The 72089-nt window shown below is 37.9% G+C and overlaps 1 protein-coding gene across 1 annotated transcript; it reads left to right on the top strand.

The window, feature by feature from the left end:
• The first annotated feature begins 33134 nt into the window (after positions 1 to 33134).
• On the top strand, positions 33135 to 36535 carry LOC131166496 (mitogen-activated protein kinase homolog NTF3-like). Its single transcript, XM_058125096.1, has 4 exons — positions 33135 to 33562; positions 33650 to 33729; positions 33978 to 34404; positions 35683 to 36535. Exons 3-4 carry the CDS (start codon positions 33982 to 33984, stop codon positions 36367 to 36369), a joined length of 1110 nt encoding a protein of 369 aa, XP_057981079.1. The 5' UTR covers positions 33135 to 33562; positions 33650 to 33729; positions 33978 to 33981; the 3' UTR covers positions 36370 to 36535.
• The last annotated feature ends 35554 nt before the right edge of the window (positions 36536 to 72089 follow it).

Raw genomic sequence — 72089 nt, forward strand, 5'->3', positions numbered from 1 at the left:
GGTTTAGGATGTGTGCTTATGCAACAAGGTAAGGTAGTAGCTTATGCTTCTCGGCAATTGAAGGAATATGAGAAGAACTACCCTACGCATGATTTGGAGTTGGCTGCTGTTGCATATACACTGAAGATTTGGTGACACTATCTGTATGGTGTGCAGTGTGAGATCTTCATAGACCACAGAAGCCTTAGGTACTTTTTCACACAGAAGGAGCTGAATATAAGGCAAAGGCGGTGACTAGAGTTGATCAAGGACTACGATTGCACGATTAGTTACCATCCGAGAAAGGCTAATGTGGTAGCCGATGCGTTGAGTTGGAAGTCCAAACATGCAACAGTATCTGTAGTTGTAGCTCAGCATTATGTCGAGCAGGATTTGGAAAGCCTTGGCGTGGAAATGGTGTTCGGTGATCATCAGACTTTCATTGCTAGCTTGGTGATTCATCCGACCTTGTATGAGCATATTAAAGCCGCGCAGGCTAATGATGTAGAGTTAGCTGAGATTGTGGAGAAAGTGCAGTAGGGTTTGGCTGCGGGTTTTAACATCTCTGATAGAGGTGTGTTGAGGTTTGAGACCAGGCTGTGTGTTCCAAATGATGATGAGATCAGAAGGAAAATACTGCAGGAAGCACATTGTTCTTTGTATACGGTACATCCGGGTAGTACGAAGCTGTATCAAGATTTGCGCGAGTCCTTCTGGTGGAGTGGTATGAAAAGGGATTATGCCCGGCTTGTGGAGCTATGTCTGATGTGTCAGCAGGTGAAAGCTGAACATCAGAGGCTGGCAGGGCTGTTGTAGCCTTTACCTATTCCGGTATGGAAATGGGAGCATATTTCCATGGACTTTATTACCGGTTTGTCGCCTGCGCTTCACGGGCAAAATAGTATCTGGGTGATCGTGGACAAGTTGTCGAAATCTGCTCACTTTGTACCTATGAAGGTTAGCTATCCTTTGAGGAAGTTAGCAGACCTGTACATGGAGGAGATAGTTAGATTGCACAAAGTCCCTACTTCCATTATTTCAGATCGGGATCCGAGGTTTACTTCTCGATTTTGGAAGAGCATGTAGGAAGCACTGGGGACGAAACTTACTTTCAGTATAGCGTTCCACCCCCAGACTGATGGATAGTCTGAGAGGACGATACAGATCTTGGAGGATATGTTACGGGCTTGTGTATTGAACTTCAGTGGTAGTTGGATTCAGTTTCTGCCACTAGTGGAGTTTTCCTATAACAACAGCTTCCAGGCCAGTATAGGGATGACACCGTTCGAGGCTTTGTATGGTCGGAGGTGTCGATCTCCTTTATATTGGGGTGAGGTCGGGGAACATCAGTTTTAGGACCTGAACTCATGCAGCAGGCATCTGAGAAGGTAGGTTTGATCCGAGAGAGGATTAGAACGGCTCAGTGTCAATAGAAAAGTTATGTGGATGTTTGCCGCCATAAGTTGGAGTTCGAGGTAGGGGGCAAGGTATTCCTTAAAATCGCTCTGATGAAGGGAGTGATGAGATTTGGAAGGAAGTGCAAGTTGAGCCCGAGGTATATCGGACCATTCGAGGTACTTGAGCGAGTGGGTCCCTATAGCCTACAAGATTGCATTACCTCCAGCACTTTCGAGGGTCCACGATGTGTTTCACATATCCATGTTGAGGAGGTACGTATTGGATCCTTCACATGTTATTAGTTATAATGAGTTGGAAATTGGGGATACTTTAACGTATGAGGAGATACTTGTTCAGGTTCTAGACTGTAAAGTTCAGAAGCTTTGTACCAAAGAAATACCATTGGTGAAGGTATTGTGGTGAAACCATGAGATCGAGAAAGTTTCATGGGAACTAGAGACAGAAATACACCGGAATTATCCGCAGTTGTTTTGAGTAGTATTTGGATAGCAGGGTGGTATGAGTATGTATGTATGTATGTAATACTCTGTTATCATATTAGTATTGTGTGGTTAGTCTCTGGGAGAGTTGTGTAGTATTGTGAGCTTCCAAGACCGTGTATGTATGTAACCATGGTATTCCTCCGCCATAAGTGAGGGAATATATGTATGTATGTATCGTAACGGGGCTGCATATAAATGGCCGTCGTATTCTCTAGACTATGTATGTATGTATTGTAATGGGGCTACATTATAGTGGCCGCCAGTTTTGCTCTAGAGTGGTATATATGTGTTTGATGGTATGTATGAGTATGTGAATGAGAGACGGCAAATTTCGAGGATGAAATTTTTGTAAGGAGGGGAGACTGTAAGAACCTGAACCGTGATAAATGGGTTAAATAAATAGGAGAGGGGTAAAATTGGTATTTGAACAAGCTTTGTTGACGAAGCCAGAGTTCATCGATGAAGGCCATGCATTTCTCGTCGATGAAATTCAGGGGCTTGTCGACAAGGAGAAGCCAAGGAGTCTCAGAAAAATCGGAGATCCCAAATTCTTCGATGAGGCCACCGATTCGTCGACGAAGGCAGTGAAGGATTCATCGACGAGAACCATATTTCGTCGACGAGTTAGGCCGGGTCAAAGGTGTAACACCCCAACCTAGGTCTGTCAGGGAGCACTACATCTCTCCTCCTCCACCTGGACTAAACAGCAGGGGGGGCGAACCTTATCGGACTAATAACTGGCCCCACAAACCAACACATGTTCTTTTCAATGTGTTTTGTCCTCACTCACACACTTCCTGAGAAAACTTCCCAGGTGGTCACCCATCCCAAGATTGCTCCAACCCAAGCACGCTTAATTATGAAGTTCTTATAGGAAAGCTCCCGAAAAGAAAGGTGCACCTTATTGATATGGGTAGTAACATCTAATTTTTTAAATCTTTCATCCATGGGGTATTACAAAAGGGCTATAAATAGGGATTTTTATTACTTCCTCGCTAAGAAACTTCAATCCTATCTCTCTCTCTCTAGAACTCTCCCTATCTCTCTCTCTAGATTTCTTCACCGATCGTTGATGGAATTGGAAATCTGAAGTTACTACGAGGATCAGGGAAGGATTCTCTACGTTTCTAGCGGATCAGAATTCCGTTTCGAGCGTTTTCGGCTTTCGAGCTAAAATCGAGGTAAGACTTGATTTTCGTTTCTGATTCAGTATATGTATAGTAGTACGAATTGTAAATATATATTGTACTGTGGTTTGTAGGTTTTGGAGTCTCGGTTCGCAGTTTTGGGAACCATTTCGAAGTTGGAATTCGAGTTAAGGTAAAGGATTCTATTTATATCAGTTTATTTTCAAAATCAGGATCAGTAAGTTTGTAGGCTATGATCATATGTATGTTTTGGTAACTTATTTGGGGAAATCTATCGGGTAAAAATGTGAGATTTTAGGGTTACAGTTTTAGGGAAAATTGGGGATTTTGGGTATCATCTATACTTGGTTTGAAAAACTGTTAGTTACGTTGAAACTGTATTATTGAGATGACCGTAATCCATATTTGTATAAACTGTATACTTGAATTTGTAAACGATATGATTTGCCGTAAACCAAATAAGTGTGGTATGTATGGTTATATGTATTTGTTCCAGGTATTTGTAAAATAGCTATGTGGCGGCTAATTATCGTACGCTGAAATGTATAGAAACGTGAGTTCCAAAAGGATTCCAGGGATTTGTAAAACCGCCATGTATCGGTTAACTACCATGGGCAAGAGTGGCCGACTCTATATTCGGGGTGTGAAATATCATCAGTATGTTTCGGCTGGTCATTGAAGGGTGTGTTCTACACCGTATGTAGCAATGTAATCACTGTGGGCTTGAGTCGTCGCATTGTAGTTTCGTATGTAGCGATGTAATCGTTGTGAGACTAGGTGACCTTGTGTAGTTACGTATGTAGCAATGTAATCATTGTGGGCCTGAGTCATCGCATTGTTGATGCGTATGTAACAATGTAATCGTTGTGAGACTAGGTGACCTTGTGTATTTGCATATGTAGTAATGTAATCACTGTGGGCCTAGGTCATCGTAGCGTAGTTGCGTGTGTAGCAATGTAATTGCTGTGAGGCTAGGTGACCTTGTGTAGTTGCATATGAAGCAATGTAATCACTGTGGGCCTCAATCGTTGCAGCGTAGTTGCGTATGTAGCAATGTAATTGCTGTGAGACGAGGTGACCTTGTGTAGTTGTGAACTAGTGTGATGACACTGACCATATGTTTTGGGTATCGTATGTATTGGAATGGTTTTGTGAAAATACTTGAATTGTATGTAACTGTATGGAAATGTTTCAAACTGTTTCGTATTTTATCGTGTTATGAAGTATGTAAAATAACACCGGTATGCCACACACTAATATAACCTGTTTTCTTCCTTACTAAGAGGTGTCTCTCCCCGAACGTACGTACAATGTTTTTCGGGTCCTTCAGGTAGCTGTAATTAGTATCCTAGCGTCTGGAAGCGGGGGTGCCATTAGCTACTACTGGTACCGTTAGGTACGGGTTTTGTATCCGTGTTGTTGGGATGGTTTTTGTAGACACCTGGGGTATGTTGTAATTATGGGAGTGCATATTCTAGTTCTATGTATACTCTAGTATGATATTGTATGTGTATAAAAGACCGTATTGCGGTGTGTATTTAGGTGAGTATGGATGTTTATGTGTATGTATATAGGGTATCCGTTCACCCACGGGGTCGGACCCTCTTTTTGTGTTGTATCGTGTATGTTTTAATTGATACAGAAACATGTTAGGTTACTAAATTCACACCAAGGACCCACCTAAGGGTTTGGAGCATGACAGCTCTCCCAAAAATTTGATATAATTAAATATTACAATTTAATAATTAAATACTACAATTTAATTGGTTAAATTTTTAAAACAACCCACATAATTTGTTCTCCTCACCTTAACCTCGGAGGGGTGCCTGGAAAGTCTAGTTCAAAATTTTGCTCCGGTCAAATTGATGAGGATCGACGCTAGGCCCTAAAAATGGCGTTTGATTGCCAATTAGGCTGAAGATTTAAGAGAAATTGAGGAGAGAGAAGGAGTTTACCTTACCCTAGGAGTGGTGCCTACAACGTTCCTATGAAAGATTCACTTCAGTTAAATTGACGATGGCAGAGAATGAAACCCAACGGTATTTTCCATTTTTCGATCGGCCGAGTATTCGCCGATAAAATGAGGAGAGAGAGGGGGAAGGCGGAGGAGAGAGAGAGGCGTAGAGAACTAGAAAAAAGAGGCCTCTGTGATGGAAACTTAACAGCTAAGTTTTGATATATTTATATATATATATATATATATATATATAATACTTTTATACTTTACTTTAATATATAAATATATATATATATTTTACTTTATCCACATATATAAATAAATATATATATATATATATATATGTTTACTTATATATCCATCACATATTTATTTAATTAATTTAATTTAATAATATTTAATTAATTAATTGATTAATAATTATTATTTTTTTCTTTCCGGGTTACTACAGTATGACTATATAAAAAAGTTGACAAATAAAAGTGTGATGTTTATTAGATAAGTGTAACACTACTCTTAAACAATGGATGATTTTAAACATTAATTTTAATATTCATTTACTTTTTTATTTATTTAATACAACTATGTAATTAAAAAACCATCATAATGACCATTTAGCGCCTTCTCAAAACATTTGTAGGAATACGAATTCGGATGGCAACTTATTTTTTTTTATGGTTTGATTTCTTATAAAAACTATAAGAAATTAAGAACTAGTTGACATCAACCTTACTTGCACATGAATAGAAAAAACAGATAATTAAAAGGAAAAAAAAAAAAACACTTCATAGCATCTTCAATAAAGACCCATAAGGATTATGCCGTTATAGATTTTTCCACTAATGAGTAAACTTTCATCCCATAAATAGTTTTTTTTTTTCAATAGACATTTAAATTTTTTACTTAAAAGAATTACAATTTTTACTTAATTGATTAAAACTTAAAGAGAAAATCTCCACTTGTATTTAAAGAAATTATTTTTTATATTTAGATTAAGAATCTGACTCAGTTAAAAAATTTTCACGACCACTAGCAGGTTCACCAAGGCTTGGGTTCTTAATTATCAAAAATAAAATTTATACTACCTAATAATCCTAAGTTCAGTAGAAAGTGGGGAAGTCGGGTATCGATCCTCTGGCACTTAAAGCGCAGTTATTAAGCTACTTCCAAATTAGTTTACTATAACTTTGTATAAAAGAGAAGTAAACGGTGGTATTTTTCAATGACTAAAATCTAACCAACTACTAAAAAATGATTAAATGAAAGCAAGTAAATCTACGTTAACCCTACTCCTACAAAGCAATGTTTAGACATGAGTATAGTTTAGGATGCTGTTTTGCGTAATCTAAGTTCGGTGAGTTTACCATACTTAACTAACCGGAACCCAGATAAACAATCCAAGGAGTCGTTCGATGGCATAGAGTAGCAAGGGTGCACTAGCCGTCCGGAGCACGGTCGGGAACCAGAGTATACTCTATCATAAACGATCATGAGAACCTCTATGGGAGACTGTAGCCTAATACGTGTACCTGACTGAAGCAATAGAGAGACTAATCTTGTCACTAAACATCATCACCATCCAAACAATAAATGAAAGCAATAAATGAAAGCAGTAAATGAGAGCGGTAAAGAGAAAGCATGTAAAAAGATCATCCCTTTGCAATCAAAATCTAACGTCCCAGAAAATGATATATTTGGGATTGTAAACATAAAATGAATAAATTATTTAAGATTTAAAATTAAATTGAATAATAAATTAATCAATTAAAGAATAAGAACTATGAATTAAGTAATATAATATATATATATATGTTAAAAGTTATTACTATTATATATATATATATATATATATATATATATAAAGGTTAAAAGTTATTATTATAATATTATTATTTAAATATATAAGTTTACTTGAAGCTTCTTGAAGCTTCAGGATTTCAAAATTTTGAAGGAAGCAAAACGCCACCCCCCACCTTGCTTCTCACACTCTCTCCTTTCGTCTCCTTCGTTCTCTCTTCCACTCTCCTTAATTTCTCGGCTAATATTCACCTAATCGAAAATCAGAAAATATCGCTAGACTCCATTCTTCGTCACCGACATTTCTACCGAAATAGATTTGTCATAGGAGCGGCATAGGCATATCTCTTGGGGTAAGCTCAATTCTCACTTTTACCTCAATTTCTCGTAAATCTTAAGCCCAATTGACGATCAGACACCACTATGAGAATCTAGGGATGATTCTCTACAAGTCTAGTGGAGCAAATTTCTCGTTGGCCATCGTAGGCAAAACTCCAAAATTAGGCTAAGCGGGCTATTAAGGGGTTAATTATTATTTAATTATTGTAGATTTGGAAATGTTAAATATTGGACATTCTGATGTTGAATTAGGGTTATTGAATTCAGGGCTCGGGTAAGCGCCGCAGGTGTAATTTCAAAACCATGCAGGTATAGTTTAGGAAAACCAAGGTAAGTTGATTATCTTGGAGTTTAACAATTTATTTAGGTTATTGGGAGCCTAGGAAATGTTTTATGGAAATTATGTTGGAATTTTGTTGAATGTTTTGGGGAAATGGAAATTATAGGTTTTTGTGCTGGAAATGCCATGGGCTCAGGATTGAATTGTGCAGGCATCTCAGTAAGACAGGTAAGGGGAATAAGTTATAGCAAGTATTTTTAGAAAATACTGATTGAAATATATGTGAAATGAATTATGGTATTTTCTCTGAAATTATCATTATGATAGTATGAATAATAGATGAGAAATTGTATAGCATATGATTTTATGAAAATTATGAAATGTATTGTGTAAAATGTGATTTGTAATGGGAAATCTAGGAAAATGATATGATGATGAATATCCTTGAAGAAATGTAATGTAATATGGAAATGTTATATGATTTTCTGGAAAATATTGAAAAGGGATAAATGTATAAACGAAAATGATTTTATGGGAACAGTGGAAATAAGAAATACTGATATATGTGAATATTGAGAAATGTAGAATATGGAAAATATGGAAATGATTTTCTATGAAATGGGAAAAAAAATGAAATACTGATATGTGCATACTGGAAATGATGAAATATATGAAATGCGATATATTCTCATATTTGCTTATATACTATTATGAGATGAATTGTGAAATTGAAATGCTGAGAATGAAACAATAGAAAATAAGAAATCTACCGTGAATATTGTTTTATGAATATTGAATGAAAATACTGGACATGTGAATTTTGATATATGAATATGAAAATATTGTAACGTGAAATTCTGAAATATGAATAATGAAATATGGGAATTGATTTGTAAATGATGAAGTGTGAATATTGGAAATGAAATGTGAATATTGGAATTGTCAACATGGCAGCGTAACAACTGCAATGAATATATGTATTGAAATGGGAAACGTTGATATGAAAAAAGTGAAATAGTGGAAATGAAAACTCTGATGGATGGATACGTAAACCCCGACGATGGGTGATATCGAGCACGGTACCGATGTTAGCGGTTGAAAAGGGAAACCACAAGGACTCGAGGAGCATGTGGCGTGGCAGTGCGAATGGGCTAGAGTAGAGTTGTTTATTGCCCACTAGATTTCGGACTAGGGTAGGCCATTCGTTACTATAGACAGGTATATGATATTATTTGATCTAATCGAATCAGCCAACCGCAGTTAGATCCAGCCTTCAGGCTGCCTAGCCTTGACCATAGGGGAAGCATGGCGTGAATAAAAATTCTCAGGGTAGCCATGGGTTATAGACACGGCATGTTATGGTTACATAGGATACCCATGGGCTGGATAGCAGACTGTAAATGACCATAAGTTACAGACACAATATGAAAAGGTTACTGAGGATGCTCATGGGCCGAATAAATGAGAAAAGAATGATATAATGGAAATAAACTGAGATGAAAGAAAGATAAGAAAAGATAAATGAAAATGGGAAATGGGATATAAAGTTTATAATAGTTGTAAGAACCTGACCCGAGATATGTAGGTTGAATAAATAACAAAAGGGTAAAAAGGTAAATTTTGCAGGCTTCACTGACGAAATTATTGTTCTCGTCGACGAGGGCCCTCATACTCTTTGTCGCTGAAATTTAGAGTCTCATCGATGAAGAGATACTGAACGAGTTGTAGAATATTGAAATGAGGTTTGTCACCGAAGGAGCCGGTTCGTCAAAAAAATGTGTGGATGATTCGTCAATGAAGGCACTGTCTCGTCGATGAATTGGACCGAGTCAAGGGTTTATAAATAGGATATTTTTTTGCTTCATTGCTAAGAAACCTCAAAATCTCTCTCTCTCTCTAGAACTCGAATCCACTCTCTCTCTCTCTCTCTCTCTCACACACACACACACACACACACTCTCTCTCTCTCTAGGATTTCAGGCCGTCAATTGCTGGAATCAATGATCTGATGTTACCACGTGGATCAGGAGGAGAAGCTCTACGTTTTTAGCAGATCGAAAATTCGTTTCAAGGATTTTTGGGTTTTGACCCAAAACTGAGGTAAGGGTCCGATTTTAGTTTCGTTTCGGTATATGTGTAATACTAAGAATTGTAGTGAAGTATGGTTCTTGGATGTTTAGGTTTTGGGAACTCAGTTCATAGTAACATGTAGTTTACGATTGTATGTATGTTTTGGCTACTTATTTGGAAAAATCTATCGGGTCAAAATACGAGATTTTCGGGTTGTAGTTTTTGGGAAAATTTGGGGTTTCGGGTATCATCTCTATTTCGGTTAGAAAATCATATGTTGTATAAAATGGTAGTAATGAGATTATCATACCTGTATTTGTATTAAACTGCATTTCTCGAATTGAAAACGATATGATTTGTTGTATACTCAAATAAATGTGGAATGAAATGTTGTATGTAAAATGTTTCAAGGTTTTGTAAAATGGCTAGGGGCGGCTAATTACTGTATGCTAATGGGTATAGGAATATGAGTTCCAAAATTATTCCAAGTTTTGTAAATCAGCTTGGGGCGGCTAATTATCGTACGCTGATGCCATGTCTCAACTAATTATTGTGGACTGTCCAGCTTTTTATTTGAGGATATGAAATATCGCCTGTTTGTTTTGGCTAGTCACCGATGGGTGTAAGTGGACACTGTACTAGCAATGATATCGTTGTGAGGCTTCAGTTTTTGTAGGGTATCGGGTGCTTGAGTATTACGACATTGATCGTATGTTTGGTATCGCATGTACTGGAACTGGATTGTGAAAATACTGGAACTATATTGTGTTATGTTTTATGTCAAAATTACACTTGTATGCCACACACTGATATAACCTGCTTTCTTCCGTACTGAGAGGTGTCCACCCTTGAATATACAAATGTTTTTCAGGTCCTTTGAGTAGCTGAAACTAGCATCCTAGCATTCGAGAGCGTGGGTGTCTGTTAGCTACGTATAGTACTTGAGTAAATATTGTTTTTATAACAGAGTTGTCATTGATGGGTTTTGTAGACACCTGGGGTATGTACTGTATTTTGGAGCGTAGACTCTAGTTATGTATTGACTCTAGTATGGTATAATGTATATATAGAAAAAACATTTTCGCTGCGTATTTGATGTGTATGGACATATATGTGATTGTGTATAGGGTTACGTGTACCCCACGAGGTTAGATCCTTATATCAGTATAGTATCATGTATGTTTTAAATGATACAAAGACATGTTAGGTTACTAAAATCACACGTGGGACCCATTCGCGGGTTCAGGGTGGACAGCTTGGTATCAGAGTTAACTAGGTTATTAGATCTTGTAGACTTGGTTAGGCGTAGCTATGTGTACATACCAGAGTATAGGATGTAAGGAAATGGGTAGAGTAGGTCGAGGGTTGTTTTGTTGCTAGACAGGGACTCATTGTTAGTGTTATGTGTTTTTCCTAAAATGACGATTTTAGTAAAATCATGGTAAACCACTGATGGATCTGTGTTGGTGTGATAGGATAGACCTAGACCTGTGAGAGTAGTAGTTGACATGATTAGTTTCAATGATTGTGTTAACTGTGTATGATATAGGAATTCTAACTGATTTCTATCCTATTTTCTGAATGGAGCCCAAGGATAACAACTTGGATAGTGGTTCCGAGGGGACTACGAGTGACGAGTCTCCTTTTATACCTCGGGGTTTGATGAGGCAGCTTATGCGAGAGATCGGGTGGAGTGTTAGGAGTTGTGAGCATTCTCCTACTGTTACGGGTTGTACTATAGAGAGGTTCACCCGCATGCACCCTCTGAGATTTACGAGAGGACTTGATCCGATAGTAGCAGAGAACTGGGTGCAGAAGACGAAGAAGATATTGGAAGTTCTGCACTACACTGACTAGCAGAAGGTTCTCTATTCTACCTTTCAGCTGGCAGGAGAAGCGGAAAGATGGTGGACAGTTGTGAGTCTGTTTAAGAAGCAGAGAGTTGATCCATCTGGTATGACTTGGAGCCGTTTCAAGGAGGTATTTTTTGAGAGATACTTCTCGGCTTCCACTCATGACGTGAAGGCTAATGAGTTCTCGAGCCTAACTCAGGTAACCCTGATGGTGTAGAGATATGCTGCCAGATATATTGAGCTATCTCCTTTCGCGCCGTACTTGATCTCGAACGAGTATAAGAAGGCTCGTAGGTTCAAGAGGGGTCTGAGGAAGGACATTCGCGGGCTTGTAGGGATGCTGCAGATTCAAGAGTTTTCTATTCTGGTGGATAAAGCCACCATAGTTAAGGTTGACCTTTAGGGGGATGAGGTGGTACAGGAACAGAAGAAGGGGCCAGTATCTTCTGGTTCTCATACTGGTCCTCAACAGGGACAGTGGAATAAGAAGAAGAATTATGGTTCGGGATATCTCCAGAATACCAAACGATAGAGTTCTTAGGGAGATCCATCCTCCGCACCATGCACCAAGTGCTGTAAATGGCATGATGGTGAATGCCAGCTGTTCTGGGATAACTGCTACAACTGTGGCAAATCGGTCCACATATCCTGAAACTGTTAGGCACAGAGGAGCGATATGCCTATATAGAGCCAAAACCATGAAAGTAATTAAATGCCTCGGGGAAACTATCAAACAAACACGGCTCCGGCGAGGGTGCACTCTCTGACTCTAAAAGATGCAGAACATGCTGGAAACATGGTGACAGGTACCATGTTATTGCTTTCAAATAAATTTGTTGTTTTTTTTTTATTCGAGAGCAACTCATTCTTTTATATCTGCAAGTTTTGTGAAACTGTGTGGGGTTGGAACCCAAGTAATGGATGAGTGGTTGTTTGTGGCTATACCGACTGGGAGTATAACGATCTATAGTAAAATGTTGGGAAACTACCCAGTGGTTATTCAGGGAAGATTGCTACCGAGGAACCTAGTAGTGTATGACATGTGCGAATTTGACATCATATTGGGGATGGATTGGTTATTCTCTAGTTATGCGGTGATTGATTGTCGTAGGAAAGTAGTAGTGTTCAGACCTCCTAGGGAGCATGAGTATGAGTTCGTGGGATTGTGTGTGTGCTTGACACCACAGACTCTGTCAGCTATACAAAAGAGAAGGTTACTCTTGGAGGGTTGTCAAGGGTACCTAACTTGCACAAAGGAACCACCTCGGGATGATCTGAAACTTGAAGATATCCGAGTGGTTAATGAATTTTTGGATATATTCCCAGAACACTTACCCGGTTTACCTCCTGATCGTGAGGTGGAGTTCGCTCTTGATTTGTTGCCAGGTAAGGCGCCGATTTCTAAAACTCCATACTGAATGGCTCCAGCTGAACTTAGATAGTTGAAAGAGCAGTTGCAAGAACTACTCGATAAGGGCTTTATCAGATCTAGTGTTTAGCCCTGGGGTGCTCCAGTCTTGTTCGTGAAGAAGAAGGACGGGTCGATGCGAATGTGCATTGATTTGAGATCAACAAGGTAACAACGAAGAATTGATACCCGTTTCCTTATATAGATGATCTATTTGAGTAGCTGCAGGGAACACAGGTCTTTTCAAAGATTGATCTACGATCAGGGTATCATCGGGTGAAAGTTTGGACGGGAGATGTTGCGAAAACTGCTTTTCGAACCAGATACAGTCACTACGAGTTTCTGATTATGCCTTTCGGGTTGACTAACGCTCTGGTAGTATTTATAGACCTAATGAACAGGGTTTTACATGAATACCTGGATCAGTTTGTAGTGGTATTCATTGACGATATTCTAGTATATTCTAAGAGTTCGGAAGAGCACGGAAACCATCCAAGGTTGGTACTTCAGGTTCTACGGGAGAAGAAGTTGTATGCTAAGTTGAAGAAATGCGAGTTATGGGTTAATCAGGTCGCGTTTCTAGGCCATGTCGTGTCAAAGGGTGGTATCTCAGTTGATCTTGGTAAAATAAATGCAGTGGTTGACTGGGTGAAACCGAAGAGCGTGTAGGATGTTCGGAGTTTCCTAGGACTGGCTGGGTACTACTGGTAGTTTGTGGAGGGATTTTTTAAGTTATCTAGCCATATGACACGGTTGATAAGGAAGGGTGTGAGATTTTATTGGAATGATGAATGCAAGTAGAGTTTCTAGGAGTTGAAACACTGACTGGTCACTACTCCGGTTTTAACCATCCTATCTGGAAATGGTGGTTTTGTGATTTATAGCGACGCATCGCTGAAAGGTTTGGGATGTGTGCTGATGCAACAAGGGAAAGTAATTGCTTATGTTTCTCGGTAACTCAAGGAGTACGAGAAGAATTACCCCATGCATAATCTGGAGTTGGCGGCAGTAGTATATGCGTTGAAGATCTTGAGACACTACTTGTACGGTGAACAATGTGAGATCTTTACGGACCATAAGAGCCTCAAATAATTTTTCACACAAAAGGAGTTGAACATGAGGCAGAGGAGGTGGTTGGAACTGATCGAGGACTACCATTGCACCATTAGCTCTCATCCGGGAAAAAAACATGGAAGCTGATGCGTTAAGTTGGAAGTTAGAGCATATAGTAGTATTGACAGTTATAGCTCAGCATCATATCAGACGGGATCTAGAAAGTCTTGGCGTGGAGTTGGTGGATGGTAATCACTAAGCATTCATTGCTAGCCTGGCGATCCATCCAACCTTATTTGATAGGATTAAAGCCGCGCAGACTAGGGATGTGGAGTTAGACGAGACTGTGGAGAAAGTGTCGCAAGGGTTGGCTTCAGATTTTAACATCTCCGAGGGAGGTGTGCTAAGGTTTGGGACCAGGTTGTGTGTTCCAAATGACGAAGGTATAAAGAGGACGATCCTGGAGGAGGCGCATCGTTCTTTGTATACGGTACATCTAGGTAGTACGAAGATGTATAGGGATTTGCGTGAGTCCTTCTGGTGGAGTGGCATGAAATGGGAGATTGCTCGATTTGTAGAGCAATGTCTCACGTGTCAATAGGTAAAGGCTGAACATCAGAGGCCGGCAGGGCCGTTGAAGCCATTGAGTATTCCGGAGTGGAAATGGGAGCATATTTCCATGGACTTTTTCACCGGGTTACCACTAGCACTACATGGGCAGAATGCCATCTGGGTAATCATGGATAGGTTGACCAAATCTACTCACTTTGTACCGATGAAAGTTAGCTACTCTTTGGGTAGGCTAGCAAATTTGTACGTGGAGGAGATAGTCAGAATGCACGAGGTACTGGTGTTCATTGTTTCAGATCGAGAACCAAGATTCACTTCTCAATTCTAGAAGAGTTTGCAGGAAGCACTGGGGATGAAGCTTACATTCAGTACAACGTTCTACCCCCAGACTGATGGACATTCAGAGATAACGATACAGATCTTGGAGGATTTGTTACGGGCTTGTGAATTAGACTTCGATGGTAGTGGGATTCAGTTTCTACCATTGGTGTAGTTTGCCTATAACAATAGCTTCCAGGTTAGTATCGGGATGGCACCGTTTGAGGCAATGTATGTAGGAGGTGTCGGTCTCCTCTATATTGGGATGAGGTCAGTGAATGGTAGATATTGGGTCCCGAACTCGTATAGCTGGCTTCTGAGAAGGTCAAATTGATCAAAGATAGGATTAAATCAGCTTAGAGTCGACATAAAAGTTATGTGGATGTTCACCATCATGAATTGGAATTTGAGGTTGGAGGTAAGATATTCCTGAGAATCGCTCCGATGAAAGGGGTGATGAGATTCGAGAAGAAAGTCAAGCTTAGCCTGAGGTATATCGGACCATTCGAGGTACTAGAATAAGTAGGTCCAGTGGCCTATAGGATTGCACTACCCCCAGCGCTCTCGAGGATCTATGATGTATTCCACGTATCCATGTTAAGGAGGTACGTGCCAGATCCGTCGCATGTGATTAGTTATGAATCTTTAGAGATTAGGGATGCTTTGGCATATGAGGAGATACCCGTTCAGATTCTGAATCGTAAAGTTCAGAAGTTGCGTACCAAGGAGATACTGTTAGTGAAGATAATGTGGTAGAATCACGCGGGTTGAGAAAGCTTCTTGGGAGTTAGAGATGGAAATATGCCGGAAATATCCACAGTTGTTTTGAGTAGTAGTTTTAGTAGCAGAATTGGTATGATTATGTATGTATGTAATATTTTGCTATTGTAGTAACGTTGTGTGGTTAGTCTCTAAGAGAATTTTATAATATTGTGAACTCTCGAGACGGTATGTATGTAACCATGGTATTCCTCCGCCATAAGTGAGGATATATATGTATTTGGTACAGGGTTGCTATGTGGGTGGCTGCCAGCTCTTCCTAGAGTCGGGTATGCATTTGGGTATGTAGTTGAGTTGGTAAATGAGAGATTACAAATTTCGAGGACGAAATTTTTGTAAGGAGGGGAGGTTGTAAGAATCCGACCTGAGATATGTAGATTGAATAAATAACAAAAGGATAAAAAGGTAAATTTTGCAAGCTTCATTGACGAAGTAATTGTTCTCGTTGACAAAGGCCCTCATACTCTTCGTCACCGAAATTTAGAGCCTTGTCGACGAAGAGATACCGAACGAGCTGTAAAATATCAGAATGGGGTTCGTCGCCGAAGGAGCCAGTTTGTCGACGAAATGTGTGGATGATTCGTCAATGAAGGCGTCATCTTGTCGACGAATTGGTCTGAGTCAAGGGTCTATAAATAGGATATTCCTTGCTAATAAACGTCAAAACCTCTCTCGCTCTCTCTCTCTCTCTCTCTCTCCTCCTCCTCCTCTCTCTCTCTTTCCTGTCTCTCTCTCTCTCTCTCTCTCTCTCTCTATGATTTCAGGCCGTCAGTTGTCGGAATCAATGATCCAACGTTACCATGTGGATTGGGAGGAGAAGCTCTACGTTTTTAGCGAATCAAAAATTCGTTTCGAAGATTTCGGGTTTTGACCCAAAACTGATGTAAGGGTTCAATTTCAATTTTGTTTTGGGAACTCGGTTCGTAGTTTTGGAGTCGTAGAGTTCATATTTTGGTATTCAGGAAAAGGTAAGGGGATTCTATTTATGTCAGTTATTTTTTAAATCGGAATAAAAAAACATGTAGTTTACGATTGTAGGTATGTTTTGACTACTTATTTGGGAAAATCTATCAGGTGAAAATGCAGGATTTTTGGCTTACAGTTTTTTAAAAAAAATTAGGGTTTCAGGTATCATCTCTATTTTGGTTGGAAAATTATATGTTGTATAAAATGGTAGTAATGCGATGACTGTACCTGTATTTGTATTAAACTGTATTTCTCGAATTGAAAACGATATGATTTGTTGTAACTCAAATACGTGTGAAATGAAATGTTGTATGTAAAATGTTCTAGGGTTTTGTAAAATAGCTAGGGGCAGCTAATCACTGTACGTTGATAGGTATAGGAACATGAGTTCCAAAATTGTTCCAAGTTTTGTAAATTAGCTAGGGGCAGCTAATTACCATACACTAACGCCATGTCTCGGCTAATTACCATGGGCGAGAGTGTTCGACTTTATATCCGATGGTGTGAAATATTGCTTGTTTATTTCGACTAGTCACTGATGGGTGTGAGTGGACATCGTACTGGCAATGATATCGTCATGAGGCTTCGGTTATTGCAGGGTATCAGATGCTTGAGTGTGATAACACTGTTCGTATGTTTGGTTTCGTATGTACTAGAACTGGAATGTGAAAATATTGGAACTGTATTGTGTTATGTTTTATGTCGAAATAACACTTGTATGTTACAGACTAATATAACCTGCTTTCTTCCTTATTGAGAGGAGTCTCACCTCGAATATACTAATGTTTTTCAAGTCCTTCGTGTAACGACCTGCTATTTAACTGGTTTTTTTTTTTTTTTATATACTATAACATTTAAAATGCTCTGATACCACACTGGATTAAACCCAATCATTAACCTAAGCAGCAAGAAGCAGAAATCAAATAAACATAACCATATGTAATTATATACAATACCAGAGTGCTAAAGTGTTTCTCAAAATATACATATATGTCTGTTTTCTAGAATACCCTCAACTGGCTGGGGCTATACAAAAATACTCACACTATTGTTAGGGCAATACCGAGGCCCCACTATCTGCAAGCCTGATCTACTCGCCTACCTGGATCACCTGAAAAATGTTAAAGTAATTGGGATGAGCCAACGCTCAGTAAGACGAAATATGCTATTGCTAGTGTGTGGCAAATGAGTTACAACACTGTGAAAATCTATTGCTATATAGTCATGTATCACTGAATCTGTAAAGTACAATACCAGTAATATAATCTTCATCTTTTACCTGTTACTTAACATTTCTGTACTTTAGGTTTCTACTCAAAATACTGCTATATATATATATATATATATATATATTTTCTATTTCTGTAAACCTGTATAAACATAATAATAACTATAAACTTTCCTGTGGATAACTGTGTGTCATGATTTAACCCCTCATGATAGGGTCGTGTGGCCCGTAGGCAGGATTTACCTTGGCTGGCCAACCAGGAATAAATCACTATACTCCATAGTATGATCAGCCCTCCTCAATCCATATCTGATGGGGAGTCTGTCCACTCATGGGCTCTATACGATCGACCTTTATACCACGTATTCTCTGAATAGGTGGTTGCACTCTATAAACTGTGTGTAGCTACGGTACTATGCTCTATAACTGTATGGTCCAATAGAGTCTGATACTATATAATACATCTCTATATACAACTATCTGTTTTACCATGATTCTATAATAACTGTATAAACCATGACGCTGTAGAAAACCATATCTACGTCAATTGTGTTTTCGTAATTAACTGTAAATATGTATGTCATGGTACTGTAAAACTGTATAATCATGGTATTTCTGTAATTGCTGTAAAATACAGCCACTGTCTGTATATTCCGTAGAACACGTCTCTAAAAAAACTGTAAAGCATGTTTCTATACTATAACTATATTCTCAAGTCACACAGTAATTTTAAAACATATTAATCATACTTGATAAATTGTATAAGTCTCTGCTGTGAATAATATTTTGGTGGAACATTTATAATTTTATACAGAAATCATACTCAAATAACCTGGCATAGCATATTTCCCTTACCTGTTTCTTGCTAAAAATCCCCTACTATAATGGGTCCAACACTCGCAGGGTTCTCCACTCAACACCCTGAAAACCATAATTCTTAGAACAAAACATTACTATTTCTATGTCTATTACATTTCTCACAACTGCTAGAAGCCCAAATTCCGAATAAAAGACCTTACCCTAGATTTGGGATTAATTCCAACTTCGTTCCACCGATGATCCGCTCTGGTAGACTTGGAGAGAACTTCGCCAGGAGCGTTGTGGTAGCCTCAGATTGTCGATCCAAAGAATGATGGGGCCAAAATAGAAGAGAGAAGAGGGAAAGGCCATAGGAAAGAGAGAGAGAGAGAGAGAGAGAGAGAGAGAGAGAGAGAGAGAGAGAGAGAGAGAGAGAGAGAAGAGAGATAGAGAGATAGAAGAGAGCGGCGCTGAAATTCTGCGTAAAATAAGTTTAGGCACTATTTATACTGCGGGATTCGTCGACGAACCACGTCACCTCGTCAACGAGTCCTTCAATAATTTCGTTGACGAACTTCATCCTTTGTCGATGAATTTCAGTCTGTCCCAAAAACCCTTCTCGGTATCTTCTCGTTGATGAAGATGGGACCTCATCGACGAGGTCCTGAAGAACCCTCGTCAACGAAACCCTTGTGTTCATTGACGAGGCTTGGGGAAATTTCTTGGAAATTTTATCTCAAAAATGCATTGTCATCGACGAACACGAAGTGTTCATCAACGAAGTCGGCTGCCTCCTTCTGTTACTGATTCCATTTCTCTCCCTTTTTATTATTTAAATATTATTATTCTTCGGGTCACTACATTCTTCCATCCTTATAAAATTTCGTCATCGAAATTTACTATCTGTATTTCCTTCTATCATCTCATAAAGGTAAATGGTCTACTTATTTTATTACCTACCCTCACTTATGGCGGAGGAATACCGTGGTTACATGGGTAGTTCTGGGAGATTACAAGTATAAAAGAAAATTCCCCCAAAATCAAAATACTACCTATCTTATACACTACATTACAATTCCACTGGCTCAACGAAATAAATTACCATTACTTTAATTATACATCACTGCTATGACCTACTAAACAAGTGGGGATATTTTGTCTAATCTTGCTTTCAAGCTCCCACGAAGCCTCTTCTATTGCGTGATTCCTCTACAAGACTTTTACCAACTGTATCTTCTTATTGTGTAATTCCTGTTCTTTCCTATCTAGGATCTATACTGGAGCTTCTTCATATCTTAAAGCCTCACTGACTTCTAGTTCCGCATGACAGATGATATGGGAAGGATCTGGGATGTATTTCCTTAGCATATAAATATGAAATACGTCATGAACTCGAAATAGAGATGGCGGTAAAGTTAGCCGATAGGCTACTGACCCAATCTTCTCAAGTATCTCAAATGGGCCAATAAATCTAGGGCTCAACTTACCCTTCTTCCCAAACCTCAAGATCCCCTTCAGTAGAGTTGTTCTAAAAAATACATGATCACCCACTTCAAATTTCAGTTCTCGGCGGCGAGTATCCGCGTAGCTTTTCTGCCGACTCTGCGTTGCACTGATCCTGTCTCAAATAAGTCGGACTTTATCCCACGCTTATTGAATTATCTCTGGACCCAAAACTCGCATTTCACCTACTTCATCCCAGAAAAGAGGAAATCAGCATCTCCTACCATATAATGTCTCGTAGGGTGTCATGCCTGTAGACACCCTATTTTTGCCCTAACCAAATAGAACAAGGGGTCTTCTCTTATTATTTTTCATTATTATTATTGTTACCTTATTATTATTATTATTATTATTATTATTATTATTATTATTATTATTATTATTATTGCTTTCTTGTAATCATTTTTATTATTTATTATTATTTATTACCAGTAGTATTATTAGTATTACTTTACTATCATTATTTTGGATATATTTATTATTATTATTAATTATTTTTATCACTTTTATTATTATTATTATTATTATTATTTTCATATACTATTATTATTATTATTATTATTATTATTTTCATAAATTATTATTATTACTTTATTTTTATTAGTTTGCTATTATTATTATTATTATTATTACTTTATTATTATTTCTATTATTTTTCCATTATTATTATTATTATTATCATTGCTTTTAATATTTGTATTATTACTTTATTTACTAATAATAATAATAATAATAATAATAATAATAATTATTATTATTATTATTATTATTATTATTATTATAAAAAGAATAAAAAAGAAAAAGGAAAAGAAAAGAACGATTTTTCGGGTTGAAAATTTTATAAAAGGGGGGCGCAGCACAGCACATTCGCCGGGGGGGGGGGGGAGGGACATTCACAAAAAAAAAAAAAAAAAAGGGAGCAGCGGAGAAGCCAAAACAGAAAAAGCAAAAAAAATCCAGCCGCTGCTCCTCATCTTCTTCCTCCAACCAGCCATTCTCTCATCTCTCTCCCACCCTCACATAACCAGCCACCCTGTCTATATTACAACTACCCTAGTATCCCCTCCAGATTCCTTCAGCAGCATCCTCTTCTTCCATCACTCCGGTGAGCCTACCGTTCACAAATCTCCAGCAGCAACCGACAACAATCCCTACCGAGACCATCCTCGGCTCTCTCCAGCAGGCACACCACCACCGCAAGAACCGCCAGAACTCCACGGGCAACCTCCGAGGACTTCTCTCCAGTCAGCCGAGTTCCTCTGCCTCTTCACAATGCAACTGCACGAACCCCACCAAGCACCCATACCAGCTCTAGCCGTCTCCAGGGGGCAACTCACCGTCGGCGCACCCACAGCATAATGGAGAAGGAGGCAATTGCTGACGGAGCCAACAGATAGTCGTGAGCTGTTCACAGCATCCCTGCCAGTCGTAGGAGATGAAAGAGAATTTCTTGTCAACATTTTGGATGAATACATGTACCTTCGGCAGGAAAGTTGTGTGTTTTCATGATGATTTGCTTACATGAAGTTAGTTATACCCTGTTTTTAATATGCTGTTGTTGCTAACATGCTATCATTGTTTGTGGTTTGATGAAGATGTTGTTTTGATGCCGAGTGTTCATGATTGATCGTTGGCAACCTTGTACCAGTTTCTGAGATCCGGCGGTACCCCCTCTGTAAGCTCCCCTGTACACACACGCGCACAGCACCCTGGGAGTTTCCTGCACCAACACACACACACCCACACACACACGCACACACACAACACACGTGGTCTTTTGTCTTATATATATTTAAAGATTTTTCTTTTATTATTTTATTCATGGTATGCTAAATTTGTATCATATTATTAGTATTTAAGGATGTTGATAATGTTATATAGCATGTTAGTATTTTAGTAGATTAATATTTTAGTATTTTAGAATTTTAGATATATTAGGTATTTAGCAAATTAGTATTTGAAGTAATATCATATATCTAATTTAGTATTTTAGGTAACTATGTGTGTTTAGGAACATAGCATGTTAAGTAATTTTATACATTTATTATTGTTACGATACTTTTAAGTATGTTGATATACAAGGTATTATTTATTATGGTAAGTTTAATGTTTTAGGTAACATAATATATTTGATGTTTTGGTATCATACTATTATATTATATATTTAGTACATATAGTAGTAGGTAATTTGTTGCATATTATAGTATTTGTGGATATTTATCATTATAATTATGATTGTATGTATTACGGTATGTTTGGGCATTTTAGTTTATAACGTACGTGTAGTATTTTAATATTATGGTAGGTTCATTCTCTTAGTCTATATTATATATTTTATATTCTAGTATTATTGGTCTATTTGATATTTTAGCTCATATTATATATTTAGTTTTATGGTATGGTGTTATGTGTAGAATTTTAGCAAATATCATATATTTATATCTAGTATTTTGTATTGTGCTAGTTTTAGTATTTAGCTTGTATTATATATATGAATTAGTATGTATTGTGGTATTTTAATTTTCTAGTTTATTAGTATTTTTTATCTTTATTATTATGTTTAAATTATTAAATTTGTTATCCAAAACCTCCCAAGCTAGTATTTTCACACATAGAAAAACCCTATAAGATTTCAAAATTTGGGAGAGTATTTTCTTAAATATTTTCTCAATTTTTGTCCCTATGATTTTAATACTAGGATATCGGCTTTTGGGTTTCACGTACCTTTAGTTTTGAGGGAATATATATAGTACATATGTTTTTGTATTATTTATTTATACTACATGTATATTTGTAAATCCACTAATAGAGGGGTAATTTGAAAGACTTATTAGATTAGCTTAGGGATAATTCTGAATTAATTAGGTACCATTCGTAAGAACGGGCGCGTAGGGGGTGCTCATACCTTCCCCTCGCGTAACCAAACTCCCGACCCCAGTTCTAGTAACGTAGACCCATTTTACCCCTAATAGGATAGTAATCATGCATTCTAACTACACTAAAAGTTAGTGGCAACTCCAACATTCCTTATTTTCCTCGAAAATCTAAAATGATTTTTATTTCGCCACCCCGGGGCACACACGCTCTGGGACGTTGCAACAATGTCGATGCTAGTTTGATAACTTTTATTATAAGCAAATTCAACTAGCGGCAAAAACTGAATCCAGCTACCTCCAAAGTCTAGCACACAGGCACGAAACATATCTTCCAATACCTGGATTGTTCTCTCAGTAGGACCATCGGTCTGAGGGTGAAAAGCAGTGCTGAATGCTAACTGAGTCCCCAATGCCTCTTGTAAGCTCCTCTAGAACTGTGATGTAAAATGTGGATCACGATCTGAGACTATGGATACCGGCACTCCATGGGTTCGAACAATCTCTTGTATGTAAATGTCTGCTAACCTATTCATAGGGTAGCTAATCTTTATAGGTAGAAAGTGCGTTGTCTTCGTCAATCTATCAACCACCACCCAAATAGCATTCTAACCATGCGACACTGGCGGCAGCCCAGTAACAAAATCCATGGATACGTGGTCCCACTTTCACTCGGGAATGAAAAGTGGCTACAATTGACCAGCCAGCCTCTAGTGCTCAGCTTTAACCTGCTTGCACGTCAAACACTGCTGCACAAACTCTACTCTCTCTCCCTCTTCATGCCACTCCACCAGAAATACTCTTGTAGATCCCTATATATTTTCATACTGCTAGGATGAATAGTGCATAGAGATTTGTGTGCCTCCTTTAGAATCGTCCTTCTGACGCTGTCATATGCAGGCACACACAATCTGGTGCGAAATTTCAAAGCCCTATCGTCAGAAATGCTGAATTCTTCCCCTTGACCATCCTGTACTCTGGATGTCACTTCTACCAATTCTAGATCATCCTTCTAAGCAGCTATAATTCTCTCATAAAGTGTAGGTTGTACAACCAAACTAGAAATAAGCGCCTGAGGATCATCTTCCACTAACTCCACACCGAGTCTTTCCAAGTCAATCTGAATTGGATGTTGAACTATCGTTGCAAGTTGTGCTGTGTCTCCTGATTTACGGCTCAAAGCATCAGCCACCACATTTGCTTTACCTGGGTGGTAACTGATGGTACAGTCGTAATCCTTGATAAGTTCCAACCGCCTCCTCTGTCGCATGTTCAACTCTTTTTGTGTGAAGAAAATACTTTAGACTCTTATGATCAGAGAATATCTCACACCTCTCACCATATAAGTAATGTCTCCAGATCTTTAGTGCATGTACAACTGCAGCCAATTCTAGATCGTGAGTAGGGTAGTTCTTTTCATATTCTTTCAACTGCCTAGACACATATGCAATCATCCTACCATGCTACATCAGTACACAATCGAGCCCTTTCAAAGACGCGTCACTGTAAATCACATACCCATCACCTTCTGATGGAATCGTCAGAACTGGTGTAGTGACGAGCCGCTACTTTAATTCTTGGAAGCTCTACTCGCACTCTTCATCCCACACAAATCTGGAATTCTTCCTGGTCAAATGCGTGAGAGGTCCTGACAAAGCCGAAAACCCCTCAACAAAACGACGGTAATAAACTGCCAGTCCTAAGAAACTCCTAACTTCCTGCACATTCCTCAGCCTGGCCCAACTTACCACCTCATCGATCTTGTTGGGATCCACTGAAATACTGTCCCCTAAGATCACGCGGTTTAAAAATGCTACCTTCTCAAGCCAGAACTCACACTTGCTAAACTTGGCATAGAGCTTCTCCTTTCTGAGTGTCTACAGCACCTGCCTCAGATGCACCTCATGATCCTCAAAACTCCTCGAGTACACCAGTATATCATCAATAAAAACTACTACAAACTGATCTAGATACTGGTGGAAAACACTATTCATCAAGTCTATGAACATGGCTGAGGCATTCGTCTAACCAAACGGCATAACGAGGAATTCATAGTGCCCATACCTGGTCCTGAAAGCTGTCTTCACGACGTCCTCTACTTTTACTCTCACATGATGATACTCGGATCTGGGGTCGATCTTGGAATATACCCGTGTACCCTGGAGCTGATCAAACAAATCATCTATACGAGGTAGAGGATATTTATTCTTAATAGTAACCTTGTTGATTTCTCTGTAATCGATACACATCCTCACAGACCCGTCTTTCTTCTTTACGAACAACATTGGAGCTCCCCACGGCGATACACTGGGTCGTATAAACCCCTTGTTTAGCAAGTCTTGCAACTGTTCCTTTAATTCTCCTAATTTAGCTGGAGCCATACGGTAGGGAACCTTAGAGATCGGCGCGGTCCCTGAAGGTAAATCTATAGGAAAATCCACCTCGCTCATATGAGGCAACCCAGGTAATTCCTCTGGAAATTCTTGTACCGCTCGGGTGCTGTCAATCTTCAATTCATTTTCGGGTACTTCTTTCACAAACACTATAAACCCCTGACCTCCGTCCAAAAGTAATCTGCTCACCTGCATGACTGACACCAGCTGTGATGGAGCACGTCCGTGAACCAACGAATCTGAATTCCTACACACTAGGGGGTCTGAAAATTACCTCTTTCCGACAACAATCAACGTTGGCGTGATTGGAAGCCAACCAGTCCATACCCAGTATTATATCAAACCCACACATATCAAACACAATCAAGTCAGATGGTAACACTTTCCCATGAATTTCTATTGGATAGCCCCTAAGTACCCTCTGACATCTGATCACTGACCCTGACGCTATATATAATAACTGGGTCTCACTCTTAGATAACTTAACATAAGATGTAGAGATAAAAGAATGAGTAGCACCTAAGTCAAAAAGAACAATGACTGGATAAGATAAAACAGTAAATGTACATGTCACCACATCCACAACAGCTTCAGCATCATCTGGCGTCAAAGTGTATACTCTCACTAGGGCCACATTTCTCTACTGGCCACCACGAGGCGCCTGATATCCTCCCCGATAGGGCTTGGGAGCTGGGACCTGGTCTGGCGGACCTGGACATGCACGTGCCATGTGGCCGGGCCTCCCACATCGATAGTATACATCGCTCCTTACCCAGCACTCCCCCAGATGAAGTCTTCCGCACGTCTGACATACCGGGACGATTAGCGCACTATGATTTCTCCAAGGTCCCACCATTTGCCTCTGGTATCCCTTATCGTGACCTCCTCTCCATGAACCCCTATTGGAGTCAGCCTGAAAACCCTAAGGCACATGCCTCTTCCTCTGGCTCTAAGCTGCTACACCCCTCTGTATATCACTCTCAATGACTGAAACTCTATCTACAACCTCCATAAATGTTTGTGCCCTGAAGCCAATCATCTGCTTAAACAAATTCTGCCTCAGTCCCTCCTCAAACTTCATTGCCTTTTTTTCTTCATCAGGTGCTAGATACGGAGCAAAACGCGACAACTCGATAAACCAAGCTGCATACTGGGATACGATCATCTGCCTCTGTACCAGATGCAGAAACTCTGCTACCTTCACGCCCCAAATGACAGAAGGAAAATATCGCTCAAAGAACAGCTCCCTAATTCAATCCTAAGTCACTGGCACTGGAACCGACCTCTGCTCCTCTATCAGTCGTGCTGCTCTCCACTAGTGCTTTGCCTCCCCTGTCAATTTAAATGTTGCAAATGCTACCTTCTGCTCATCCATACATGGAAGCACCGTCAATGTCTCTTCGATATTCTGAACCCAATTCTCAGCTACAATTGGGTTATCTCCTCTAGCAAAGGATGGGGGCTTCATCCGCGTCAACTGTTCGATTGAACAGCTACGCTCCCCAGAGCTTTTGGCCATCGTAGTCATCACCTACTGAGTGACGCTACGTAGTACAACATCTGTATCTCCTCCACCTATGTTGGAAGGTCCTGGCCTATCCTCCCCAGCATTCGTGCCACTACTTCCTGGGTCCATCCCGAAAATAAGAAACACACTTAAGCACTTTATCTCTTATACGGACCTATCATGTACCAATTCAAAATTAATTACCTTCCCTGACCTTAACTGAATATCCAGTTCTATCACCTAAACACACGACCCGACAATGGTTTACTATGGTTTTCCTGAAATCGTCACCCTAGGAAAAACACAGAAACCACCACGATAATCTTGTATCCAGACACAGAACAAACCTTAAATCCTTTTCCTATACTCTGGTATTGCTTCTGCTACACTCTAAAATCTATAGAACCTAGCAACTTAGGCTCTGATACCAAATTGTAACGACCTGCTATTTAACTGGGTTTTTATTTTTATTTTTATACTATAACATTTAAAATGCTCTGATACCACACCGGATTAAACACAATCATCAACCTAAACAGCGAGAAGCAAAAATAAAATAAATATAACCATATGTAATTATATATAATACCAGAGTGCTAAAGTGTCTCTCAAAATATACATATATGTCTGTTTTCCAGAATACCCTCAACTAGTTAGGGTTATACAAAAATACTCCCAAAAATACTCAAACTATTGTGAGGGCAATACCGAGGCCCCTCTATCTGCGAGCCTGATCTACTCGCCTACCATATTTCCCTTACCTGTTTCCTGCTAAAAGTCCCCTACTATAACGGGTTCAACACTCGTAGGGTTCTCCACTCAACACCCTGAAAATCATAATTTCCAGAACAAAACATTACTATTTCTATGTCTATTACATTTCTCACAACTACTAGAAGCCCAAATTCTGAATAAAAGACCTTATCCTGGATTTGGGATGAATTCCAACTTCGTTTCCCCGACGATTCACTCTGGTAGACTTGGAGAGAACTCCGCCAGGAGCGTCGTGGTAGCCTCAGATCGTCGATCTGGCGAATGACGGGGCCGAAATCGAAAAGAGAAGAGGAAAAGGGCATAGGAGAGAGAGAGAGAGAGAGAGAGAGAGAGAGAGAGAGAGAGAGAGAGAGAGAGAGAGAGAGAGATAGAGAGAGAGAGATAGAGAGAGAGAGGAGAGCGACGCTGAAATTCTGCACAAAATGAGTTTAAGCACTATTTATATTGCGAGATTCGTCGACGAGCCACATCACCTCATCGACAAGTCCTTCAATAATTTCATCGACGAACTTCCTCCTTCGTCGACGAATTTCAGTCTGTCCCAAAAACCCTTCTCGGTATCTTCTCGTCGACGAAGATGGGACCTCGTCGACGAGATCCTGAAGAACCCTCGTTGGCGAAACCCCTGTGTTCGTCGATGAAGTCGGCTGCCTCCTTTTATTACTGATTCCATTTCTCTCCCTTTTATTATTTAAATACTATTATTCTTCAGGTCACTACACTTCGAGTAGCCGAAACTAGCATCCTAGTGTTCGGGAGCGTGGGTGTTGGTTAGCTACGTATAGTACTTGAGTAAGTATTGGTTTTGTAACCAGGTTGTCATTATTGGGTTTTATAGACACCCAGGGTATGTACTGTATTTTGGAGCGTAGACTTTAGTTATGTATAGACTCTGGTATGGTATGATGTATGTATAGAAAGAATATTTTCGCTGCGTATTTGATGTGTATGGACTTGTATGTGATTGTGTATAGGGTTACGTGTACCCCACGGGGTCGGACCCTCATATCAGTATAGTATCATGTATGTTTTAAATGATACAGCGACATGTTAGGTTACTAAAATCACACTTGGGACCCATCTGCGGGTTCGGGGTGGGACAATAGTTGTCCTTTATATTTATATAGCTATTTGCACATATCACATATCATATCAGATGAATAATGTTTTAACCGAATATATATATATATATATATGTATATTGATGTAATCGCACTCATATTGCCACACAATGTCAATAACTTATTTCGTCTTACTGAGATGTGTCTCACCCAAGTATTAAATATTTCAAGAAACCGAGATCGAGTTGGTGATAGAGCTCCAGATAGAGTGGTGCAAGGACCCTGATATACAGGGTGAGTGTTTGATCTAGGGATGGATATTTCCCCTAGAGTTTTGTTATTTTGGGGTGTTTGTTGATGTATGTATTTTTGGATGGATTATACTATGGTATGTGTATTCGTTGTGGTGTATACATATTGTCTTCCATTGATAAGTATTTGAAATATAATGTGATTGGTATACCGATGCCCAATGCAGGTTAGGTGATATGTATGGTGTCAGGGTGTTAACGTGTCCGATAAGTATGATGTAAAAAAAATGGTATGAAAAATCGAGATGTCACACAGAACGTCTATCACTAACGCCAGAAAATACAATTGAACGATCATATTGTAATGTACACTGGAAAACACAAGAGCTCTGCTGGTTGTCACAGGCCGTCGAATACACCTTGCACAATCCAGAAATCTACACTACTCCTAATCTAACTTGGCTCTCAATGACATCTTAAGTTTGCCACTAACCTAAAAGAAGCCAAAGAGAAACCCACAACTCATGTTCATAGAAAATACTTATAGGCTCTAGGGTTTACAAGGTTTTATTAACAATTTAGGAAAGTCTGCAGCGTGTCTCGCGTAGAAGATCGTCGCTGTCGGCCAAGTCGCCCCTATGTCTTTCTTGTGCGCACCTTGGTCGAGACTCGCAAGAAATCAGGAATTTGAATCTTCAATGTCTTCTATTGTGTCGCGCCTGAGGGTCTTGCTGGTCAAGTTGATTGTCGAAACTTACAGGATCTCAATCTTCAGGAAATCTTAGAACCTAGACATAGTCGCCCCTCAAGGTCTCTTGGTCAAACACTTCGTTGAGGCTCTCGGTAATTCTGCTCTAAGTTCTGGCTCAGTAGCTTGACGTGGTCGCCCTGGAGAGTCACTTGGTTGATGACTTGGTCAACCCTTACAGCATTTCGATTTCAGTCTAAACCTTGGAATTTGAAGGTAAAGGCTTAGTCACCCCCTATGCTGCTAGTTGTACCACATGGTCGCGCACCGTCTTCTTGTCCCATGATGATCTGAAGCTTTAAGAGCTTGGTTGAACATTTGATTTGAGCTTTGAGTCCTCCAAATCCTCCCTTGGCTTCTCGTAATGCCTAATTCCATGGTTTTAATCCGTTTTTCCTGAAAAAAAAAAAAACAAACCTTGCATAATTTTGAACAATAGTAACTCTGGGCAAATGCATATTAAAATGAGGATAAATAAAGATAAATGAAGGTATAAAATCATACATTTTAGGGACTCATCAACCACCATAATCTTTTGTCACAAATTTAAACCCCTCAAATCTTTGGCTTATCTGGTTTAGATTTATCTATTGATTATGGAATCTGACTTATTGACAATTCTATTTTTCATAAGTTTTTTTAAAAATAGAATCTAAATAGCCAATGATTTGGAAAAGTTTGGTATTGACGGCACATACAAAAACAAAAACACAAAATACAAAAACAACAAAAATAGAGGAAGGTGAGAGAGAAATATATATTTAGTTGGCATTAGAGTTGACTTTTATACAGGCCGTCACAATGGAATAGCCTACAAATAAGAGGAGTTGTCTATACTCAAGTCTCACCCATTAAATAATAACACACAAGCTTTAAAGTTCTTCACAAATTAGGTGACGTTTATTGAACATCAAGAAACTTGTGCACGACAGACATGCCCAAGTAGGTCTACACCTCACATGACTTGTATGTGGACAACTTGCCCAAAGCAAGTCTGCATCTGGTCGCTTTGCCAAGAATACGTTAGCTCGTGGGATCTATTCCCAATACTTATCAAAGAAAATAAAATAAAAAATTATATTTAAACAAATCAATGATAAAAATTTAATTTTCTCACATGAACAATACTTGATTTTTTTTTTTTGTATAACATAGGTTCCACTGGTTGCCCTCCCTTGTCAAGAATGAATGAAAACACATTGTTTCACAATGTTCAAAAAAATTTTCAAAGTTAAAAAATAGCACATTTGTGGCGATACGAATATTTGCACAGTGGAAGATCTCATATATATTGATAGAGTATTAAAAACCTTTAATTACAATAATATCTCTAATATTAAAATTAACATCTCTAAAAATTCTAAAACATTAAAGACATAACTAATTTAATATCTATTCTAAATAACTCTTCTATCCCACCGACGCTTCCGTTACGCTATTCTGATTTCGGCTATACTTTTCAAGGTATTTGAAATGTAAGATAATAATGGGGTAAGACACCTCTCAGTAAGTAAGGACTAGATAATTAGCAGTGTGTGGCTAAAGTGAGTTTGACAGTATAAAAATATATTTAATAATTTTACTTTAATAAAAACCGCATTTATAAACCATAGGTAACATATATAATTAAATATACGAACTCTTCTCCAAAACATCATTTAAGCCTATTAATTGTCCACAATCACATAAATATATAATTATGTATAAAAAAATTCCTTTTGGCCTATGTAGGTCATATTTACTCTTATGACCGGGTTGTACGGTCTGAAAACTGGACTTGACTGATTAGCCGACCAACCAACCAGACTAAGTCAAATATCATGTTTGCAAGTGAGACTTGCCTATCACATTCATATTCATTCTCATATTCATACTCATACCCCAAGCCAAATCCACTATCTACCTCCAACACTTTCACAATAGTGTGGTTGTACTAATATTTATCTGTAACTGTGGTTATCAGGGTTCTTAAAACGTATAATACAATTTATGCAATTAAACAATATAATAATCTGATCATTTTTCCAATCGAACACATAATAAATATAACACCATAAAATTCACAATAAAACACACAATAAATACAACACTGCAAAAATCCCAAACCTACTCAAATATATAATAAAATAAAATAAATTCATGCCACACAATTTGTATAATAATTATAATTTTATATGATTAATCTTACATATTTAATTTAATTCCAATATATTCAAAAACCCCAATATAATCCAATCCCCGCGATTTAATTGAACTCACGTATATATTTAAATAATATGGATATTATTAAATTCACGTAATCAAATTTAATTGAATATAATTTTAAAATAAAATTTGACATAATCTAACCCACTTACCCTAACCCTGGAGTGGTGCCTATAGCATGCAAATAATGAAATTTTTCTGGTTAAATCATTGAAGAGTAGAGTTGGGATCCGTGAATGATGTTCGTTCTTCAATTTCACAGAGAAATGTAAGAAAAATTGAGAGAGAGAGAGAGAGAGAGTGGAGAGAAATTGATTTCAGGGAAGGTGAGGGGGGAGAATTTTAATCTTCCTGAAGTCAGAGGCTTCAGGAAGTGATTATATATATATAAATAAAATATTATTATTATATTATATTATTTAATTAACTATTATTAATTAATTAATTAATTTTATTTATTTATTTATTTTAGGAACATTCTACTAATCTTATATATATATTTTTGGGTTCGTCACATTTTCCACTCTTTATAAAAATTTCGTTCTCGAAATTTTGGTAGATATAACTCTAATTGAAATCTAGCGCAACCCTAGGTTTAAAGCTATCATAACGTATCAATTCCTACTCTTATCCAATCTCATACTTATATTCAGATAAAAATCATTCCTAAAGTTTACAGAATCTATATCCTGGTGCTCTGATACCAATTTTGACGACCTGAATATTTGCACAGTGGAATATCTCATATATATTTACTAGAGTATTAAAAACCTTTAATTATAATATATTCAAAATTAAATTCACGTAATCAAATTTAATTTGGCATAATTTTAAAATAAAATCTGACATAATCTAATCAACTTACCCTAACCCTAGAGTGGTGCCTACAGCATGCAGATGATGAAATTTTTCTGATTAAATCGTTGAAGAGTGGAGCGGGGACTCGAGAATGATGTTCATTCTTCAATTTCGCGGAGAAATGGAAGAAAATTTTGAGAGAGAGATAGAGAGAGAGAGAGAGTGGAGAGATTTGAAATTTTATACAAGTAATGTTGTCTATTGACAAAAAACTTATTGAATTTATTTATATAAATTAAAATAAAATAAATTTAAAATTTTTTTTAAAAAACTGTAAGACTTAACAATGAATTTTTTTTTTTTAAATTTCAGAGTCAAATTTCATGATATAAAATTATTTTTTCTTAGGTAATTGCTCTTGGCCAACTAATATTACAATGTAAATTTATGTAGAATTAAACTGATTAGGTGGCATCATATTATTGGAGGTCTACGTGCTCAGCACAGCTCAGCGGCTGAACCGGTTTTCCTGGCGTGCTGATGATGTTGGTTTGCGGATGAGTGTGTTGGCACCTGAAGTTCATTTCCTAAATCCCACAGAACAAATGTACCCAAACGCTCTCTATCTCTATCTCTATCACGCTCACGCTCACGGAGCTTCTTGACCTTTAAGCGGACCGAGCTGACCAATTAGAAGCTGCCAGAGCATAAGGGATAACGGACACTTCATAGCAGCTCTCCGATCTATTTGGGATTTGATCATATCTTAGCAAGAGAGGCCGGTAGATTTCAGACGCCACTCCGTTTCTAGGGCTTATCGGAAATTTTGAATTTGAAATTCATCATCGTTTTCTCACTATATATATTAGTAGTCTCCGGAAGGTTGGACGGTGTCTCTCGCACTCCGTTCCAATTTCCTGGTGAAATTTGCCGGTGCTTTCCATCAAATTTTTTCTGCGATTGAGTTTTTCTTTGCTTGTACTCCACGAATTCTCCAGTTTAAGGTGCGCGGGAATCTAACAGTTTTTTATTTTCTTTCTTTTGATGAGTTTTTCCATGAAAAAGGTTGAAAAGACGGTGTTCTGTTTCAGGGAAATTTGGATACTCCGGAGAAAGGCGAAGGGAACAACAGCAGGGAAGAAGGGCGTAAGACTGATAGCAGAAATCGAAAGTAAGGATCGATGCTCACCCTCTGTTTTTAACTTTTAATTTTCTTTCCTTTCTTGGGGTTTTAAATTTTAAATAATATCTTTTGTTCGGAATAGTCATCTGGCTTGGTTTTGAACATTAATTAAAATAATACGGCTGTTATTGGAAACTTGCATGAAGATTTATTTCCCGTTATTGATTCTTATATAAAAATTTTACTAGGATATTTATTGTATTGATTGCATTTTTTTTTTGGGTGGAAATCTGTAGGGCAATGGCGACTATGGTGGAGCCTCCGAATGGGATCAAGCCTCAAGGGAAGCATTGTTTCCGGCTGTGGCAGACATTGTTTGAGATCGACACCAAATATGTTCCGACCAAACCCGTAGGCAAAGGATCCTATGGGATCGTCTGCTCTTCCTTTAACACAGAAACAAATGAGATAGTTGCCATTAAGAAGATCAAAAATGTGTTTGAGAGTCAGACTGATGCACTGAGGATGTTGAGGGAGATGATCCTGTTGAGGCACATCAAGCACGAAAATGTAATTGCTTTGAAGGATGTTATGATGCCGACCCACCGGAAAAGCTTCATGGATGTTTATCTTGTTTATGAACTCATGGATACCGATCTGCATCGCGTCCTTAGGTCCTCTCAACCTCTTTCCCGTGACCACTGCCAGTTTTTTCTTTGTCAGGTATGAAGCCATCTCCCGTTGAACGTATTTTCCAGAATTGATACTTGTTGCAATGTGAAATCAGAATCTCATTGGATTTTGCTCTTTCTCTGCAATGTTATGAAAAAATCAATTTGCTGAAATTTTATTATGTGGATATAGCATTGCATTGGGTAGGTCTTGAAGTGGTAAATATGCTCAACTTGCAGTATGGAACTATGGATGTAGAATTGAGTAGTCTTAATGTCGTAAATATGCTTAATTTGGAAAAGTCATGTTCATAGGTGTTGTGTTTTGACAACTGTGCCTAAGCAGTATGTCAAATTTATAATGCACTATTGGTCATGAGAGGCAAATATTAGATGGCAATCTACCTCGAGATGATGATGTTTGGGGTGGGTGAGGATGGCTAGTGTTGTAGTTTACTTTGTCTATTTCGCTTAAGAAAAACCCCAGGTTACTTTCCGCACTGCAGGATTTGTACATCCTGGCCAAATCATGAAACCAAAATAAAGGACCACATGTGGAATATGTGGACTTACTGGATTCTTCTGTTTAATAGAAATTAGTCCCCTTATGCACGGCCTATTCGGCTTTTCCTGTTTCTTTTTTAAACTTTATTTGTTGCATGACATTTCTTATCACCTTTTGGCTTCATTTCAATATGGACATTTGATTCTCTTGGCTTCCTGCTAGCAATGCCAGAGTTCTTAGACTAGAATTTTTGGAGAGTAAGGACTCATGATGATCAGATTCTCTGTGACCCCAGAACTTATGCTAAGAAGGCTGTTTCAACAACTTGAACTTGCGATCGCAATGGAGTAACCTAACTGCTGTCTCAAGCCAATGAAATTACGTATTCATTGTTATTAATGTTAAATCAATCTGGCTTCCTATGAATTAAAGTGCCTTGAATGATCAAGAAGTTTTTTGTAATTAGAGTGACCTTGTTTCACGAGGATATTCAATAAGTTAAAACATTCCTTTCTCCCATACACACATGGACAACTGTAGTTCACCATCTAATTAATTTGCTTGTGTCAACATCAATTAGATCTTCAAATTACTTGTTTAGTTCAGTAAAACAAACAAGGAATCCATGTGTCATTTGAAACTCTGAATTTCCTTCCATTCAAATTTATAGATAGTTTTTTTATCAATTGTCTCTTTTTTCTTTGAATTAATATGTAACAAAATGCTCTAATCGTGTAGAAATTTTAATATTTATCTTTAGGAATTTTTTATTTAATGTTATTAAATTTAAAGTTTTGCCTATTGATCTAGTTTTGCATGATACAGCTGCTTCGGGGGCTGCGGTATCTTCACTCAGCAAATATTCTTCATCGTGACCTAAAGCCAGGCAACCTCCTCATCAATGCGAACTGCGACCTGAAGATATGTGATTTTGGACTAGCGCGTACCAGCAGAGGTGAGGAAGAGTTCATGACGGAGTACGTTGTCACCCGATGGTACCGTGCTCCAGAGCTTCTCCTCGGCTCTGATACTTACGGAGCATCCATTGACGTCTGGTCTGTTGGATGTATTTTTGCTGAAATCCTTGGCCGGAAGCCTATCTTCCCTGGAACCGATTGCCTTGACCAGCTTAAACTAATAATCAGTGTTCTTGGGAGTCGGCAGGAAGCTGATCTAGCATTCATTGATAACCCAAAAGCCAGGACATTCATCAGTTCATTACCTTATACGAGAGGAATCCCATTTGTGCAGTTGTATCCGGAGGCGGATCCTCTAGCGATAGATTTGTTAGAGAGAATGCTTGTGTTTGATCCGTCAAAGAGGATTACTGCTGCAGAAGCTCTCCAACACCCATATATGTCAGACTTGTACGATTCGAGTTGCGATCATCCAGCACCTACCCCACTCGATCTTGAGATAAATGAAAATTTGGAGGAGCGGGCTATGAGGGAGATGATGTGGAGAGAGATGCTTCACTACCATCCTGAGGTTGCTGCCGTTGGTAGTAGTTGACAGGTTTTGATAGTCTTCGTTAGCTTTTTTTTTTTACCATCGATGCGGTTTCTCTTAACTTGTAAAAAGTATTGTTGAAATTTTTATGCAGTTTAGAAGTTGATTTCTTTTATGTACTCTGATGATGTACAGATCCTCAAGAAATGCTGTTTTGATGTTAGTTTTTTTCATATTTCCTCTATGCGCCATTTGAAACTTGAAAAGGATACTAAGAATTTCACTTTTTCATGTTTAATAATCAAGAATTTGAAAGAAAATAAACAATATACCAGAACTTTAATTTTATACCTTCTTAATATTTAGTTTCTCTTAATTTTTAATTATATTAGAATAATTTTTATTTTAAATTGTATTTGACATAGAGATGGTATAGTGAAAAATAAATTTTCTTCTTATTTTCCTTTCCTCTCCTCTCTTCCAAAGTAAAATCTTTGGTTCAAACTAAATATTTGAGGTACACATGGATAGATGTATATAATGATGAGGGAATTATTTATATGTTGATTTGGTCATTCATCAATTTTTATTTATGACTTGCAGTAAGTTCATCAAAGAAACTAGAATTAGCTAAAAGGTTTGGGAATCATTGGAAACTATCAGACCCTATAAAAATAAAAAAGGGATGTGTTTTTTTTTCTAAGGTTATGTTTGGGAGCATGATTACAAAATTAATAAAATTTTTTACACTCCATTATATTTAACTTCATAAAAATCCCCATTTAAGCTTCGATATCTAAATTCCCAAACACATTGTAAGTGAAAAAGTTAAATGCATGGAATTGTCTCGAAATATTCTCATTATTAGGCATGGTTAGACTGGATGTCACATGTTTAATACTAAGGTAGTTCTCGATTTGATTGATTCTCATGACATTTTGGGGGATTAGGGAGGTGATTGATATTCAGGAAATAGACATTTTTGTTTGAGAGAAGTTTTGAATTTGAACTTATAGGAATTTAATACAAAATTTCATATAATTTTTTTTTTTTTTTAATTTCTGAATGTATAAAATTTAAAATTCAAAATTCAGTAGGGTTAAAGCATACCTTTCCTATAGAAGGTTTTGACTGAAAAATACATTCTGAAATATGCTGTGTCTGTTGTATAATAGAAAAGGTGCGAAGGTGAAGTTGGGTTTAGAATGGACGACTCAACCAAATCTTCAACAAATGAATAAAATATTCTCCTACTAATATGACCTTTACATAGTTATGATAATTATGCTTTTGAAGACATTGAAAATTGTCATCACTTTTTCATAGTAGACTACTCAATTGGGCTGCTTGCTTGTTTATTTCTTTTCTAGAGAATTTTTTAGTTTATGTTTAATTTTGAAAACAATTTCTATTTTTATTTTAATTTTTTAAAAATATTACAAAAAAAAATAGTTATTTTTTTTTACAAATTTGCATGAAATAAATGAATAAAAATAAATAAATTTTTACACTATTTGCTTTTGAAAATAATTTTATTTTTTATTTTTTATTTTTCAAGCAGTTACAAAAATACACCATGATTCTAGATATTGCTTTATATAAAATTTGGAAAATTAAAAAGTAAATTGTCTTTTTGTGATTATTTTAAAATTTAAAAATAAAAAATAAAAGATTATTTTCACATCGAAAGAAATTTTTTATTTTTTATTTTTTCAATATGAATATTGAAAATTTTAAAAATAAGCTAATTTTTTTATAATTATTTGAAAAATTAAAAATTTAAAAATGAGAAATAATTTTTTTTTTTTTCAAAACTAAACGAATCCTAAATTGTCCATAATAATAGGAATTGACAGAAGGATCAGCAACCAAAGATTATAAATATTAGTTCATGTAAGGGTGGGCTTCTTGACTTGGCAGCTGAATTAATACTGTGGGCTTTTTGAGTTGGTGGGGTTGGGGTGTGGGCTGTGTTTGGTTTTTGACTCCCCTGTTTAATATTAATAATTTTTACAGACCCATTTATAAATTAGAAAAAACAAAACAGGGGAAAAAAGAAATTTTTAATGATTTTTTTTAATATTTGATTATTAAGAAGAGTAAGAAAAAAATAAAATATACGTCAAATTAATTAATGAAAATTTGGGTTTACGCATCATTAGTTTTTGATTTTTTTTTTTAATTTTTAACCATACTAGGATAAATTTTTTATCTTTAATAATATTTTATGTAAAAATATATATAATAAAAATCTATTTATTTTTTTTATATATTTTTAATTTTTCAAATAAAATTCTTGAGTCAAACTAGGCCTGAAGTATATTATTTCTACAAAATTGATATAGAAAAGTATGTGGGTCTTATCTGGAAATTTATTCTGGAGAATAATTCATTCATTAGTGTTGTATTCATGTTTAAATGTTCAATAAATGATTTTATGCATAACACAATTATTGGCACTTGGTATAATTTTAGCTTAAAAAGCTTTATTTTTTATATAATTTATTTTAAAGAATAAATTACTATTTCTTAATAAGAGTAGTATTAATTTTTAGCTTTTTGTTACACTCAAAATTAAGAACAGTGAAATAATATCACAAGCACTGCATTAATTCAATATTTTTTGAATCGTCAATTGAAGGGATACAGCCTTTTAATTAATTAATAATTAATTAATTAAGTTATTTATTCTAATGGTTTAGGGATTTTTTTTTAATTAAAAAAAATCATAAACAGGATATGATGAAGCCTTTTCTTAATGGGGGATGCAAAAGAGCCTCAATTCCAAAGGGCAGCCTACCCTATTCTATCTTGAAAGCCCTACCCACTTGTAGGGTCGGCTTCAAGGGGCGCGAGATTAGTCACGTGAACCGTAAAATGGACATGTGAAAATCCGGTGCGTAATCCATAAAAAAGAAAGAAGTGGAGCTTGGACTCCCTCTATGTTGGACCGACGCTACCCGAGTTAGGCGAGATCAAATCCTGATTTACCGGCGAAGAGGAATGGGGGTCTTTTTTAGCCTCTAGAGTTGGTGCCGCTCATGAAGGTCCGAAGGATCGGTTTGAGAATGGAGTCTCTAGCTCTGGGTTATTAAAAAAAAAAAGGTGGAGATACCAGCAAGTGCCTTCTAAGAAATGCTGTGTAGGAGCCTTCAGAAGTTTCTTTTTCTTTTTCTTTGTACTTTTTTTTTTGTTCTTCTAACATGTAAAATAATAAATTAAATCTTTAATTATTATGTGAGAATTATTTTAGTCCTTCTATATTTAATTTGTACAATTAAGGATTTGTACTTATTAATTTTATTCAATTAAAGTTTTTATTTTAAAAAATTAGATATTTCTAAATTAAACAGTATAAATTAATGGAAGACCAGTTCCTTTGGATTAATTGATCATTTGGTACTTGGATCTTATTGGTTACAAAAAAAAATACTATATATTATTTAAAAATTATTTTATACGGATTATACATTTCAAATCGTAATTGCTTCACTAGTAAAAAAATTTTAGGTTTATTTTTAGCTTTAGATTCATAACAAATAATAACAGTATACCGTATAATGTCAATTCAACATTTTATATATGTAACGAAGATTCACTAATATTTTTACATTTAACTAGAATATTGACAAAAATAATTATAGGAAGTCAATAAACATAAGTTTTTAATTGTACTAGGAAAATACACTAGGAAAATCTCTCACCATTGTCATCTCTTCCACCCTCAACTCCCCTTCTAATACCACCTTCACACAGGCTAAATATCTCTGACAGCCTTCTGATAGCAATCTACGTGTCTGAATAGCAGATAGTAACTACGGTGGGGTGCGCACACGTGATCCCATGAATCTGTACTCCTGTCCCTCTAGAGGTCTGAATACTACCTCTCTCTTATGGCAATCAATGCTAGCATAGTGGGCAGCTAGCCAATCCATACCCAAGATTATCTCAAACTCATGCATGTCTAGAACCACCAGATTAGCTAACAAATACTTCCCCTAAATATCCATTGGACAGTTTCTGAGTACCTTTTACATATCCCTACAGCCCTAGTTGGCGTAGCAACAGACAAACTAACATCTAACTGTTGAGGCTCAAACCCACACAACTTTACATAATTTCGGACGATAAACGAATGCGTCGCTCCAGAATCAAACAAAATAGTAGCTTTAAATGACAATATTGAAACCGTACCTATCACCACATCTCCCGCCACCTCAGCATCTCCTGGCGTCAGTGCATAAACTCGTGCTAGGGCAGTATTCCTCTGCTGTCCACCTCGAGGTGCCTAATAGCCTTCTTTGTATGGTCGAGGAGAAACCGCTATCGCTGGCGGTGCCAGACAGTTCCTTGTGATATGTCCAAGCGAGTGGCACTGATAGCGGACCACCTCCCTCGCTCGGCACTCTCTTAGGTGTCTCCTCAAACATCTGGGACAAGGAGGGAGCATATGTCTACCCTGTACTGCTCGCTCTCCCCTTCCCTATCGTCGTCCTCCTCTAGTATCATATCTCCTCCACGGTCCTCGACTGGGCACTGCCTGAAAATCAGAAGGCGCGGGCCTCTTCCTCTGACTCTGAGCTGCTGCCCCTCTCTGTATGCTGCTCTTAATCACCGCAGTCCTATCTACTATCTCCGAGAAGGTCTGAGCTTGGAAGCCTACCACCTGCTCATATAGATTCTACCTCAGGCCCTTCTCAAACTTTCTCACATTCCTCTCCTCATTTGGCACCATATACGGGGCAAATCGAGACAGCTCAACAAATCTCACTGCGTACTGCTGCACCATCATAGACCCCTGTGTCAAATACATAAACTCCGATGCCTTTGCGCTTCTAATCATAGCAAGAAAGTAACGCCCGAAGAAAATCTCCCTAAAGCGACTCCACGTCATCGCTAAAGGGTCAGGCTTCTGCTCCTCCAGTACTCTCACTAACCTCCACCAGCGCTTTGCGTCCCCGGTCAATTTAAATGTGGCAAATAACACCCTCTACTCATCTATACATGAGAGGATTTCCAATATGTCCTTTATGTCCTGAACCCAGATCTTTGCTACTAGTGGATCCACTCCTCCAGCAAAAGAAAGGGGTCGTATACGCGTGAACTGCTTGATTGTGTAGCTCTGCTCCCTCAAACTCATGGCCATCTCAGCCATCACCTCCTGAGTGACGCTAGGCAACACAGCTTCAGGGTTTGCACCACCCATACTAGAAGGCCCTACTCCATCACCTCCGGCATTTGTGTTACTGTTCCCTGAATCCATCATGCAAAGGAAACAGCTAATCTCAGCATACAATCACTATCACACAACCTATACACTACAATAACTTATAAATTACTTTTCTATCCACATCCTTAATCCCCATTTAAGATTCAGTCCTACCACTCAGAAACAAGACCCAGTGATAGTATCCATGGTTTTCCTGAAATCGTCACCCCAGGAAAAACACTGAAACAACCCCGGTACTCCTGTCTTTAGACCGCAAAATAGAATCCTAAATTCTCACCTCATCCTGTAACAATCACTAAATCACATTTCAATCTACCAATTTCCTATTTCCCTCAAAATCCACTCCTATACTCTGGTATTGTATTCTGCTGTATACTAAAGTCTACAGAACCTAACAACCTAGGCTCTGATACCAAACTGTGACGCCCCTATTTTTGCATAATTTTTTTTTCATAAACAATAATAAATAAATAATTTACATGTCATAAATAACATCCACAAATCGGCCACATCAACAACCTTACTAACATTCGTACGACCCGACATTGGGTACCGAGTAAAAAGTCATTTTATTTATAAAACCTAACAGCGGAAGACAGTGTATTTATATCACTTAGAATACAATGTTCAAAGTATCTACATACACACACATATATATCATTATCACAAACTCAAAAACAACTCAACTTTAGGGGAAATTACACACCCCCTAATCCAAAAACTCACCCTGTGTGTCAAGGTCTCAGCTCCCTATGATCACGGAGATCTATCACCTGGTCTATCCCTGTTCTCTGAAAAATTTAGATAATTTGGGTGAGACACATCTTAGTAAAAAGGATTAAATTATTTACAGTGTGTGGCCATATGATTTCAGTTATAATATACTTTACTTTTCAAACCATCGTTTCATCTGAGAAAATACACTAATATACACATTCTCATAATCATATAGATATACAACACAAGCTTTTTATAAGCTTTAAAACCATTTCTTAAATTCAATAATTTCCAACACATATTTACTGTGAAGTTCCTGAAAATAGGGAAGGTTACCTGCCCATTCAAGTAGCTTCCCTCTACCCTAACACGTTATGCAGCCAGATATAGCCACATCTGATACCTATCAGGGCACTCACCTTACTCAGTAAGCCCTCAGGTGGAGAGTTTCACTTCACCTCAATTATTTATATTACTAACTCACACGGTTCCATTTCTTAATTTTATCATTATTTATTTCTCAATTTTCATTCTTTCTTTCATTTCTCATTTTAGCCAATTTTATCATTCTTTCACTTTTCGTTTCCATTTTACTTTTCGGCTCATGAGTATCCTCGGTATCAAATATCAACATCATGTTTGTAACTCATGGCCACCCTGAGGATCTTTCTACCCACTCCTTGCTTCCCCCTATGGTCAAGGTTGTGTTGTCCGAAGGCTGGATCTAACCGCAATTGGTCGACCCATTTAGATCAAAGTATTATATCATATATCGCGTCTGTAGTATGATTGGCCGGCCTATAACCTTGATCTAGACTCAGGGGGCCCAACAACCCTATAATGGCACAGTCAACTGTCACGCCACATGCTCCAAGAGTCCATGTGGTTGTACTAACAGCACTAACAACGGTACCGTACTCAATATCATAACCATCCAATAGGGTTTACTACCACATTCCCGCAATCATTATACAATATTGGCATTTCGTCAATCATATTCCAATATATCATAATTCAGTTCAATATAAATATTCTCATCATTTTCTGTGCACATTTCATCATCTCGTAATAATATATATCATATTTCACGTATTTTTCATATTTTTCCAAAATACTCATATAAGTAATTTGTACAAACTCATTTCTCATGCAAATAATTTTCATCACATATAAATATCACATTTCATTATTTTTCCCTAATCACATCAATCATTCTCATTTCAATATTTTCTTAGAAAATACTCATCGTTATATTTCACACTTTTCAACACATGTCATGTGTCACACAATTTTCATATAATATTCATAACATATTATTTTCACATTTCAAAATATCACAATTTAAAATCTCTCAAATGCCACACAATTTATCTGATATTTATATCGTAATAATTTTTAGAAAAAATACCATAAACATATTCTCACATATTAATTTAAGTAGTAATTTTAAAAATACTGTTATAATTTATTTCCCTTACCTGGCTTACTGAGAGACTCGTTAACACCCAGATTCTATGCCCTTGGTGCCCGAAACTCAATTCCTGAAATTTAAATTTTTTCCAAATTAATTAACCTATTTCTCCAAAATAATACCCATTTAACCTTCCCTAGGCTCCATATACCTCAAATTAACATTTAAACTAATATTTAATACCCCCACTTAATTTTTTGAATTTTACCTGCGGGTCCCAAAATTACACCCGCGATGCTCACCCGGATCCTAAATTCTGAACATTCTATTTCAACTCTAGATGCTCAACATTTTAACATTTCCAAATTAATCCAAATTAATTTAAAATAAGCCCCTTAATAACCCCGTACCCCAAATTTGGGGTTTTTCCCACGACAACCCCACAAGGATTCCGTCCTTTAGACTTATAGAGAATCATCCCTAAATTCTCATGGTGGTGTCTGTTCGTCAATTGGGCATATAATTTGCAAGAAATTAAAGAAAAATGGTAAATTGGCTTACCCTAGGAAATACATCTACACCGCTCCTACTATCGATCCGCTCAAGTAGAAATGATAGTAGCGGAGAATGGAGTCCAGTGGTATCTTCCGATTTTCGATCGAGCGAAAATTCGCCATGAAATCGAGGAGAGAGAATAAGAGGAGAGAGAGAGAGTGTTTGCATGCAATATAAAAGAAAAAAAAAAGAAGAAGAAAAGAAAAGAAAAGAAGAAGAAGAAGAAGAAACAAGCGAAAATCATAAAAAAATCACACCTCCTGAAGTTAGAAGCTTCAGGAGAGTTATAATAATAATAATAATAATAATAATAAATTTAATTAATATTAATAAATATATATTTTATTAATAAAAATAAAAATAAATTTTAATTATTATTTTTAAATCCGATTAATTATTATTATTATTATTATTATTATTATTATTATTATTTTTTGGAACCACTCTACTAATCTTCTATGTCCCTTTTTGGGGTTATTACAATAAAAATCACTACAGACTTATATCATAATTTAATCTCATGCCACACCATTTGGATATTAATTCATACTTTCATAAATAGACCTGAAAAAGGATATCATAATATACTCGTATATTCTTCTAAAAATACAGGAATGATCATCTTCAAAATTTAGTTTAACAAAGATCTATTTCGAATGAAAACGGAGATAATCAACCCTACTCACTTTAATATTTCACAAATACATGTATAATAACTCAAACACTTATTTCATATACCCAATTCATTCAAAAAATCCTGTATAGTATTTTTGTAATCAGATAGCCAGTTTTAAATGGTTCACCTTTCGAAAATAACTAATACAATCCCATTTCTTTACTTATACTCAACTTTAACCGGTTTAAATTCACAAATACAACTATCATAATGTTCATATATCCATACATTGCAGTTTAAACGGTTCAATTTAGAAAACAAGCTAACATAATATATTCCCCTTAGTTGTTCTTGAAAATATGCCTATTCCACTAGGAAGATGGAAACTCTAGCTTCCTGAACTCGCCACGGGAAGTGAGCCGGCAAGCAGATAAAGGAGAGAGAGATGATCATAGAGCGAGAGTGTACTCCAGATGGCCTTAGGAGAGAGAACGACCCTTGAGGGATGTGAGAGAGAGAGAGAGAGAGAGAGAGAGAGAGAGAGAGAGAGAGAAAACCGAGCCCTAGGAGAGAGAGTGAGAGTTTCTAAAAAAGAATGGACTAACTTCTTTTTATAAGTGAGCTGGCCCACATGAAACGGTCGACGGTTTTTCTGGGCTTGATGAAACCATCGACGATTTTTCTGAGATGGCCAGAAAGCCATCGACGGTTTGGTGCTGAACCGAACCAAACCATCTCCATTCTTTTTCTTGCTTTCCCTTCCCTTTTAAATATTTTCCTTTATTTTCTTGGTTCGGGTCCCTACAATCTCCCCTCCTTATAAAAATTTCTTCCTCAAAATTTGCTAAAGATGACTCAAAATAAAATTCATTGTGAATCTGATAGTGTTAGAATTGGTGTATTCTAAAGAGGGGGGGGGGGGTGAATTAGAATTTTAAAACTTTTTCACCTAGGTTGATCCATGCAACAACGGTATGTACACAACCTAGGATCATTCTATACAATTTCCAAATGCGTAGATAAATATATTGTGGAAATTAAGTCATACGCATCATTCACTCATAACATACACGCGGTAAATATAAAATGCAGAAATATAAGCAAACACACGATATGTTATGGGGGTTCAGCCAACTGTGCCTACATCCTCGCCTCAAGCTCGCAAGCTTGAGGATTCCACTAATAGCTCACTTAAGGGTGGAGCGGCACCATTTACAACTAGATCAAATTAACACAGGGCTGACCTCAACCTTAACCAGGTCAATTAGCGGGGCTGACCTCAACCTACACGCCTTAATAGGACGACGCACCTAGCTTCCCTAACCGGGTCTAAGCCAATCCGAGACTATTCCAGGGCTAGTCTTCCTCTTCAGGCCCGAGCCTGGATATACAATAAATGTGTATATATTCAGATGGTACAGTGATTGTGCTTTCGTGTAAAGCAGATATGTACCCAAATGCGCGCAATTAACATACATCACAATATGATTTAATATGTAAGCTCAGTGTAGTCTAAATAGTTCAACTCTCTAATGAATTTTCTATCAGTGTAATGCGTACGTGAGAGTGTCAACCAGTATGATCTTTGTATCACAGGATATTCAATCTAAGTGCTCAAACAAAGATATTATCCAAACTTTATATATTTCAATCAACAAGTTTTCTCAATACATATATGTATATGAAGCTCTAGCAATGTATAAGTTTGGTTTGCAAAAAGAGTTTAATCTTTGTATTCAACTATAGATATAAATCAATGAATATTGCAACAAAGATTTTTCTCACACAAACAAATATCTCTTTAAAGATTTATCAAGACAAAGTACACTAGATATTTGAAAGTATTTTGAAATGGTTTTTGCAATCCACACCAAATACAAAACTTCACAAGGTATTGCAGTGAATGTGCAATACTTGGAAGTTTAATATAAGTCTTCTTAGGAGAGACTTATTAACAAAGTCCCCTAAGAATACTTGGGTTAGCTCTCAATCAAAATCGTCAAAAACAATTACCGCACTTGGGAGAGCAACCCTAGAAATCAACAACACTTAAATCACACTTACAAAAATATTTGAGTGGAAGATCTGGTAAGAATAAGTGTTGGAGGCTCAAATATGACTATTATGGGTTTTATGATTTTCAGAGAATTTTACCCTAATCCAATCTACTTATCTCTTTTATTTTTCTCAAATGAGCTCATATATATAGACATGGGAGAAAATATGACCGTTGGGGACCTATTGGGTATTATTAGAAAAGTTTAATGATGCTTAAAGCATTTTAACCCTGTTTAAAAATTATTAACAGCGGTAAAAAATTTGGGCAACCCGAGAGGTCCGGTCGACTAGAACAAGTTCGGTCGACCAAGTCTCATATGGTTCGGTCGACCAGGGGACTTTTGAACTAAGGCCTCGGTCGACCAGGAGAAGAAGATTTCTCAATTTTTCGAGGTTCGGTCGACTAGGCCATTTTGAACTGCCAGGTTCAGTCGACCAAACTGCTGGGAATTCTTCCGAGGAGCCTCCGGTCGGCCAGGTAGTTGGAGTACAAAAGTGGTCGGTCGACCAGATGGTCAAAATATTGACCAGGGAGGTTTTCGGTCGACTAGGGCCTTTTGAACTACCTAGTTCGGTCGACCAGATGGTCAAACTTTGACCCAGGAAGGTTTCGGTCGACCAGGGCTTCTTGAACTACATGTTTCGATCGACCAGGTGGTCAAAATGTTGACCGAAAAGAGTTTCGGTCGACTAGGGCCTTTTGAACTATCTGTTTTGGTCGACCGGGGACTTTTGAACTATCTGTTTTGGTTGACCAGATGTTTCGGTCAATCGGGCAAAAATGAACTGACTTTGCTGGTCAACCGAAAGTGCACCATGTGTGCATTTTGATCCCGTTTCGAAACAAACAAGCCCTATTCAAGTGCCTAACAAACATATGTGTAAATGTGTGTGTCCTAGGGTCACTTGGGATCCAATTTGAAGACACCGAAAAAGTCCGGTGTCGGTCGATCGAAGGTCGACCAAAGAGTATTCCCTAAGGTCTGTCTAAGGTCATTTTCCTTTAGAGCTTACGTATTAAGCCATGCAGGTGACGCATGTAATTATTACAATCAAAGCCCTTTTTACTATTACAGACCTTTCTTACTTAATTATTACAAACCCGAATATAACATACAACAAATAAATTATATCTAGGGTCTTCGTCTTCGTTTTCCTCCGGGTCTCCGAGTGCCATCATAGGATACTACCAAGATAAACCTGCACATCAACTCGGTAGTCATTAAATACCTGAGTATTTGTCATAATCAAAACAGGGTATGACCCATAGGGTCAACAGATAGGTTTAAGTTAAACTTGCAAACATCTCAAATTAAGATGTGATAATTAATACGAACGAATGGACTGAACATCTTATTTTACTATCCCTTGCTACCATCCCAATGCTCAACAACTTTACTTCTCATTTCCAGTCCCCCAAAGCCTAAACACAAGCTATTAGATACTTCCCAGTAGTTTAGATTTAGCTGCAAATTATCTCCTAACATGGACCTTATCATTGATTTCAAATTGAACTTCAAAACTAAGGTATCCTGAGCTTTCATCATACTACAATTCCTCCAACCTAATATATACCACTTTCATAAGCTTATATTTGTAAAATGTTGCAACTAATATTAAGAAACCTTCTTAAATCAAAATAATATCAGTTCCTTTAACAACCTAAACTCTTACTTCCTAAACAATAGTATCCTGAATCCCTAAAGATTTAATCACCATATAATAACCAACAAAGATTCCATTCATTGCAATCTTTAAAACTATAAAAGTATTACCTGTTCCCCCATCACCAACATTTCCCACACCTCCCGGAGTAAGCATATAAACCCACGCTTGGGCAGTATTCCTCTGATAACTACCTCGAGGTACTGGATTGTTCCCCTGGTACCGATTAGGAATGGGTGCATTATTTGGCAGCCCACGATAGTCCCTTGCCAAGTGACCAGGCCCACTGCACCGGTAGCAGTTAGCACTTCCAGCCTGGCACTCACCCCAATGCCATTTATTACATTTAGGACACTGAGGGCATATCAACTCACCCTGATAGGCTCGATTCTCCACCTCTTGCCTTTTGTTCATATTTCTATCACTACCCCTCCATGGACCCTGACAGGGACCCTAATTGGTATCAGTGTGAAACTCTAGAGGCACACGCCTCTTCCTCTGATCTAACATCTCAGTACCTCTCTGTCATCTCGTTTCCATCACGGTGGCTTTATCCACTAACTCTAAGAAGTGTTGAAGCTGAAACCCCACCACCTGTTTGTAAACCCTCTGAATTAGACCCCTCTCAAATCTATATGCCTTCTTTGCCTTATCTAGTATCATATACAGGGCAAATCAGGATAACTCCATGAGCTTGGCCGCATACTGTTGCTTGGTCAAATTCCCCTGAGTCAAGCCAAGGAATTCCTCCGCCTTTGCTTCCCTGGTGAAAGTGGGGAAATATCTGTCGAAGATCTCCCTAAAATGATATTGGGTCAATGTTACTAGTTATGTTCTTTTGTTCCTCGACCGACTTTACTGCTCTCCACCATTTCTTAGCCTCCCCAATTAACTTGAAAGTGGCATACTATACCCTTTGCTCATCGGTGCAATGCAAAATAGCTAGTAGCTTTTCAATCTCCTGAACCCAATCCTCAGCTGCGATTGAGTCCACTCCTCCTAAAAATGTTGGTGAATTCATGTGGTTAAACTACTCAATAGAGCAGCACTGATCTGCAGGTGGCCCATCCTAACCTCTGGAGTCCCGTCTCATCCCCGCCCTAACCTGGCAGGCAAAACCTCGCAGAAATGTGTAGGTATCGATGTCATCTTCGCTGGAAGCCCCTAAATTATTGTCCCCTCTAGTGTCCACGTCCTTACCTCTGGGATCCATATTGAAGATGAGATAAAAATATATTTAGAATCATATCATATAACATAATTGGCAAAAATATCACACTAGGAATTTAGAAGGTATTCAACACACTATACAGGATTACATAGACTCCCTCTCAGAGACTTCTCCCTCACAAACCAATTCTTTTAACATTCAAGTGCAACTTTTCAAGTTTTCGTCTCACCACTCAGAAAAAAAATCATCTATGGTTTGCCGTGACTTTTCTGAAACTGTCGACTACTTCAAAAAAATCACAAAAGTTGTCGATGGATTTCTACTTCCAAATCACGAAACAACATTCAAAACATTCCAACTTAGCCTACCCATTCTTACCCTCTTCATCATTCATGCCTATGCTCTGGTAATGATCATTCCTAAAGTCTACAGAACCTAACAACCTAAAGTTCTGATACCAACTGTAACGACCCAAAAATTTCACTGTCTTTGATACCACATTCATCCAATAAAAGTAGCAAAAATCATTTAAATAACCTCATATACATTTCCAGAGTTCTACATTGTCACACACATAAACATAAGTATCTCCATATAACGTTATTACAACCCAAAGGTTAAAATGAAACATAAAAAGTTCCATATCTTACATCACTCACAGCTACAAAAAAAAAATATACCCTTCCCAAAGCTTCCTAAGCTCAGTCTCCTGTAGATCCTGAAAAATTTAATATTTATTGGGGTGAGACATCTCTCAGTAAGAAGGAATAAATTATCATCAATGTGTGGCTAACATGAGTTTTCGTGTAGTCAAAATATAACCTTTACTTTAACTTTAAGAAACACTGCATTTAAGACTATAACTCACGTCGCTTAACCCAATTACGCGGCGTGAAAGCTAAACTTAGTCCGGGCGATCAGTGTAATGACCCGGCCCTTGATATGGACCCAGATGCCACTCACTCGTAAATAATACCTGTACTTGTTCTAGAAATATAGACAACCCGCCCTAACCAGGGACATACGGGTGTAACTCAAGCATAATTGTAATGTAAATGTCCTAGAAAAACATAAACATTCATTGGGATTTCTACTAGACTTATACCAGAGTTTACTAATACATCCAAAATTACATAAAACCAGACATAGAATAAATCTTGTTATTACAACCCTCCAAATAAAACTTTCATCTAAGTTTAATACAAGATTCAAATGCTTACGTAAGCTAACCAAAAATAATCTTCCCAGTCCCTTTTGCTACTAGGACCGATGTCCTGATGGACCTGAAAAATAAGTTGTATAATAGGGTGAGACACCTCTCAGTAAGGAAGAAAGAGTTACAACAGTGTGTGACTGCATATATGCACATTTTCTTACGAATTCATACATTTGAAACATTTGTGTATAATATTGTATCATATATCATTTATTTGCACATAAAGTATTTAAATCATGCATATGATTATTAGAACACTTCCAGCTTGGTATGACAATTTTCCTGTTTACCCCGTGGCACGGGTTGTGCACTGATTGCCTCTGACAGTGTCCTGTTTGTACAGACAAAGCCGAGCATCTTTATGATCTGACTGCCACCTGGTTTATTTTTACCAATAGCTTACTAACTCCTTGCAAATCGACTATCTAATATACCCATAGTGATTTTACACATGTATGGTTGCACTGCCAACATCGGTACCTAGCCCTAGGAGTTTATTTCAACCCCCGAACTGGAGTATGTTTCAACCCCTTTTACTGAAGTTTCTTTCAACCTCTTATGGTCACAAGTTGTGGTTCCAGTATCATATATACAATTTATAGCAAAATAGTAACCTATGCAATTCCATTATTTTTCTCAAATTCAGATAATCACATTGGGTTCAAACCGGTGCCTTTCCACTTAGTTTACCCCTTTTTGTTTACTGATTCGGCTTGGTGTATCACTGGCCTCCATTTTTCACATTCTTAGTATAACAATTTGGAACTTCGTTCTCATCACTATATCCATAGTATAGAAAATTCATACATTTCCATTTCAACATATTCGATATAACAAATTGGAACTCCATTCCCATAATTTATATCAATAGTATAGAAAATTCATACATTTCCATTTCAATATATATCACACAAGTTTAATTCCAAAACCCGCTAAATGATAGAAATTCCATAAACATAATTTAAATGAATAAGTAAAGGATTCGAGCATCTCCTACTATAGTATAAATACAAATAAATGATTTTTGTAAAGTTTGGAGATCATACGCTGAAATCCTCATTTTTACCAAAAACCGTAAAATTGTAAAATCGACATTTCTACTTGGTAGAATTTAGCAAATAAGCAGTTAAATCATACATAATAACATAAACTAGCTTTTTAACAGTTTAGTTTTCCAAAAAAGCTGTTGTAATCAAATTCCCCTTACCTTACACTCAAAACGAAACTTCGTACGAACACAGTCCAAATCGACAACCTGGGATCCTAGAAACCTAAAATCACAAAATATAATCTTACTATGTTTTCTACTACTGTCCAAATATCAAATCAAAACTAAGATTAAATCCCTACCTCGATTTTTGGGAAAACCCAAAAATCTTCGAAACGACGATCTGATCCGCTAGAATTGTAGAGTTTTCTCTTCTGATCCATGCAGTACCCTCCGTTTTTGGAAACAGACGATGAACGACGAAGAATCTTAGAGAGAGAAAGAGAGAGATTCGCAGGTTAGAGAGAGAGAGAGAGAGAGAGAGCTTTTGGGAGAGACTTAGCTCTTAAGCAACTCAAATTGGATATTTATAGGGCCTTTGATCAAGTCCAATTCATCGATGAGGCGGCGTCTTCGTCAACGAATCCGCCACAATGCTCATCAACGAGGCCATCCCTTCATCTCCAAGGTCAAGTTCCGGATATTTCTCTGACCCGCTCGGTATTTGCTCGTCGATGAGGCTCTGAATTTTGTCGATGAGGCTTTGAAAGACTTCGTCGATGAACCTGACCCTTCGTTGACGAATCCAACTTATACAGGTTTTGGGTCTCTACAATCTCCCCTCCTTATAAGAATTTCGTCCTCGAAATTTACTAACTATTGCTCACATATATAAACGATACTCTCCCGAAGATCATATTATTTAATCTATACCATCTACCTACTATATACCTACATACCATTAAATAAGTGTGGATACTTTTGGCGTATTTCAGATTTTAATTTCCATGAAGCTTCTTGCACTACATGGTCACGCCATAATACCTTTACGAGAGGTATTTCCTTAGTCCGTAACTGCTGCACCTTTCGATCCAATATCTGCACTGGTACTTCCTCATATGATAAAGCATCATTGATCTCTAGAGGTTGATAACTTAATACGTGTGATAGATCTGGTACGTACTTTCTTAGTATAGACACGTAAAATACATCATAGACTCTGGATAATGCTAGAGGTAAAGCCACTCGATAAGCAACCGAACCTATCCTTTCAAGGATCTCAAAAGGCCCGATATACCGAGGACTTAGCTTCCCCTTCTTCCTGAATCTCATTACCCCTTTCATTGGAGTGATTCTCAGGAATACCATATCTCCTACCTCTAATTCCAATTCTCATCGACGAGTATCAGTATAACTCTTCTGTTGACTTTGAGCTGCTTTAATTCTTTCCCTGATCAATGCGACCTTTGCATAGGTCTGCTGGACCATTTCTGGACCTAGTATCCACCGCTCACCTACCTGATCCCAGTACAATGGAGATCGACACCGACAACCATACAAAGCCTCATAAGGTGCCATCTATATGCTCGCCTGGTAACTGTTGTTATAAGAAAATTCCACAAGCGGTAGATATCGTATCCAACTATCACCAAAATCTAGTACACAAGCCCGCAACATATCCTTTAACGTTTGAATAGTCCTCTCCGACTGTCCATCCTTCTGCGGGTGAAAAGATGTACTGAACGTCAATCATAAACCTAAGGCATCCTATAAACTCTTCCAGAAACGCGATGTAAAACACAGATCCCGATCTAAAACAATAGATATAGGGTCACTATGGAGTTGTACCACCTCTTGCACATAAAGTTCTGCTAGCCTACTGAGAGAGTAGTTGACATTGATTGGAATGAAATGTGCAGTCTTCGTCAACTGATCTACTATAACCCATATAACATTCTGCCCATGCACCGCCGCAGGTAAACCTGGCACAAAATCCATTGATACATGTTCCCATTACCACTCAGGGACGTCGAGTGGCTGAAGTGGTCCTGCTGGCTTCTGATGTTCTGCTTTGATCCGCTGACATGTCAGACACTGTTCTACAAATCGGGCGATCTCTCTTTTCATATTAGACCACCAGAAAGATTCCCTCAAGTCTCGGTACATTTTTGTACTACCAGGATGCACAGTGTAAAGTGAATGGTGTGCCTCCAGAATGACCCGTTTGATCATGGCATCATTCGGTACACAAACCCTGCCGAGAAATCTCAATACCCTATCACCAAAAATACTGAAATCCGGCTTTAACCCCTTCTGAACTCCTTCCATAACCTTAACCAACTCGGGATCCTCCTTCTGAGCCACACGGATCCTCTCCTGCAAAGTTGGCTGTACTACCAAGCTAGCAAGGACAGCTTGATGGTTTCCTCATACTATCTCCAAAGTCAACCTCTCAAGGTCCATACAGATCTGATGCTGAAGCTGCACTGCCGAGACTATCGCATCAACTGATTTCCGACTCAGAGCACTAGCTACCACATTAGATTTTCCTGGGTGATAGCTAATAATACAGTCGTAGTCTTTAATTAACTCAAGCCACCTGCGTTGTCTTATATTGAGCTTCTTCTAGGTGAAAAAGTATTTAAGACTTTTATGGTCGGTAAAAATCTCACACCTTTCACCGTACAAGTAGTGCCTCCAAATTTTCAGTGCAAACACTACCGCTACTAATTCCAAATCATACATCGGGTAGATCTTCTCATATTCTTTGAGTTGACGAGAAGCGTAAGCAACTACCTTACCCTGTTGCATTAGAACACAGTCAAGACCCTTTTTCGAAGCGTCACTATAAATAAAAAAACCACCATCATTGGATGGAAGAGTCAGAACTGGAGCAGTGACCAGTCGCCGTTTCAGCTCTTGGAAACTCATCTCGCACTCTTCCGTCCAATCATACCTCACGTTCTTTCGCGTGAGTTTCGTCAAAGGACCTGCTAAACTGGAGAACCCTTCAACAAATTGACGGTAGTAACCTGCAAGCCCCATAAAACTTCTGACCTCCTGAACATTCTTCGGTCTCGCCCAGTCCACTACTGCTTCTATCTTGCTCGGGTCTACAGATACACCTTCTTTAGACACCACGTGCCCCATAAATGCAATCAGTTCTAGCTAGAACTCGTACTTCTTCAGTTTAGCATACAACCTCTTATCCCTAAGCATTTGCAATACTAGCCTCAAATGAACTTCATGCTCTGCAGCACTCCTAGAATACACTAGGATATCACCAATAAATACCACGATGAACTGGTCTAGATATTCGTGGAAAACCCTGTTCATCAAATCCATAAATGCTGCAGGTGCATTAGTCAAACCAAAAGGTATAACCATAAATTCAAAATGGCCATACTGAGCTTGAAATGCAGTTTTCGAGACGTCCTCTGCTTTTACATTCAGCTGGTGATACCCAGATCGTAGGTCAATTTTAGAGAAAACCTGCGTGCCTTGAAGTTGATTAAATAAATCATCGATCCTGGGTAGCGGATATTTATTCTTTATTATCACTTTATTTAGTTCTTGGTAGTCGATGCACATCCTCATCGACCCATCCTTCTTCTTCACAAATAACACCGGTGCTCCCCAAAGAGAAACACTAGGTCGAATGTACCCCTTGTCAAGCAGCTCTTGAAGCTGTTCCTTTAACTCTCTTAGCTCAGCTGGAGCCACACGATTCGGAGCTTTTGATATCGGTGTTGTACCAGGAGCTAGTTCAATGGCAAATTCCACCTCACGGTTCGGAGGTAATCCTGGTAAGTCCTTTGGAAACACATCAGGGAACTCGCGCACTATAGAAATCGTCTCCAATTCCTGTTCTTCTACTAGCGTGTCTTTCACAAATGCCAAATATCCTTGGCACCCTTTAAGGAGTAGCCTTCTAGCTTGCATAGGAGAAAGGATACGTGGTGTAGAACACACACACGATCCAAGGAACTGAAATTCCTATTTTCCTGGTGGTCTGAACAATACCTCCCTCCTATGGCAATCAATACTGGCATATCTAGCAGACAACCAGTCCATCCCTAGGATGATGTCAAAGCCATACATGTCATACACCACAAGATCAACTGGTAGTATCCTCCCCTGTATTTCAACCAGAAAGTCACATACTATACTGCTGCTCTCGACCACAGACCCAAATGGTGTAGCTACTACCAGTTCATAACTTAACCGTTGCACCTCTAATCCACACAATTTAACAAAACCTTGGGAAATAAAAGAATGTGTTGCCCGGGAATCAAATAATACAATAGCTTCATGAGAAAGCATATAAATGATACCTGTGACTACGTCCCCAGCGTTCTCCGTGTCACTAGGAGTTAGAGAATACGCTCTAGCTTGGGCCATACCCCCTACTAACCGCCATGCTGTGTCAGAGCATTCCCTCTGTATTGCTGCTGTGAGGCTCCACTATTCCTCGAAATCAGACAATCTCTCATCTGATACCCTTGTCTACCACACCGCATACAGGCCCCCGTAGACAACCAACACTGCCCATGGTGTTTCTTGCCACATAAAGATCAACATTGAACACGCGTGGTATTCTAGAACGTACCACCACCATTCTTCTTCCACTTACCCTATCCTGCCCTAGACGAAGAATTAGGAGGTGCTGGCCTCTTCTTCACAACTTGAACCTCTGCATCCTCTAGCAAACACTCCTATGCTACTGTGGCTTTATCAACCAAAGTAGCAAAGTCTTGCAACTGTAAGATCACCGTCTGCTTACGGATCTCGCTCCTCAGACCCCTCTAAAACTTCCAGGCCATGCTTCATCAGGAATCACAAATGGAGCAAATCGAGACAACTTTTGAAATTTGGCAGCGTATTGCTGCACTGTTAACGATCCTTGCGTCAGATTCATGAATTCCTCCATTTTCGCGTTTCTAATTGTGGCCAGAAAATAACGTTCAAAGAAGAGCCCTTTGAATCAGGCCCATGTCAATGCTATTGGTATCGGTCAGTGCTCTTCCATTTGCTTTCTAGACACCCACCACCTGTCAGCCTCCCTTGCCAACTTGAACGTGGAGAAGGTGACTTTCTGCCTTTTAGTGCAGTTCAACACATCAAGGATCTTTTCAATCTCAAGGATCCAATTCTCAGCACGAACTGGATCTGTACTATCCATAAAAACTGAGGGCTTCAATCTGGTGAACTACTCAATAGAGCAACCCACTAGTAAAGTCATTACCAGCCTCGGGGCCGGCGCCCTCACTACTACTGCCACCCACGTTGGCAGTGATATCTCTTGATTCCATCTTGAAAATAATTATGAGAATCCATTAGAAAGGTAATAACCTACCCATCAACTACTACTATCACAATATAAGGTCAATTCTCCAAGTTCACATTCTTAACGTTGAGATACCCCATAAATTTGACATCCTCATTCTAACTCAAGTTCCACTCTTCTACTAGGAAACAAAACCATCAATGGATTGCCGTGATTTTCTTGAACCTTTCGATTGATCCTGGAAAACACAGAAGTCTATCAATGGATTTACGTCTCTAGGTATACAAAGCAAAACTCAAGGACTTATCCATGTCCTATACTCTGGTATATTCTAGACTATCAAAACTAGCAACTTCTATATTTTGCACATATCCCTAACCAGGCAGCATGAATCAAATCATACTTCCGACTGGATACAGGCTCTGATACCAACTATAACGACCCAACCCCTGATATCGACCCAAATGTCACTCACTTGTACATAATACCTGTACTTGTTCCAGAAATATAGACAACTCGCCCTAACCAGGGACATACAGGTGTAACTCAAGCATAATAGTAATGTAAATGTCATAGAAAAACATAAACAACCATTGGGATTTCTACTAAACTTCTACCGGAGTTTACTAATACATCCACAATTACATAAAACCAAACATAGAATAAATCTTGTTATTACAACCCTCCAAATAGGACTTTCATTTAAGTTTAATACAGGATTCAAATGCTTACGCAAGCTAACCAAAAATAATCTCCCCAGTCCCTTTTGCTACTAGGACCGACGTCCTGATGGACCTGAAAAATGAGTTGTATAATAGGGTGAGACACCTCTCAGTAAAGAAGAATGAGTTACAACAGTGTGTGATTGCATATATACACATTTTCATACAAATTCATACATTTGAAACATTTTTGGATAATACTGTATCATATATCCTTTATTTGCACATAAAGTATTTAAATCATGCATATGATTATTAGAACACTTCTAGCTTGGTATGACAAATTTCATGTTTACCCCGTGGCATGGATTGTGCACTAATTGCCTTTAATAGTGTCCTATTTGTGCAGACAAAGCCGAGCATCTTTATGATCTGACCGCCACCAGGTTTATTTTTACTTGTAGATTACTAACTCCTCCCAGGTCGACCATCTAATATACCTATACTGATTTTACACATGTATGGTTGCACTGCTAGCATTGGTACCTAGCCCTAGGAGTTTATTTCAACCCCCGAACTGGAGTATTTTTCAACCCCTTTTACTGAAGTTTCTTTCAACCTCTTATACTCACAAGCTGTGGTTCCAGTATTATATATACAATTTATAGCAAAACAGTAACCTGTGCAATTCCAGTATTTTTCACAAATTCAGATAATCACATTGGGTTCAAACTGGCGCCTTTCCACTCAGTTTACCCCTTTTTGTTTACTGATTCAGCTCGGTGTATCATTGACCTCCGTTTATGACATTCTCAGTATAACAATTTGGAACTTCGTTCCCATATCTATATCAATAGTATAGAAAATTCATACATTTCCATTTCAACATATATCACACAAGTTTAATTCCAAAGCCCGCTAAATAATAGAAATTCCATAAACATCATTTAAATGAATAAGTAAAGGATTTGAGCATCTCCTACTATAGTATAAATACAAATAAATGATTTTTGTAAAGTTTGGAGATCATACGCCGAAATCCTTGTTTTTACCAAAAACCATAAAATCGTAAAACCGGCATTTCTACTCGATAGAATTTAGCAAATAAGCAGTTAAATCATACATAATAACATAAACTAGCTTTTTTGCGGTTTAGTTTTCCAAAAATGTTGTTGTAATCAAATTCCCCTTACCTTACACTCGAAACGAAACTTCATACGAACACGGTTCAAATCGAAAACCTAGGATCCTGGAAACCTAAAATCACAGAATATAATCTTACTATATTTTCAACTACTATCCAAATATCCAATCAAAACTAAGATCAGATCCCTACCTCGATTTTTGGGTAAACCCAAAAATCTCTGAAATGACGATCTGATTTGCTAGAATTGTAGAGTTTCCTATTCTAATCCATGCAGTGCCCTCCGTTTTTTGAAAACGGACGACGAACGACAAGGAATCTTAGAGAAAGAGAGAAATTTGCAGGTTAAAGAGAGAGAGAGAGAGAGAGAGAGAGAGAGAGAGAGAGAGAGAGAGAGAGAGAGAGCTTTTGGGAGAGACTTAGCTTTTAAGAAACTCAAATTGGATATTTATAGGGCCTTCGACCAAGTCCAATTCATCCACAAGGCGGCGTCTTCGTCGACGAATCCACCACAAAGCTCGTCGATGAGGCCATCCCTTCGTCACTGAGGTCTAGTTTCGGATATTTCTCTGACCCGCTCAGTATTTGCTCGCCGATGAGGCTCTGAATTTCGTTGATGAGGCTCTGAAGGACTTCGTCGACGAACGTGACCCTTCTTCGATGAATCCAGCTTATACAAGTTTTAGGTCTCTATAATCAGCACAAAGGCTAGGTCTATTAAATCTTGTTTGTAAGTATGACATGACAACCCCATACTGACCTATATATGAGAGGAATAATCCCATGCTAACTCGTATACGAGAGGGTACATCCTCATGCTGACCTGTATACGAGAGGATAAAATCTCATGAAGACCCGTATATAGAGAGGGAACACTACTCTTCTCTGGCCAAGTCGACTATCCCATACCACACTTCCACCCTACAGTGTAGCTACACTATACTTCTTCTAGTAGTTTTGATACCGAGCTTTCACGTGATCATTAATCATTTCATTTATCACCTCTCAGTTCCGTGGCCCGTACACCACCGTACCCTTTATCATTTCAATATTCATGGATTCTTTTTATTAATTCTAGTAAAACTAGTATACTACTACTATACATTTCCAATACAACATCATAAAAATCACTATAGACTGTATATCATAATTTAATCCCATGCCACACCATTTGGATATTAATTCATACTTCATAAATAGACCTAAAAAGGATATCATAATATACTCATCAATTCTACTGAAAATACGGGAATGATCATCTCTACAATTTAGTTTAACAAAGATATATTTCAAATGAAAATGGAGATAATCAACCCTACTCACTTTAATCTTTCACAAATAAATGTATAATAACTCAAACCCTTATTTCATATACCCAATTCATTCAAAAAAATCATGTATAGTATTTTTGTAATCGGATACCCAGTTTTAAACGGTTCACCTTTCGAAAATAACTAATACAATCCCACTTATTTACTTATACTCAACTTTAACTGGTTGAATTTCACAAATATAACTATCATAATATTCATATATCCATATATGGAAGTTTAATCGGTTCAATTTAGAGAACAAGCTGACATAATATATTCTCCTTACATGTAGTGACCCGAAGAATAATCGCATTTTAATAATAATAAGAGGGAGAGAAAATAGATACAGAAACAGAAGGAGGCCTTAGACTTCGTTGACGAACGCGGAGCATTCATCGACGACATTGCGTTTTGAGGGAAATAAAAATTTTAGAAAATTTCCAGGGCTTCGTCGACGAACACAGGGTTTCGTCAACGAAGGTTTAAAGGATTTCGTTGATGAATACAAGCCTTTGTCGACAAGAAAATACCGAGAGACAGTTCGGGCTTCTCTGAATTTCGTCGACGAGTATAGGGCTTCGTCCACCAATTTACTGAATGATTCGGAGACGAAATGACACGTCTCGTCGACGAACCTGGCCCTATAAATAGTGGAAACTCAGGATTTTTATCATTTTCACCGCGCCTCTCTCTCTCTCTCTCTCTCTCTCTCTCTCTCTCTCTCTTTATCTACGCCACTCTCTCCCTTCTATCTTCAATTCTGGCCCCACCAGTCGCTGGATCGACGATCCAAAGCTACCACGACACTCCTGGCGGAGTTCTCTGCAAATCTTCCGGAGCAGATCATCGGGAAAACAGAGTTGGATTTCATCCCAAATTCAGGGTAAGGCCTTTTAACCTATTTTTGGCCTTATGGCAGTTATAGGAAATAATGTAGGCAGAAATATACTGATATTATGTTTTGGCATATGTTGGTTTCAGGGTGTTTTGTAGGAGGCCCTGTGGGTGTTAGGCTAGTATCTCATAGGGGCTTTTCAAAGTTAAGGTAAGAGAAATATGCTATGTTAGGTATTTTTAGAAACATTATACAGTTTATTTAATTATGAAAATTATGTATTTAGTAGGATGTGGCTAGTGAATATGAATATGGTACGAAGATATGTTATACGAATTTAGTTTCCTAATTTTATGAATTTCAGTATTATGATTATGCGAATTTCAGTACCATGATTTTATCGATTTTAGTACCATGATTATACAGATCTCAGTACCATGATTACATGAATTCCAATATTATGATTATGCAGTTCAGTGTTATGATTATATAGTTGTCAGTATTACGACATATGAATTATAGTATAGTTATGCAGTATCATGGTTATTACGATTACTTCAGAATCATGGTAAATCAATTAGATATGTATAGAAATATATTATATGATATTAGACCCTGTTGGACTTGCAGCTATAGAGCATGGTACTGTTGCTACAGATATTATGTTACTTTATGAGTGCAACCACCTATTCAGATAATACGTGGTAAGGTCGATCACCTAAGCCCTTGAAGAGGTTAGGCTCCCCATCTAGATATGGGTTGAGGTGGGCAGATCGACTGACGGAGTACAGTGATTTATTCCTGGTTGGCCAGTTAGGGTAAATCCAGCCTACGGGGCGCACAACCTTGTCATGAAGGGGCAAGTCATGACATAGATAGCCATAGGGAACAGTTTCAGTTACTATTACATATGTACGGATTTACAGAAATAGGGACCATACTTATGTACACTAGAAGTACTTTGAATTATAACTATAATACTGTTATGTTAAGCAATAGGAAAAAAGGGTGGTGTATTTTATTATTTGTACTGTACTTTTGTACTCAGTTATTCATGTTTATATGAAAACATATTTCATGATATAGTCGCTCATTTGCCACACACTAATAATAGAATATTTCTCCTTACTGAGCGTTGGCTCATCCTAGTGTTGAAACATTTTTCAGGTGATCCAGGTAGGCGAGCAGATCAGGCTCGTAGGTAGAGGGGCGTCTGTAGTGCCCTGACAGCAAAGTGAGTACAGTGGAGGATTTTTTTGTATTTGCCCTAGTTAGCTGAGGGTATTTTGGGGATTCAATGATATGTGTATATTTTGGGAAACACAGTAGTACTCTGGTATTGGTTTTGTATTGTATATAATGGTTTATGGTTATGTTTATTCAGTTTCTGCTTCTTGCTGTTTAGGTTTATGGATGGGCTTATCTCAGTAGGGTATCAGAGCATGTAGATTATCATAGTATAAAAAAAAAAAAAACATCAGTTTATTAAGTAAGTTGTTACATTACATGTTCCTGAAAATATGCCTATCCCACTAGGAAGATGGAAACCCTGGCTTCCTAAACTCATTGCGGGAAGTGATCCGACAAGCTGATATAGGAGAGAGAGAGATGATCGGGGAGCGAGAGCGGACTACGGATGACCTTAGGAGAGAGAAAGGCCCTTGAGGGATGAGAGAGAGAGAGAGGGAGAGAGAGAGAGAGAGATAGAGATAGAGAGAGAGAGCGAGAGAGAGAGAGAGAGAGAGAGAGAGAGAGAGAGAGAGAGGTAAATAGAGCAAACCGGGCCCTAGGAGAGAGAGTGGGAGTTTCTAAAAAAAATGAATTGAATTCTTTTTATAAGTGAGTTAGCCCACACGAAACAGTCAACGGTTTTTCTTGGCTTGATGAAACTGTCGACGGTTTGACACTTAAAATGCTCTTAGTAGTTTAAACCGTCAATGGTTTTTCTGAGATGGCCAGAAAACCATCGACGATTTGGTGCTGAACCAAACCATCTCCATTCTTTTTCTTGCTTTTCCTTCCCTTTTATTTATTTTCCATTATTTTCTTGGTTCGGGTTGCTATAGTATCATATGCTTCATGGCTTTCCATTTTGCATCTTTCATTGTGCTTTGATCTTATTACCTATATACACACACTTAATGGCACATTTAGATGCATTGGTTTGTCATTATCAAAATAATATTAAGCCTTGTTAGGCCAATATGAATGATATTTAAAATTTCACTAGTGTGTAAAATTGTGTGTGGAATTATGAGTGGAATTGTACATGGAATTATGTGTGGAAAAATAGGTGAAGTGTCTAATTAAGCATAATTTAACTAATTGAGTCCTAAATTCGAAATTAAAATCAAATTGACCTAAGTTTCAAAATTAATGGTCAGTGAGGCTTTAATTTTGAAAATTGAGGTTCAATTTGAAAACTAAACTCAATTAGCCCTTGATTTGAGGAGTTAGATTGAGTTTGATGGAATTTGAGGAGTGAATTTGTTTTGTTCTTGATTTTTGAAGAAGTTTCAAGTTTGGAATTTGATGATTTTGATGTGCTTGTGTGCATTTTATAGGTGAAGGGGCATGGAGATGGAAGCTCGAAGATGAAGCTTGAAAGTTTTTGTTGATAAATTGTTGTTGGTTTTTGTTTATTTATGTTTTTGTTTGTGATGTAAATGGATTTGGGTGTGTGTTTGTGAAGTTTGCATTTTGAAGGTGAAAGGGTAACACTTGCATATCATGAAAATGAACAATCCATTTATTTTTTATTTTTCGGTGAGGCGGGAGGATAAGAAATGAGATCAAGAGTGAAAATCGTCACTGAGAGGATGATTATGAAAATCACCCTAGAGAATCAAGAGTTTAGTGAGATAAGCAATATATGAGAGCATTCAAAAATTAAACAGGGAAGATCTTAGATGACAAAAAGGAACTTCATTTATACCCTAAAAAAGTGAAATTTAATCATCGCATAGAAAATTGAATATTTAAAATTATTTTGAAAAGTTTGGCTCATAACCCCCTTTTGGACCTAATTTTGTGTTTTTAAAAACAAAAAAGAAATGATAATCAAGAGTACTAAATTTGGTTAGTTATATGATGTCGCAAACAAAGTAATGTGTCAACACAAGCCATCTCCAAATAATTTCTTATGGAGATAGTGCTAGTGAAGGATATCATGTAGAGACCCTATGATGAGCAGCATTAGTGCATACTTCCATTAGCTTGTCAGGTTAAGGTGCCCCTTAGATGAACATTCTAGTGCCTAAGAAGAACATCAAGAAAGATGTAGAAGGAAAGGGAAATTAAAGAGGATAGTCTTAGTATATTTACACCTTCAATATGTATCAAAAGGAGAAGTGGATCGAAGGAAAAAAAGAAAACAAAAACAAAAGGAAATATTCTAAACTAGATTGAAGTCCCATTTAAGATGAAATGAGGAAAAAACATACTAGAGAGATAAAATAGGAAATATTTAGAAAACCCCTTCCAGTGTTGCCCTTTCTAGTGCACACCAACTTTGTTAGAAAGAAAAGATAAAGAATGAAGAAAAAGTATAGCCTAAATGACTATATACACAAAGATGCACCTCATAGCTATAGTAAAAGAGGCAACAAACTTAGCAAGGAAGCTAACAACTAAGGGTATCAAATAAAAAATTAGACAAGTAGAAGGTTCCTTAGCATAAATTCACTAATCCAAACTTAATGGTGGAAATTACTCATGTAAAGCCCCTAATAAAGGTATTACATGTCCCCTAATTGAAAGGAAGCCCCGAAACGAAGTACTAGAGAGAGACTAATGAAGAATAGTTCATCCATATAATATTTAAAATCCACAAAATACTACATACTATATTAATATTTGGACACACAAAACATCATTAGATCCACGTGATCAAAGCATACCTCTTACTTGTGGCATAAATTTCCAATCTTAGATATGTGGTGCAAGGAATCATTCCTTAAAAGTGCCTCCTAAGATTGCTTAGCTTGGAAACAGTAGAGGTAAATGCCACCTTCTCAGTAGACTTGACTTGTTAGTAGTCCAACATACCTGATATGCTGGGATGTCTATCAATAGATCTGAACTAATAGATGCATGGCAAAGTTAACTTGATAAGGTTGACATAATGCGGTACTAACAAAGTTCCAACTAAATGGACATCAAACCAAATTAGTTTGGTACAAGTATAGATGCAGGTGATAATTATAACACATACTCATTAAGTCATGAATACTCATAATAAATACGTAGGTTAAGATATAACCACATAATAGTACAGATAAATGAATAACCCATATAAACCAAAAATTAAATAGATAGAAATGGGTATATAATTTTCCCTCTTGACTCACCAAGCTATCTAAATAATTCTTAGCTGGAGCTTAAGTCTTTTTTTATTTTTTTATTTTTGGGTAGTTCGTAAAATGAAATGCAGAGGTGTAAAAAATTACAAGAACAAATCTTGTTTCTAGGGAAGAAGCAAAGGCAACCTTCACAACTGATTTGTCTTGCTAGTATTCTGGTAAAAATGATTTGCTAGGATCTCGGTTAATAGATTTGATCTAGTAGATGCATGGCCAAGCTAACTTGTTAAGGCTGACATAATGCAATAATAATAAGGTTCTTCTGATAAAGGAACATCAAATCTAATCTTGTAGATGCACAGCTACTTGGAGGTGGCAATTATAACACACACTATTAAGTCCCATTTAAACAATTCTCAGTTAGGGCTTATGTTTCTTTCTTTTTTTTGTTTGATACTTCATACATTAAAATACAGAGGTGTAAATTATAAAAATAAGAACAAAAGTTTGTAATATTAACCAAAACTAAAAACCAATGTTTAAAAACTAATATGCAATCACTAGAAACGAACAACACCTAAAAACAAAAAAGCAAAGATTTAGGCCTCTGATAGAAAAATACAGAATTATATGATGGACCAAATTCCATGATGGTTAACATTTTCAACTGATCTTATTCAACACTGGGTACCGGTGATGCACCTAGCCAAATAGGAAGTAGCTAAAGTGTCACGAGCTAAGCTTGTTCAGGGCAATATGTTTTCCTGTGACCGCTTGCCTCGTGTGTTTGGGATGGGTTTCCATCATATAAATACTAGTGTAGGGTTATTTTCCAGTATTTATTTCATTGTATGCCAAATAAGGCAGTATGACTCTTCGGTCACTTTGATGTTTCCTAGTGCCAAAGTGAGAATGGCATAGAAAACTCACTAGCTATCATCAACGTGTTTAGCCTACATGCCTCCCTCACTAAACACACAATGTCAATAGAGGTGTTGTTAATAAATTATGTATACTTCAATGTTTACTGCTTGCTTGCCACGAATTTCATGAATTGATTACTATTTTCGCTGCTATTTGAATGAATGTTAATGAAAGTGTTTTGTGGATGAATGTTGGTAAATGATAGGCGGGCTAGTTAAGTAAGAATGTTTCAGTTAGTGCCGCACGAACCTTCACAAAGGTGTGAAAATAATCGGCCTGTGACACTTGGTATTAGAGCCAAGACTCAGTTGCTATGAGAATTTAGTTACCTTTGTTGTGGGATTTGGAAAGCTTCGGTAAGTGACCATAGCACCAAACTATGCCGAGAGAATCAGTGCACTGGAAGCATAGGTTGAAGAAACAACCAACAATATGGCCAATGAGATGGCCCAACTAAGGGGACTAGTTGATGAAATAATGGGATCAAACAGCATCAAGCAAGTTTAATAAGTGAAATATGAGAGGACTTTGCAGTCCTGGATGGCAAGTGAGCACACTGGAAAAGCAGGCTAAAGCACCAAAAGTTACATGAGCCAGATAGCTAATGTTTGTGGACTTGAGAATCAATGGGAAGAGTACCCGCACTATGGTAGATACTAGGGCTACCCATACTTTTGTTTTGCAATCGAAAGCATGGAGACTCAACTTATCCTTATAGAAGGATACATGACGCATGAAAGCAGTTAATTTTGTAGCCCAGCCTACTTTGGGAGTAGCCAAGCAAGTTACTGTGAAGCTTGGGCAATGGGAAGGTCATGTGAATTTCATGATGGTGCCATTGGATGAATTTTTAGTCATTTTGGGAATGGAGTTCCTAAGGGGAACGAAGGCAGTGTTGATGCCTTCGGCTGGTTCCTTATGTTTGATGGGAGATCACCCGTGCATGGTGCAAACTGTGGAAACGAAAGGAGACGATGGGAAGTTCCATTCAGCCATGCAACTTAAGAAAGATTTAAGAATGGAAGAGAATACATATATAGCCATGATGGTGGTAGATGAAGAAGTAGGCCAAGAGCTGGTGCCTATGACCATCCAAGTGGTGTTGGATGAGTACAATGAGGTGATGTCGGATAAGTTGCCTCACAAATTGCCTCCATTACGGGGTGTGGAGATCGAGCTATTTCCAGGAGTGAAACACCTACTAAAGGGGCATATCGGATGGCGCCTCCAGAGCTAGCAAAATTGAGGAAACAACTAGATAAGTTATTAGAAGTGGGATATGTTCACCCTTCCAAAGCACCGTTCAGAGCACCGGTGTTGTTTCGGAAGAAACATGATGAGAGCCTGCAGATGTGTGTAGACTACCACGCGTTTAATAATGTGACAATGCGCAACAAGTATTGTAATGACCCAAAGAATAATGGTATTTAAATATTAAAGAGAGGGGAAAATGGAAGGCGGCAGCAAACTTCGTCGACGAGGCAACTTGGGCAACTCTGAATTTTGTCAACGAAGGGGAGAGTTCATCGACGAATCGTCTCTTAACCTCGTCGATGAGGTGACGTGGCTCATCAACGAGGACCAGTGTATAGATAGCCCTAAACGTGATTTTTTCACCTATTTAACGCGCATAAACTCTCTCCTCTCTCTCCTCTTTAGTTTCCCTCTCCTCTCTCTTCGATTTCGGCCCCGTCGATTGTTGAATAGACAATCTGAGGCCACCATGACGCTCTTGGGGAAGTTCTCTCGAAGTCTACCGAAGCGGATCGTTGGTGGGGCTAAGTTGAAATTCATCCCTGAGTTGAGGTAAGGCTTTTTATGCAAAATTTGGTCTTCCCACAGTTATAGGAAATGTTATTCATGAAAAATACTTAATTTTAGTTATAGGGGTTGTTGAATTCAGGGTGTTGAACGAGGAACCCTGCAGGTGCAGGACGAGTGGATTTTTAGGGGATTTTCTTCTCAGTGTTAGGTAAGGGAATAAACTAAAGCATTTATTTTCCATGCAAACTATATTATTATTATTATTATTTATCAACAAATTTATTTTTAGGAAGCATGTATAATATATATGAAAAGATTGGTAATAATGCATGTTTGGGATAATACTGCTATTATGTTGAAATGTATATATATTAGTATGATATGCCAGAAAATATGATTTTTAGAATGGAATGTACGGTTTATTCAGCATTGTGTGGCATGAATATTATTTTACCTGAAAAGTATTATGTTATGGAAATTTTATGAATAAAGCATGTTTTTATAGATTATGAGATAATGCAATACATTATGGTTTCAAAATACATGATAAATGAATTATTTATTTAGAACGATATTTATGAAATGTTCGGCACAAGGTCATGATTGATAGCCGGTGCAAGGTCGTGTATGATATATGATTTCGGCAGAAGGCCATATGTATGATTTTGGCGCAAGGCCACAAATATGAAAGTAAATGGCGTAAGGCCGTATGTTTTTACGTTATTACAAAACATGCTATCAATCTATTTACGTTAAACTGTATATTATCATGTATTATGTATTATCAGAATCCGAATGATAGTTCAGTTCAGTTACAGGGGCACGGTACCATTTCTATACAGATCAAATATTATGTTCAGATTTGTGCTAACCGCCCCACAAGGGGGTGGGAGATGGATAGTCGATGTGGCTTTCAGTGTAGAGTTGTAGACGTCTACCTGGTAGTTCGGACCAAGGTGTGGCGGGCCCATCGTACTTTCATACATTTTTGACTCGGCAGTGGTTAGCCAGCCATTATCGGGTCCCTCCTTCAGGCTGCACAACCCGTCATGGGGGGTAATACATGACATCAACTAGCTATTCATGCTAGGTTTAATTTCAGTATTATTAGTTATATCAAACATTTCATGATCAGTATGAATTAATAGAAATTATAAAAATATATGATTATTCCATTATGATATGATGAATGTTTTCCAGCATATGAAATGTACTGTATATGTATAATTGCATCAAATATTCATGTTGCCACACAACTTTTTTTAGTTTATTTTTCCGTACTGAGAAGTGTCTCACCCCCGAACATTAAATAATTTTCAGGAAACCCAAAAAGACTGGCGGATCGAGGCCGTTGTTGAGTCAGTTAAGCTACCCTGCTAGGAGGGTAAGTTTGGACTAGGATCAGAAGTTTTTGATGTGGGATCCTAGAGATATATTTTTGTATTATTTTTGGGAGATGTATATAAACACCTTGTTTATGGATTATAGTTAACTCTAGCATTATATATATTTTGTGGTTATGAGGATGATATTTTACATTTACTGCTGCCTAGGTTCCGCTGTGTATGACAGGTGTCCCTATTACCCACGGGTTCGAGTTGACTTATTTATTAAATATGTTTTAATTTATATGATAAATTAAACAAGACGTTACAGTTTGGTATCACAACCTAGGATACTAGGTTCTGTAGACTCTAGAATGTAACAGTAATAATACCAGAGTATAGGATAAGGGAATTTGAGGTCTGGTTTTGTAGTCTAGATGCAGGACTTCTGTGGTGGTTTGTGTGATTTTTTTGGGGTGACGATTTAAGGAAAGTCATGGTAAACTATCATCGGGTTGGGTATCTAGGTTGCAGGATTGAACCTTGAATTAAGATTAGGAGAGATGAATTAATTAGGAGCGTCTATTATATTAGTTGGATGATATGTATAGTGAAGGGGTTCTAAGTTAAGTTACCTATTTTTCAGGATGGACCCTGGTGGTAGTAGTGCCTATGCTAGTGGGAATGAGGGTGCTGGGCCCTTAGGCGCTACGGGTGGTGATTTAGATGTAGTCCTACACAGCGTGGCACAACAATGGCAGAAATTTCCAGGAATTCCAGGGAGCTGGGTGGTTCATCTGCAGGCCACGACAGTTCGATCGAGAAATTCATTAAGATGAATCCTCCACCATTCTTAGGAGGAACTGATCCCGCAATTACTGAAAACTGGGTGCAGGAGATAGAGAAAATATTTGCAATGTTGTAGTGTACTGAGGAGTAAAGAGTGTTGTTTGCTACCTATAGATTGACTGGAGAGGTCGAAAGGTGGTGGACAGCGGTGAAACTCCTAGAGCAGTAGAGGACAGTACTTGGGGAGATGACATGGGAGAGCTTTAAGGAGATATTCTTCGACAGGTATTTTTCGGTTTCGTCTAAAGAAGTTAAGATTGAGGACTTCCTGAATCTAAAGCAAGGACAGCAGACCATGCAGCAGTACACGGCGAGATTCATTAAACTATCTCGCTTCACCCCGTACATTATACCAGATGAGGTGAAAAAGGTAAGGCAATTTGAGAGAGGTCTAAGGAGAAAAATATATAAGTAGGGGTTGATATTAAAGTTGTAGGATTATTCCGAGCTAGTTTATAGGGCCACTATAGCAGAGATTGGAGAGCGAATGGAGGCTGAGGAGCAGAGACAGAACAAGAGATCCACACCTTTTGGTCCCCAGTAGGGAGTCAGCCGTGGTTCATGGAAAATAGGTGGCTACTATAGAGATCAAAGGCAGGAGATGGGGACTCGAGGTTTCCAGGGTGTGCAGCCACTTCCATCTTGCTCGACTTGTGGGAAGAGACACCCGGGGGAGTGTCGTATCGGGCGAGGTGTTTACTATCGGTGTAGGGAGCCAGGTCATGTGATGAGGGATTGTCAAGCTCAAATTGGTACTGTTCCTGCTCCTAAACCTGCTCGAGGAGGCTACCAGGCACCACGTGGAGGCCAGCAGAGGAATATAGCCCCAGCCAGGGTCTTTGCTCTAACGTCGAGTGATGTTAAGACAACTGGCGATGTGGTGACAGGTACGGTTAATATGTTTATGTTTAAAGTTATTGCACTATTTGACTCAGGGGCCACACATTCGTTTGTATCTATGAGATGTGTTAGATTGTGTGGGGCTGAAACACAAACACTAGATGTTGAATTATTAGTAGCTACACCGACCGGATCAGCATTGAGGTGTAGTAGGATGCTCCGTGGTTGTCCAGTTGATGTTCAAGGGAGAATTTTATCTTCCGATTTGGTAGTACTGGACATGCATGAGTTTGATATCATTTTCGACATGGATTTTTTAGCTGCTAATTTTTCCAGTATTGACTGTCGTGCAAGAGAAGTGATATTTAGACCTTAAGGGAAACTAGAATTCATATTGACAGGGTCACGAGTGCAATCTCTACCTCAGATGGTCTTAATTGTTCAGGTGAGGAGACTACTCCTAAGTGGTTGTTAGGGATTCATGGCCTTCGTGAAGGAAACAACAGGGAATGAAGTGAAGCTCACCAGTACGCCAGTAGTAAAGGAGTTTACAGATGTGTTCCCAGATGAATTACTAGGTTTGCCACCTGATCGTGAGGTAGATTTTCCAATTGATCTACTTCCTGGTACAACACCAATTTGTAAAGCACCGTATCGAATGGCGCCAGCAGAGTTGGCAGAATTAAAAGATCAGTTACAGGATTTACTTGATAAGGGCTTCATACGACCTAGTGTATCTTCGTGAGGAGCTCTAGTATTATTTGTGAAGAAGAAGGACGGGTCTATAAGAATGTGCATAGATTACAAGGAGATTAATAAAGTGACCATCAAGAATAAGTATCCTCTACCCGGTATCGATGACTTGTTTGATCAGCTCTAGGGTACACGAGTATATTCTAAGATCGACCTCAG

The sequence above is a fragment of the Malania oleifera genome, chromosome 1, assembly GCF_029873635.1.
Source record: "Malania oleifera isolate guangnan ecotype guangnan chromosome 1, ASM2987363v1, whole genome shotgun sequence".
NCBI classification, from domain to species: Eukaryota; Viridiplantae; Streptophyta; class Magnoliopsida; order Santalales; family Ximeniaceae; genus Malania; species Malania oleifera.

Coding starts and splice junctions, on each gene's coding strand:
- LOC131166496 (XM_058125096.1), top strand. CDS start 33,982: ATGGCGACTATGGTGGAGCCTCCGAATGGGATCAAGCCTCAAGGGAAG. Junction 34,405..35,682: donor GCCAGTTTTTTCTTTGTCAG/GTATGAAGCCAT, acceptor TGCATGATACAG/CTGCTTCGGGGGCTGCGGTA.